We start from the raw sequence: 72,089 nt of genomic DNA, 5'->3' as shown, positions 1-72,089 counted from the left end.
TCGTAACGTAGTAACGTAGGTTGCTCCACGAGTCCTAATGTAATGATTCGATCCACTGAGTCTGGTAAAACATTTATAGAGCTAATTTTACAGTTGTCAAACAATCCAAAGTCACCGTAGTAACAAATGTATAGACAGACTATTATCAATTTAAAAATGGCAGACTAGGGTGCTTTTGCGTATTTATAGAGTTGCTAGCTAACAATCGTAATTGTAAAACTACATTAGATTTATGTATTTTAATGAAATATAATATTTGTATGAAACAAATATTATATTTCATATATTGTTTTTTTAAAGTAGACTAATCAGATATATTATAATTGATAGACTACGGTCTATTTCTGCTGTCCTTTAATTCCTGTCCATGACGTGACGGGCCTAGGTAGTGAGATTTAAAAAAGGGCGAGCACAATAGACATTGGTAGGTCGCAGTGTTACTGGTCTAAAACACCTGGCAATAGCCGAAATCCCTCAATAAAAAAAATGAGGTCACAAATTTGCCATGATCGTTTCATGTAGGCCAATATGGAGGTCAATAGTCCTTATTATTAACTATCCCCTTTTCCCTAAAATTAAGGTGCTTGATACATTATAACGCTTTAGTCGTCTAGTATCCACAATAAGCATTAGTTCAATACTAAATGACACCATTTAGTGAAAGTTCAGGATTATTTATTAGTGCATTAAAATAATCCAAATTATTGTTAATTAAAGTGCTCATTAGATAGCAAACGTCAGTATTTGTACAGGACAAATCAGTGACGAATAAAGTTTTAATCGTTAACACAACATTGTTATGGAATACACACAATAACATGTTCGTAGTCACGTAGAGTACCACATGTTCGATTTTTACTGTAAACATTAAACAGTTACTAGTAAGTACTTACAAACTTATTAATAAATGTAATGACATACTTAAATCGGTAAGCATCGACAAAACTAAGAGATCACGTAGTCTAGAACAGTCGGATAATAATCTTCATAAACGTTGATAGTAATATACCAATTATAGTGATAAAGTACACAACAGTACATGAGAATTATGAACAAACAAATGATAATCAATCTATTATAGGACACGCGCCACATTACTAGTTAGACAATGATAGCTAGAGTATAGCATAAATATGTCCATTTCGATCGATCCCCCATCATGAGGATCAAATGGGGATCGAAATTACGATGGCCTAAGTTTCGGACACTAGCAGTCTCCTCAGAATAAACTTGTATCCGTCAGGCAGGAGTTAGCATTTAGCTCTAGCTCGCTCGCTCTATAAGTCATTCGGGTTTGGAGAGTAATCTGCACTCCACCTATCGTTCGTGAATGTGTAGAGGTCAGCCGAGGCCAACAGCTTTAGAATAGTTCGAAATAAAGGAACGTAAATGTGCGTATCTAGTACTTGTAGATACCGCGTATCTAAGTACTACTACTACTACTAAGTTTAACAACAACTGTAATTTCCTAATGTTACTTGATCAATTATGCGGTATCGCCACTTGCCGGAAGTAGATATGCGGTATTGTTTTTTGTCCGCTTTCTTTTGTTTATGTTGTTCAAACGAAATACGCATTGAATTTATGGCAGTAAGTAAGTAGTAAGGAGGATTTTGCGTGAATTTAGAGCAATCTCAATTTGCGTATATTTGTCAGATACGGGGTATTATCCAATGATTGTTACGCGGTATTGAACTATCTTCGACGATATGGTACTTTTTACTAACGAAGGAGTATCTTGAGAGTTGTTTTTTACAAGCTATGAGCAAGGTAGAGTACCTTTATAGTGTATCTTAGTCTCTCCTATTTCAGTTGGAAAGTAGCTAGCTTTATAAGCTAAGTTTCGGTAACAGGGTGAGATATGTCATCTAAGGCCTCTGAAATGGCAACATATATCACAAATGTAATGATAAAGAGTGTTGTTCATATATATAGGCGACACTTACCATTTACCATCAGGTCATCTCAGTTTGTTTTCCATTTCAATAACAAAATAAGTATTTAGCATTCATTAATTTTTAAAACTTTGTTGTGATTGTAGGGTGCGATTAGACAGTGAAATTACATGGTAAGAGAACTAATATCTGTACTGATCATTTATATAGACGACTACTACTGCTTACTGTTAGGTGAGTCGTCAGCTTGATTATCATACTAATGAAAAAAAAGAAATGGAAAGTGAAAATGACTTAGTTTTAGATCATACCACTTTTTTATTTTGATTGGAATAAAACAAAAGGTAACATTTTTATGTGAATCAAAGACAAATATCAAACAGACTTATATTCTAAAAATCATAGTTTTGGGTTCTTTTACATTGATAAACTCTAATAATAGTTTTTATCATTTATGTTCCATTTAAAAACAGCGCCCAATTACACTTTAATTATGCGTATAGATTGTTTGGACATTGATTTGGTTAGAGAATTTGTTTTGTCATGTTTAATTAATTTCTTTTGTATTTGAAGCTAATAAAATTTAAAGTAATTTGACGGGACTAGTTGTAAGCCTTTTATAATTCAACGATATCTAAGTAGAGCCTTACACTTCTGTACATTCATAAGGTTTCAATGAGATCTATTATTTCAAAGTTAATTATTTAAAACAAGCGACTTTATTCTTATTGAGGGTTGAAATTTTCATGAACTATGCAAGTTTAGACGCGTGTAATTTTATTCTTACTCTATTATTTATCTATAGTGATAACTAAGTGTAAACTAAAATAGCGGAGTCCGCCACTGTATGACACTATACCCGTAGTATTCGGATAGTAATAGTAATAATAACCCTGGACAATTCACACACAGAGCCATCTAGTACCAAGGTAAGAAAGAACTTGTGTTATAGGTACTAAATAACTGATAGAAACATAATACTTAAATACAGGAGGGAAGGGGATTGTTAGTAATGCAGGTTAATAATCTTATTGCTAGCAATATACCATGTCAGGTTGATCTCCACGTGGTTCCCCTAGAAACCATCGTTAAATTCTTGGTGAATTTGCCACGATGGGCTAACTGACCTGACCACATATTCATCCTACACTGGTGCCTAGCAAGCCTATAACTTTAGTTTCCATTATCGTCCCTTAATAAAAATATTTAAATATATTTTTTTGTACATACATACATAATACACAAAGGAAATACCCAGACCAACACAAACTATCATACTCATGAATATAAATATTTGTATCGTGTTTTTATGTGTATACTTACAGGGGTCGTCTTATCGAAAGTAAACCGGTGTGTTAAACCGCTAGACCACAGAGGCTGTCAATAATTTATATCTTTGTTTATGAATTATTTGTATATATTTATCAATACTAATACTCTAAAGATATCTTCGAGGCCTAGTGGTTACACTGACTTAGTCCGAAATCTGGTCGAGAGCAATAAAACTTTCTGTGTAAAATATTCACGTTTTTCAGTTTCACCAAATTCAAGTCTGCCACTCAAGAACACACAATGAAACAAAAGTCAAACCCGTTAATTAACATTAACAGTTCAAATTAAAATTTAATATAAAAAAAAATTATTAAAAAATATAAAACTTCTGTAAACATTTACGCATGCCGTGGCAACCAGTAAGTCAACACTATACCTATACCTGAACTTTTTGCAAGGGATGTTGATCGCTCAAATAAATAAAATTATATTTGTGAAGTACTCACTGGTGATAAATATTGATAACAAAACAAAATGTGAGTATATCAAATGATGCCCTTCAACACGTCACGCGTTGACATTTCATAAAGCAACTGACTACCTCATGCGGAATACCTGTTATGAAAGTATTATTATTATTAAATATTTTAAAATCAATGTGGAAAAAAATAATTAAATAAAGGTGCTGCAGGTAAATTTGATTAAAATATTTTAATAAGAGTTCTTCTCAGAAGTTATTTTATTATTAAATATTATAACGTCTCTATATAAACTTTTTGTACAGGGTAGAGAATAAAAATTGATCTCATTAGATTACTTCTAAGCTACAAGTATAAGATATTGTAAAATTTTCTTCTCAGAGAATATTAATACCGTATTATATTGTAGTCCACAATATTAATAAGTATTATATAAAGCACAAAGTCTGTTTGTTGTGGCTTTATGACTAAACGACTGAACAAATAATTTGAAACATGTAAATAATCTAGAGAGAGTGATATAGGGCCTGATAATATGTATAGGCAACAGACTATAGTACGCAGAAATAATATGGTCCCCGGGCACTCAAACATTGAAGGCAATGAAAATGTCGACCATGTGGCAAAGTTAGGAGCAAAAACCGCCCAACAGGGCCCAGAACCCTCGGCGTGCCTCGTTGCCTAAAATTGGGACATCTCAAATCAATAACCAAATAGGAAGTACTGAATCACTGGCAAAAAATGCCAGGATGTGGCAGTGCTACAGGGCCAAGCACCTCACAATAGCCCAAACCCGCAATATAAAAAAAATACGCAGTAGTGGAGAAAGTTAGTATCAGAAATGAGTCAGTTTATTCACTCTATACTCAGTAATTAACCGCTTTTGGACTTAGAGATTTCTCGAAATTAAAAATATATTAAAAAGATATTATTACATTCACTCTACAAAATTGGAGACAAATTGATGTGTTTTAAAAATGAACAAACTGTAATATTTATGATGGCCAGTGTTATATTTACAAAAACTACTATAGTTTCTATAGGATCAGTAAAAATTAATGAAAATAGTTAGATGTTTTACATAGAATAAAAAAGTCATCAACAAATACAGCGACCACAAGGAAATCATTATCCTCTCGTTTGTAATATATACAGTGTTCGTTGACTGTTTGCGTAAGGGAGAGATTTTTCATTGCTTCAGAAACTTTTATGTTCCATTGGCGTGGCGCTTGTTGAAGTCCATAAAGGGATTTTTTTAATAAACAAACTTTCTCCTTTTCTTTTGAAAAGCCTTCTGGTTGTTCCATATATATTTCCTCTTCGAGATCTTCATACAAAAAAGCAGTTTCCACATCTAGGTGGTCTAAAATAAGATCGTGTTGTACAGCAAATGCCAGTAATAGTCATATTGACGACAATCTAGCGACTGGTGAGAAGGTTTCACCGTAGTCTACTCCTGCTATTTGAGTAAATCCTTTCGCTACTAGTCTGGCCTTATATTTGACTATTTGGCCACTTGTATCCTTTATTAGTTTGAAGACCCATTTGCATTTAGTTGTCTTTCTGTCTGTCGGTCTGTCAACTAAAATCCATGTTACGTATTCAGCATTCATAGCTTCTAGCCATTTTTCTTTTTGTGGATGATCTAATACTTCTTTGTAGGTCTCTGGTTCTGAATCTGAAGTGAGGTATATGGTATTATGATATCTCTCAGGAAGATGTCTGTCTCTACGAGGATATCTCCTTTCGGAAGACTGTTCCATTGAGATTTCAGATTCGACAGGTACTTCTGGAGTTTTAGATTCTTCAGTGGCTGTTGGCTTATTGACTGGACTTTCCTGTTCTGCTGTAGGCTGAATATGCTGAACCGGATTATAAAAAGGTACAAGCATATCTGGCTGCTGAGATGAGGATAGAACTTGGTCATTGTCAGGATGTTGATAAAATTTATCCTCGACAAAGACAACATCTCTAGAAATTATAATTTTTCTAGGATTCAGGGGATCTACAAGACGATAGCCTTTGCTTTCTGTAGCATATCCTATAAAAATACAAGATTTGAGTTTTAGATTCCAGTTTTGTCCGTTTTTCTTTAGGAGTGAGAATGTGGGCTTCACAACCAAATATTCTTAAGTGAGAGAGGTTGATTTTTGTACCTGTCCACAATTCTTCAGGAATCTTGTTATTTAAGGCTTGTGTAGGCGAACGGTTCTTGAGATAAATGGCTGTATTTACAGTATGCTTTTGGTAGCTTGGAATCTTCAAGCATAGATCTCGCTTTTTCGATGATGGTTCTATTCGCACGTTCAGAGACTCCATTTTGCTGAGGCGTATACGGGACTGTGGTTTGGTGCACAATACCGTTTTCCTTCAGAAAGGTGCTCATTTCATGATTCACGTATTCGCGACCGTTATCTGTGCGTAGAATTTTTATTTTGTGACCTGTTTGGTTCTCTACCAAATGTTTGAACTCGACAAACTTTGCAAAAACTTCGTTTTTCGATTTTAAAAAATATCCAAAATTTTTCTACTAAAGTCGTCTATAAAAGTAAGTAAATATAGGGCTCCACCCCATGAGTGTGTACTCATTGGTCCACATAAGTCAGAATGGACTAACTGCAGTAATTCACTCGACTTACTAAGTGAGTTCGGAAATGGTCTTTTTGTTAATTTCCCCTGTAAGCACGGTATGCAGGTTTCATTAAACCTATAAGAAAACTCTATGCCTACTTTTCTATTTTTAAGAATATTTAAGGATTTGACATTTAAATGTCCAAGACGTCGGTGCCATAGTAACGCTGTTTGTTTACTATTTATTAAATTTGTCTGACAGGGCATATCAAGTTTATATAAATTATTATAATTAGAAGCTGTTTCTACTATGTGTCCTGATACTTTTGGTTTGGAACTTTAGTTTGGAACATATATATATTCATACATTCGAAATAGAACTAAGATCGTTAGATAGAGGCAAACTGACAGTACCTGTGCCTTCACAAGGAATGTGATCGTTGTTGGCAGTATAGACTGGCTTCGAAATTGTGGACATTTCCTGGAAGCAGTTTTTGTTGTTGCACATGTGTGAAGTTGCTCCGGAGTCCAGTAACCACGAAACCTTGGAATGGGAACCTGAGGGATGAGCGTGAAATGACGAAGAAGATGAAAGTATTATATCTGTAATTGTATTAATATGTGATGAAATTACATTGTTTTGATTTTTAATATGTTGTTTGCGTTTTCTACAATTAGATATAACGTGACCGAATTTCTTACAAAACTTGCACTGTAATTTTGACTTTTTCTTTGACATCTGTGACATCAGGGCATTTGTTGAGGATTCGCCAGCTGTTTACGCTTCTGGTCTTCTTTGAGAAGCATTGTAGCGACTGAATCTGACGTGATCCGTGCTCCCGAATGTTCTAGTGCCATGATTAGGGGTTTGTATTCCTCTGGTAAGCCAGCGAGCATGATGACCCCTATGAATTCGTCTTCAAGTTCTGCATTTATTTCGTGTAACTTTTCCTGTACATCCCGAATAGTATTTATGTAGGTCTCTATATCGCCCGTTAGTTTGGTATTAAAAAGCTGTCTTAACAAGCTTAATCGTCTATCTAGACCTTTATCTGCATATTGAAGTTGCAGCTTTGCCCACGTTTCTTGTGCAGTTCTTCCCGATTTTACTGTAGGGTAAATGCGGGGCGAAACGCTGAGGCAGAGTTTGTTCGTCTAGTCTTTGAAAATCTGACCTCTGTCTGGCGAATTCCGCTGGTGACTCGACGCAATTCCATAATCCACAGTCGATTAGGAACATTTTCATGCCGAAGCTCCATGATGCGAAATTGCTACGTCCTTCCAACTTGGGAATCGGCGGGATTTCACTTGGGATTAAACTTCCACTTGCAGAAAATGGGTTTCCCGATGCACTGGTGGCCGGTCCGCGTTGAGATTCCATAGATTGAGTATTAGGTTGAAGCATTTTTGCCCATAATCAGTCAAAATTAATGAAAATAGATGTTTTAACAGACGTCTTTTATTGCAGAGCGCAGTGACAGAAGTAATATAAAATAAAAATTATATAAACAACATCATATTTTGAATATGGATATAAAAACTGAATATGAAAAAAGAATATAAAAACTGCCAGTGACTCTCATTGTAGGTCTAATAGGATCATTTATTCATCATCATATATTTAGGAGTACAATGGAAACTACGATCCCCCTCTTTTCTGTAGATAATATGTTGAAAACGGATTAGCTTCATAGCTGATTTCATTTATAGTGTCTTATAATTAATTTAAATTAAAGAATCCGTATCAAACAGAAAAATATTTCGAAGATAGTGAAAGAGAAAATCATATGAATTGCAGACTAATATAATATTTAAATATTATATTTGAAGGAATACTTGAACATGAGAAACTTTTGCATCCGCTTTTGTGTTATTTGGATTGACGTGTTTGTGCTGGCTTGTCTCCAACTTTATATGCAAATATTAAAACAAGAATGTACCAGATCTGGCGCGAAAATGGATGATAACTACATATTAAAACAACATGTGAATACCAAATATTGTTTTAAGAATCGTATGGTACGTAGAAAAATACTAAGGGAGCAGGTAGACAGATTTGACCGTTCATAATATTTGTTTACATCCACCGCCATCGTTAGTCGATCGTTGAAATATCGAGAGCTCTTTTATAATAGCAGTGATCATTGGTTGAAATTCAACCATAATTAATTTAAATTATACGTTTGAACATTAAGGTTCTATTGTCAATGGTACATGAAACAGTTCTATAGGTATGTATGCCAAATACATGTAGTGTGTAATATTTTTTTTATTGATTTGATGTATTTTTGTGGATAATTAAAAAAAAAGTTAGAATTCTGCACTTTTTCTCAGTATAAACTACAAGTGTGCAAAATTTCATAACCCTTCGTCCGCGTAATTTTCGTAAAAATGGATACAATGTTTCTGCTTCACGTATTAATATATAAATTATGTTGAATATCGCGTTTATATAAAGTGTACACAAATATATCAAATTTGATACCCCAAAAAGAAAACCGACTTCAAGGTCTTGACGTTTCTATAAGATGAATCTGAAATATATGTTATAAATATATGCGGTCATATAGAAAAAAACTCGTATTTATTCTTTTTTTATTCAATCACATTAGTTCTATATGACTTAATTATGTTTAAGTAGTCATGATTCTTTTTTTAAACAAAATATTGTAGCAGAGTTACGTATAATAATTTATCAAACTCCAACTTGCTTTTATAATGTTTTTTTTTTAATTGTGTTGTAATTAACATGGAGGGTTGTTTCAGTCGAGAAGAAATTATGGTATAACATTTAAAGGAAACCCAAAAGAAATTCTCTTAAAATAAGTTTATTCAGAATATATTTTTTGTGCAGGTATATGTTTGACTTAATTAAAACAGCGTTAGATAATAAAAAAACCTTTTAATTTTATATTTATTTTTGGGAAATTGAATTTCTTAAATAGCTTATTAGCACTACTTTTGGTTTGGTCAAGTTAACTCTGTATTTAAAATTATGTGCATTTTCAAATAACAACAAGCACGTGTGTCTTATATAACTGTATTTAATAATGTAGTGTGTAATTTATTACCGTTTCAAGCGTTCGTTATCATACACTGCTGTCCGAATAGTCTAATTAATTGCTGTTTAATTAAATTTGGTGTACAAGTCATCAGACAACCTTGGTTCTCGTCTTCTTATAGTCGCGTGTAAGATCCCTGCACAATACAAATGAATTGGTAAGTTTGTTTATTTGACGGCCTCGGTGGTCTAGCGAGATAGTATACCGCCTTCTCATGGTAGCGGGTTCGATTCCTAGCACAATACAAACATTTGTATTCATGAGTATGATTGTTTGTATTAATCTAGGTGTTTCCTATGTATATTATGTATGTATTTAAAGAAAAAAATGTATATAAGTAATTTTTATACAAAGTTGTACAAGTCACTAATTAAATTTTAATTTGGAGGATGAGATACGGTAAGTGAAACGTAGTTCAGAGGCATGATACCTCGCATGAGGTACAATGGATGTTACATAATAACGTGATATCTGTGTGCAACCGATGCTGATTATGATTGTTACTGACCACCAGTTTAGGCGTAAACTTCTTTGTTATTTCGATTATGTAAAATATATATGTAATTTTGTTATAAAAAGCGGACTTAATGTATGTGTCTTCGCGACTTTTTTTTAGTGGTTTGCGTGTTTCGTATATTATTACGTACATAGATGTTTAGAAAAATATACTACATACGTCAAGCTCTTTTTAATTACGTAGTTTGGAAATAGATGCCGCAGATACTTGACTACATTGTTTTAAAATTCTATAAATAAGATATTTAATTAATCTGTTCATATTTTTATCTATTACTAAATTTAATTAAATATTCTACATTAAGAATCAGGCTGGGCAACCATTTATGCAAAGCAACGTGTTATGGTATACAACTACTTCAGTTAGAGAGGGAAGGGGATTGTTAGTAATGTGGCCTAATGTTCCCATTGCTAGTATGTGCTATGATATGTGCCTCAATGTACCATGCCAGGTTGACCGGCACGCGGTTCCTCCTGGAATTCATCGTGATAAATTCTTAGTAAATTTGACCTGACATCATGTTCATCTTCCACTGGTGTCCCGCCAGCATAAACCGTTATCGCAAGAGGGAGAACCATTTCATAATCATTCTTTAAAAAAAACTACTTCAGTTAGGCTACATTTCAGAAGCCTTGACATTATTATCTATATTTGATTCGTGTATTTGTTTCCGTAAATGCTGTAACAGCTCATCGCATATCTCCGGACGTAGCCGGACTGGGTCGTTCTATGGTGGGTCTATGGTGGGTAATGATATCGCAAAATGCACCGGAATTCACTTGTATGTGAGTTTGATAGCTCTGTGGCCTAGATACGACTATGACTTAAACTGATATATGACTTCGAAAATGGTTGATACTAAAAAAGAATGCATTCATTTATGAATATCTAACTCTTTAGTGACAAAAACACTATCGGTATTTTCAAAACCAAATTAATCTGAAGCGGTAGGTTCGCTAACTATGTACTCATGATGGATTCTAATATAAGGTAGGCAGGGGGAAAGGGGATTGTTAGTAATATGTACTGATGACCCCATTGCATGTACTGTTAGGTTGACTCCTCGCACATTTCCACGCGGTTCCTCATGGAAACCATCAAGATAAATTTCTGGCGAATTTGTTGCCATGGGCTAACTGACCTGATCTCATGTTCATGCTATCATCCTCCACTGGTGCCCCGCCAGTATAAACCGTTAGCGCAGGTGTGGTATCATATGAATGATGATGATGGATGATTTTTAATGAATGATATGAATCATTCATTAAAAAATATACCTAGCCAATATTTAGGGGAGGGAATTATTTAAAGGAAGCATATCAAGTGTTTCGTTCTCCACGAGATTTTTCCTAATGCTTTTAGTATTTATAATAGTATAATAATTCTGTAGGTATATTACTATTAATACACTGATAACTATCAATTATACCTATTCTTGTGTATATGGGTCGGGTTAGTCTATGTCAAAGTTTTAATGTGGACAGGATATATAGAAAATTAGCAATGTCCTTGTTCCGTCGTAGGTAATTTAATTAAGAAACAATTCGAACAACGTCGGTTTGAATTGTTATTTAATTAAATAAATTTAGTCAATTTCATGATATTGTTAAGCAAATCTCGCTCACAGTATTGTCTAGACTAGTAATGGTTGATGATTGCATTGTCTAATACCATAGAAGGGGTGTTGAACCCCAAAAATGAGGTTTCATATGATTGTTTTTTATTTCACCCAACCGTTGTTTGCAGAAATAGATATTGTTATGGTTTGAACTGAAGTGAGACAAAATATGCTATTTTATATTACCCTATTACGCATATTTAGGTACCGATGTAGTATCGTTACTTGTATATACGTGTGATGATAACATGAGATACTTTGTTTTGATTGCTCCTAAACTTACACCCATTACAATATTTAAGATTGATTCTTATGTCTTATACAGATTCTTGTATGTGGTACATAACGGGCTGAAGTCTTTGACAATTGACTTAATAAAGACTAAATTGAAAATTTAATTAGTGTTTTAAATATTAAATTTTTTACAATGTGTACATAAATCAACATCATAGAGTTCTTTGTCCCAAAATTCAAAATAAAGCTGATAACAGGGAGCTATATCCTTATCTTATAAGGATAGACTAGTCGTCTGTAGTGGCATGACAGATGCTAGGCAAGTGATGCCAGATTAAATCTCAAATTTGGGGAATTTTGTGGCAATGTGCAAATTTTGGGGCGATATAAATTTAAAAATGCAGGCTTAAAATACAAGAAGGCAAGTTCAGTCCAGGAAATGCGCAGCAGGCGGACTAAAAAAAGGTCGCCAGTGTCACAAAGCCATGGAAGTATTTAAGAAATAAGAACAAATGACCAAAAAGAGTCATCAGGATACAGACTTCGTTTTGGGGATATCAAAATCTACATTCTTAGTTAGCAGGGAATAAGAGACAGTCCTCAGGTAACACAAAGTAATAATAGTTGTTATTGCTTATGACTTCTATGCAAGAGTTGAGGATAAATTCCGTAATTCAATATTATAATTAAAGCATATTGTTAACAACTATTAATTAAACCATGTTTACCGTTCTCTCGTCAATACGATCACGTTGTAGATAATATAATATATAATTTAATGGTTACAATTTTAAGTAAATACCTTTTACTAATTCTATAAATATGCATACAATGTTTACCTTTAAACGATTATACTTATATTTTTCCTTTTGTTATCAATGTTTTCTATCCAATGATCGTCTGGAAGAGATTGCAGGACGATAAGACGGCCTAACTTTTGTACTACCTATTTTTTATTATCTTCTGTAATTTTTTCCTATATCTGGTGTAGCAATGCAGATTAATATTACAAATGTGAAAATGTGTCTGTCTATTTATAATTTTTTCACGACTAAATGAAGTTGAAGGGACATGAAGGTTAAACGTGCAAATCGATTGATAATCATAGTCATTTATTTTTAAAAAGTAGACAAAGACGTGGGATCATCTAATAAACTGTGGACTTATGATCCCATTGGTGGTATTGTACCATGTCAGTTTGAAATCCACGCGGAGTCACTCAATGTTATCAGCTAACTGACCTGACCTCATGCTCATCCTATTATCCTTCACTGGTGCCGCACCTGCGTAATCCGTTAGCGCAGGCGGGTACACCATACCATTATCATCCGTTTAAGAAACACTCACCTGAACGTAGTCTTAGTAAATATAATAAATATATTTTTATGCAAATAAGCTGAGACTGAGGTACCAACGCAGATCATTTTTTGCAAACTAAACTGTAAGGTTGACGTCCTTTTATCTTGTAAAAAGCTAATTCAAACAAATGGAATTTTATTTCACGTATCACGTTAATTTGTATAGCGGATAAAACCCGGAAAACTACAACGTATGCTAATCCACATCGGGGGTAAACATCCGTTTAATTCCTAAAAAGTCAATGGTTATTTTTAGAACGAAATGCAAGCGTCGACATTAAAGCTGTCGCAAATCCAAGGAGGATTATGATATTAAAAGCTCTGTATCCTAATATTATATCTAAATGGAAAATTTTGTCTGTTTGTTTGTTACCTCTTCTCTACTAATCGGATATTAATGGTCGTGATGATAGATTGTATTAGAAGAACGGATACGGATGTTACTGTGACTAAAAATCCCTAAACCGTGAATTTAAACAATTTTCTCTAATCTAAACTTCTTACCAATATTATAAACGCGAGAGTATGGTTAGATGGATGGATGAATGTTTGTTACTCTTTCACGTAAAAACTACTAAACGGATTTTGATGAACTTTACAGTAATATAGCTTATACTTCAGAATAAAATAGACTATAATTTAAAAAGATATTACATTAATGAGTAATCATAAATGCCCAAGAAAAAAAGTAAGTGTGATGCAGACGAAGTTGCGTGTGTCAGTTAGTACATTGTAAATATTTGGAAATACGTGGAAAATTAACAAATATATTTTTATTACTCCCAAAATTAAAATAATCTAAACTTTAGATATAACATTATGTATAATTTTGTTGAATAAACATTATTATTATTGTAGATATAAATTAGAGAATATGAGGGCGGTGATACTTAGACCTTTAACAGACAAAAATTATAAAGGTCCTGACATTAAATTTAAAGCGTTATTAAAGTTTCACTGAGGGTAAATACGGGGCCGAATATCAGAATAGTTATTCTAATTAGTAAATTCGGAGTGTCCTACTCACAGTCTCACAGTCCTACCGAAATACAGCTTTTATACAGCAAGCTGCTAGGTGACTGAAATAGATGGATTGTTAGTAATGGAAAACCTATTGATTGCAATATCACATGTTAGGTTCACCTCCAGGCGGTGCACGATTATTTTGGTTATTACTACTTTGATTAATTTCTTGTGAATTCAGCACTATGGGCTAACTGACTTGTCTTCATCTTCAACCTATCATCCTCAACTGGTGCCCTTCCAGCGTATACCGTTATAGCCGGCGTATGCAACATAACATAATTATCATTACAAAAAAAAATAGACGACTTTGCACAGTCTCATCTGGTGTTTACCAGTTTGATTTATTATAGTTATTCTAATTTAACGACAGATAATATCAAGCCATCTGCTACCCGGATACTGTTCGCGCCGTGTTCACGTGGTAGCGTTATCGACGACCCTATATTGTGGTCATATATCTATTGGCATGTCATTTAGCGTGATTGATATACATTAATCTTTTTTTAATGTTTCAAAAGGCATTAAAAAGTTTGTACTCTATACATTGTACAAACTTTTATAATGCCCGAAAAGAACCCTATGGATTTTTTACACACAAATATTGTAGAGGTAGGTTTTGACCAAAGTCGTCTGAATAACTAGCTCTATCTCAACAATTTTACCGTCATGCTTTATAAAAGTGATTCAGGTGAAGAATAAAGAATTTTCTATTCTATAAATATTTAATATCATAGCTTTTTGCAGTAATTCAAACTAAGTATCATTTGTTTATTACAAACATTATGCAACACCTAATGTATCTTTTACAAAAATGCTCGATTTTTGTGTGAGAATAAACTTTACAAACACAAGAACTAGTGACGCTGTATAGATCAACAGCCGCCAACCATGTTAGAGGTGTTCGAAAAAAAATAATTATTTGTTACATTGGTCAATAAAACTTTGTAAAATATTATTTTGGGTTTCAATAAAGTTCATCATGTATATAAATGTTGGAGGCAAAATTTCAATTATATCTTAGGTTACCCTAAGATATAATTGAATCGTTATCAAGTTTTTGTTAACAACTAAGAAATTATATAGATACAATCATTACAATATTAATATTTAACACAATCTTTGGAGGTAAAGGTTTATAATGTAATTGATGATGATGTAATCCAGGCCGATTTCGGCCACGGCGACTATCTTCAGTTCCGATTTTGTCGTTGATGTGCTCGCATGTGACTTATGTAGCCTATTTTGTGTGTAAAAATCCTCGCACATTGCGGGCACGAGAGCACACCGCTCATATAATTATAGCTGATAGCCGCAGATGGTCGGGCTTTCAGCTTGTCACGTCTGGCATCCAGCTCAAGGAGCCGCCGGTTTTCAAAAGCTTTGACGCTAGAATTAACAAGCACTCTCCACTCCGGCCGTTCGGCAGCCTGCTGCTCCCACATCAAAGGATTGATGTCGCACTGCTTCATGTGTCGCTTCAGCACATCTTTGTACCTGAGGAGTTGTCCGCCATGCTTCCGCTTGCCTTCCTCAAGTTCTGAGTAAAAGACGCACTTAGCCATTCTTTCCTCCATCATACGCGTCACATGCCCGCACCACCGAAGCTGACGCCGCATAAGATAAGACTCAATACCACCGACATTGGCCCTTCGCAGCACTTCAGTATTCCGTACGCAGTCAGACCATCGGATATGAAGTATTTTCCGTAAGCACTTGAGGTGGAATCGGTCTAGCATACGGATGTGACGGCGATATACTGTCCACGTTTCGGCAGAGTATAAGATGTTGGGCAGCACGACTGCCATGTAGACATTGATCTTCGTTGCCAACCTAAAGTCGTGCGAGTTAAAGACCTTAGAGTCCAGCTTGCCAAAGGCCGCTGCAGCAGCACCGATTCTGCTGTTGATCTCTGCATCATGATCACACTTAGATGATATTGTGCTACCCAGGTAGCGAAACTTATCCACCTGCTTCAGCTCATCCCCTCCGAGTATAATATTCAGTGACTCGCGACCATGAGTATCCAAAGACATCACCTCCGTCTTTTTGACACTGATTTTTAAGCCAAATTTTTGGCACGACTCGTGGAAATCGGACATTAGCTGTTGCAGGCCCCCTGGGGATTCTGCTACGAAGCACAGGTCATCAGCGTACATCAACTCAGTGATCACGGCATGCGACACTTTGGTGCGGGCTTTCAGTCTGGCTAGATTAAAAATATTGCCGTCCGTGCGAAATCGAATGCGAACACCTTCAGAAGTCGTTTGTGAGACCTCTTGGACTACGACTGAAAAGTATAACGCGAACAATGTGGGTGCTAGAACGCACCCCTGTTTTACCCCACAGGTGACGGGGAAAAAATTGGACTGTTCGTCGTTAACAGCGACGCAGCACTGCATGTCGTCATGCAGGAGTCTTAGAAGTCTCACGAACTTCTCTGTACATCCGATTTTGTGAAGTACAAGCCAGAGGGCTTCACGAAGCACACTATCGAAGGCCTTCTCAAGGTCAACAAAACAGAGATATAAAGGACGATCTTGCTCTCTGCTCTTCTCCTGTAGTTGTCTCACTGAGAATATAGCCTCACACGTACCTCGTTCTGGCCGGAAGCCGAACTGGGTTTCGGGAAGAAGTTTTTCGGAAAGCGTCATAAGGCGGTTCAGCAACACTCGTGCAAAGACTTTTCCAGGGACTGATAGTAGCGAAATACCACGGTATGAATTACAATCGGACCGGTCACCCTTATTCTTATATAGGGCCCTGATACGTGATACTTTAAAAGTAGATGGGACTTGTTCCTCTTGCCACATACGAACAAAATGTTCCCATATAGCTGAATGCAATTCATCACCGCCGTATTTAAACAGTTCTCCCGGTATAGAGTCAATGCCCACCGCACGCTTATTTTGCTGTTGTTTGATGGCGAGAGCAATCTCCTCACGAGTGAGTGTCTCGTCCAGCTCAGTAGCGACAGGGAGTTGCGGAATCGAACGAATGTGTTCCAGGTCAGCAGCCCGGTCCACATTTAGCAGAGTGCTGAAGTGTTCTGCCCATCGTGCAAGTACTTCCTCTTTGCTCTTAAGTAAACCTACTCCAGACAGCGGCTTTAACGGTATTTTGGCAATAGAGGTTGTGCCAATTAATTTCCGAACCTCGCTGTAAAATTCTCCGAGCTGATTCGTGTCAACGAGCCACTGAATCTGTTGAGCCTTCTCTCGCCACCACTTGTCTTTGGCCTCCCTAGATAATCGCCTCAGCTGCAGGTTACTTTGTCTGATCTCCGCAACGCTCACATTTTGGTCAGCTCCGCGGTGTTGTCGGAGGAGATGGCGATGCTTGTCAATTGCTTCCGTCAATACTTCATCATTCTCATCAAACCAGTCCTCGTTCTTACGGACTCTACTACCCAAAGTAGTTGTGGCCGTGTTCAGTATGTGAGAAGACAAAGCACTCCAGTCGCAATCCACAATGCCGCCGTCTTTGTTGATGGATGGTAAACCAGAGATCAAAGATCGAGCATATTCTTTCCTCATCTCAAGATCTTGAAGCCCATCTACGTTAAGACTCGCATTGGGCTTTGATCTACCAGATCTTCGAGGACGATAGAGGCGAAGACGCAACTTAGCAACAACAAGCCTATGGTCAGTCCAGCAGTGCGCACCACGCATGACGCGGGTGACGAGGACTTGGGAGACGTCACGTTGCCGAACGATTGCGTAGTCAATTAGATGCCAGTGTTTGGATCTTGGGTGCATCCATGTATTTTTGTATTTAGCGGGAAGCCTAAACAAGGTACTCGTTATTGCAAGATGGAATTGTGCACATAAACTGAGTAAAAGCTGGCCGTTGCTGTTCATGGAACCAAGACCATGCCTACCCAAAACATTGGGCCATGCATCGTAATCCCGTCCTACCCTGGCATTAAAATCACCCAACAGGAGAATCTGCTCTTTAGGTCTTACGCTTTCGATACAGCTTGAAAGCTCTTCATAAAACTGATCCTTAATGTCATCAGACTTATCCATAGTCGGCGCATAGATACTGATGACATTAAGAAAGTTGTCTTTGTCCAGGTGTAGGCGCAGTGTGGTAACGCGGTCTGAAATATGAACCGGACACTCTTGTAGCTGGTTAACAAGTCTATTCTTAATCGCAAATCCAACACCTGACCGACGCGTCTCAGAGGCAGCGAGTCCCTTCCAAAAGAAAGTATACTCGCCACCGCATTCCACCAGCTCCCCTTCATCAGCTAGGTGTGTTTCGCTGAGAGCAGCCACATCTATATCATAGCGACGAAGTTCACGGGCAACAATGGCGGTTTTCCGTTCGGGGCAGATATTTTCATCGCGATCAAGCAGGGTACGTACATTCCACGCGCCGAATGTCATAATAGGGATTTTATTATTTGTATACTTCTTTCTGTGGCATCGACCGCGAGTTTAACGATGCGGAGGCAGCCGCGGTTGCTACCGTCCTAAAGTGTTGGGGTGAGCAATTTTTAGGACACCTTTTCTAGCCCCCTCCCTGGCTGAGCAGGGAAAGCAGTGCTTCCCTGAATAGGGCTGCTTTGCCGCTCCAGGTACTGCCGAGCCCTCTCTGTCCCCCCTGATCAGAGAAGGAACGACCACGGTATTCTAGGAACACCCCCAGAGCCGCCCGCGTGCAGGTCTCAGACAAAGCCCAATATGCATCAAATCGGACCTCTCTACCTCGACCCATCGCCACGGGACTTTCCGTCAAATCGGAGTCCATATTCGGAAGCAGTCAGTTGCGCAGGAGATATTTAGGTGCACAAGCGTACGCGCAAACACATGTGCACACCCTCGTCTTCTCCCATCTTGATCCAGTGGAGCGGAGAGACCGATACGACTGGAGACAGGTTCAGATGATGTGTCTGGCCAATGATAACTCTGTCCTCTATCATTGCCCTAAGCCGTCCACCAGGCCTTGCTATCCCGCCGGGTCCGCCAAACTCGTTGCATATCTGCGATGTGTCGCCTTTTCCACCGGGATAGACTTCGTGCACTAAGCGGGAGGTATCCGCTGTACAACCTGCCTCAACGGCAGGCCCCCTCGACCAGGTTTAGCCCGCGAGCCGACGCGGTTTACCGGGGTGTGGCCGCTGTATCCACTACAGCTACTTGGAGCCACTGGCGAGAGTTTGCAGAACGTCTGCGATCAGTGGAAAAACCCACCTCCTTTACAGGCCGACTGGTGAGATTCCAAGGCCACAATTCACTAGACGCTGCAATACACCCCACAGCGCATGGAGAGATGACATAGTAGTCCTCCTGTATAGCAACGTACCACTACATCTATTCTATGTTCGTAGTGCTGTTTTGTATACAGACCACCGTTACCACTTACAAATCAGGTGGGGCATCTGCTAACATAGACTAACAATCTTTCCAGTCACATAAAATTAAAAATGTTGCTATTTAACTGGATTTTTCTTTGTTATACAATATGTTACCGTTAGTTATATTTATGTATTTTGTCACCAAAATGCATCGAAGCAATTAAGTATGCCAATATCTGATACATTAGTTTTCCTGTACTGTGAGAAGTTAGAGATAGTGTCTTTAATTGTTAAATAGTTTCACAGATAATTAAATAGGTACAAATACTAGATGGTACGGGATATGTAAACATATTTTTCCCATTTATAATGTTTTGTAATAGGGGAACCTAAGTGGGGATTTACATATTCCGACATAACTTTATCTATATAACCCGCCATTGTTTTTTACATATAAAAGGAGGATAGTTGTTTAGTTCCATTATTATAAAGCGGTCTTTACTCTTTACTGAAATTAATTTAATTTATCACAAAATGAAGTATTTTATTTTCTTAATTGTAACAGTTGTGATAACGGTTGAAGCGGGAGGTATGTACTTGATCCTACATACATATTTGATAGAATATAATTACAAGTATTAGAGCAAAAATAAACATAAGTTTTAAAAACAACATTTTTGCTGTGATTTCTGCATTTTCAGATGTCTGTGATGTGACTCCAATATATGAATGGAGTGGAGAACCCTCATATCGTAAAGAAATCCTTCCAAATCCTGTAAAGTTGATCATCATTCAGCATACAGCAAGCCTTGACTGTTACAGCGATGACCGTTGCCGGACTGTTGCAAAAGGAATTAGAGATTATCACATATTTGAAAGAGGATTTGATGATATTGGACCTTCGTGAGTAGTATATATTTATACATTAAAAAACTCAATATTATTAGCATTAGTGAAGAGTCAGTGATGATATCAAGTACAATACGCACTAATTCAGATCTTTCATTTTAAAGTTCGTGGAAATTTGATTACATAACTTCCGATTTCATCTCTTTAAATCTCTTTTCTTCATGGAGATTCTTTACTTACTACTCTACCTACCCCATACCCTCTTTATCCTACTTACATTAATTAATTGTCTTTTTTTTTCCATCTTTACAATTTATTTCAAGTATTCGCAATAAGTCACTCTAAAACTTCTATCAAATATTTGAGATACGTACTATAAACTAATTTACCTTTTAAACTTAATAAACTTACATAAAGCAAATCTTTTAGATGTTGTTCCTGTCTGCGTTTTATAAAATTTCCACTATTTTAATTTAATTCACACAACATACCACGACCGCCATTGTCCATTCTAAGCCTGAGTAATTTGCAAATACCCCGTTAGTGTGGTTAATTGTGCAGCAGTTGCGCCTGTAAGCAATTAGAAATGTGTACATTTAATTTTGCGAGGATGAAGGCAAAATATGAAAATATTATTTATAATAAGGCGGCTCCAGTATTGAAAAATATTAGGTACATGTTTTAGATTTGCTAATATAATTTCCAAATTCAAATTTAGTGTTTTGACCATATTTTCTATCAATTTCACACACATTATCACACAACATTAATATATCAGATATCATGATAAAAAAAATCGTTTGGAGTAGAGTTAAGAAATATATCAAATACACTATATAGATCGAACTATTGTAATTTATAACTGCATATTACAATCGACTCGAATTAACGTACATACATATTCTCTTCATATATCATATCCTCTTATAGCGGAATATTTTTAAATTCTTAGTAGAAGTGAGACATTAGACTGTCTTGCTCAAAGTCATTAAATATTTCATCAATTCCATTATTTATGGATCTGCTCAAATGAAGATGAAGAAGCGACAAAGTTGTACAACTTTATAACCTACAAATGGCGCCACAGATTCAAAATGTGTTTTGTTATTCCACAGCGGTTACATAGCTTCTAACTACTTTCATTTCTGCTTCTGCTTTCTAATAATTTTATTTTTAATTTCAGTTTTCTAATTGGAGGCAATGGCATTGTTTATGAAGGTGCTGGTTGGCACCGAGTCGGGGCACATACGAAGCGTTACAATAATCGGTCTATAGGGATCTCGTTTATGGGAAATTTTCAGAGTAAGTAGGGGAGTCTGGGGCAAGACGGGGTAGTTAAGGACACTAGTTTTGACATTGAATAAAACTCACATTTAAATAGGGACAACCATATTTTCTTTAGTTTTACAAACTTTGGTAATCGGTTTATTGTATAAATAACAACAGACTCAAATTAGCTTATTATTTTTCTCACAATCAATAGTTAAAGCGAAAAGGTCACTTTGCCCCGTCTTACCCCATACCTGGGGTAAGACGGGGTACCCTATAGGGCACGACGGTATACGTAAAATAACAATAGCTGCTACGGTAAATACAGTTAGAAACTAAAAACAAATGGTTTTAAAATATAACAAAATAGTCTCAAGTTTAATACGATTATAAGTAATGGAATAAACTACTAAGGGGATGAAATGCAAGGATAGCTCTGTTGTGATCCAGCCTGCCTCACTGCAAACACCCCACGTACCTTGGGGAGCATTTATCATCAGTTCTGGCTTCATCGTTTTATGAGGAAATAGCATCATTAGTAGCATGTAGTACCAAATGCACTGAAACTAAACACTACAGTGATAGTAGCTCCCCTTTTAGCTGAAGATAAAGATCCAACTTGGTTACTCCCTGTTCTGGCGATAATTTTATATTTACTTTTAGGAACGATGGATACCCCAGTCTTAACTGTGTTATATATTCTGTCAGGAGAATTTTTCTTGAGGTCGAGGGTTTAGCCTAACAAATTAAAAATCTATCTTCAGCTATTTTATTAAGTCCTGCAGCTCTTGCCGCTGAAGTGTTCTCCGGTTTTCTAATTGAAATTTCGGGGTGCCATTTGTCTGCTCTGACCAACTCACCCTACTGGTTTTCCGCACGTAGGTCGGTACCATTCTTCAAAAATACAAAATTAGACTCGGACGGGGCAAGATGGGGTATCCCATATTCCATCTTGCCCCTTCGGGTATTAATTTTATAAAAAAATAATAAAAAATAGGAATAATAAATTTAAGCGGTTGTATATTCTCACCTTACTTTATGCTTTTTTACTCTTCCAAAAAATAGCAATACCAGCAATCACTCATCAATTTAATATTTTTTTCATGTAGTTAACAACAATTGAAAATAATAAGTAAACTGGTCAAAACTAGTTTTTTCGCTCAAATATCTAAACGCGACGTCACACGCGGTGGTTCTCAGGAGACCGAGGCGGTCAAGTAATAGCTTATTACTGGTATTATTGTTTTGACTGAGGTTCATTTGGTTTTCTCTGTAAGGGAGGTACCCCGTCTTACCTCGCTACCCCGTCTTGCCCCAACCTCCCCTACCTTAGACATAGTATACAGATTAATACCAATAAATCTATATTAATATTTTAAAGAGAGAGCGGATTTTATCAATCTAAATCTTTCACTGTTTGAAAGACACTTTAGTGCAGAGTAATATACATAATATAATATATACAAAACTCACAAAATTATGTACATGCGGGCGAAGTAGGAACGGGCCACTAGTTTGTAATATAATATTATTCAATGACATTTCATTTCGAATTCTTGAAATTTAATTAAAATCACTCAAATGAAATTTAATACATAATACGGAATGTAATAATGAAGTAATAAGAGCTCATGCATATTAGCTACTTCAACTTTTTTATGTTTTTATTTTTAGTTTTGTAGTTGAATCGCATTTTAGTGATTTGGTTGTTCAAATTCAAATTCAAATTCAAAAATCATTTATTCATGTAGGACATTTTAGCCGCTTATGAACGTCAAGTTTTTACATTATATTTTTTTTTCCTACCGTCCAGTTCGGTATATAGATCCAATTGAGAGAAGAACTAGCAAGAAACTCAATTGAATTACTTTTTTTTTTAAATCTAGTTTATTTACAATGCGTAGGTATCTATATAGGTGTCTATGTCTAACATTAAATGAAAATCCCGAACATGAAAACTATTGCCATGCACGCTCGTCATTCAAGTAATCGTTTAGTGAGTAATAGGCCTTGCTCAGTAAATATGATTTAACAAATGTTTTGAATTTATTTAAGGGTAATTCCAATATATCCTTTGGTATCTTATTGTAAATTTTTATACCTATTCCCATAAAAGACCTATTGACTTTTTCTAAACGATACTTGGGGACAGCAAGTTTGTCTTTAAATCTAGTATTAATATTATGAATATTGCTGTTTTTTGGAAATAAGTCAAGATTTTTATGAACATATAGAATATTTGAATATATAAATTGAGAAGCAACGGTGAGAATATTTGCCTCTTTGAATTTCTCTCTTAATGAGTCACGACTCTTCATACAGTAGATCGCTCGAATGGCACGTTTTTGTAATATGAATATATTTTTAATATCTGTCGCTTTTCCCCATAATAATATTCCATAAGAGAGTAAACTATGAAAATAACTAAAATAGACCAATCTAGCAGTATCAGTATCAGTGTACTGTCTAACCTTACGCACGGCAAAAGCTGCTGAACTCAGTTTCGCTGCAAGACTTTGAATTTGTGCACCCCATTGTGTTTTATTATCTAATGTGATTCCTAGAAAGACAGTAGATTCTATAAATTCGAGAGATTCGTCATTTAATTTTATGTTGCAATTAGTATTAAAACTTTTAGACAGAGAAAAATTAACACATTTTGTTTTTTTAGCGTTTAACATAAGATTGTTAGTTGTAAACCAGTGCAAGAGACGCCGCAAAGAACTATTTACATCGTCATAATTATTAGTCATTCTATTAACTTTAAAAATCAATGAAGTATCATCTGCAAATAACACTATCCCGCATCTATTCTGCATGGCATATGGGAGATCATTTATGTATACTAGGAATAAAAATGGACCGAGAATAGATCCTTGAGGTACACCCATTTGTACAAGTGACCCGTCAGACGTAGCGCTGCTAACCTTTACTTTCTGTATTCTATCAGATAAATAAGATTTTATTAAATTTAAAGCGTTGTCTTTGACGCCATAAAAAGCAAGTTTTTTCAATAATGTGTTATGATCAACGCAATCAAAAGCCTTAGAAAGGTCACAAAAAACACCTATCGCATCCATTTTATTTTCCCATGCAGCAAATACGTGTCTGAGCAACTCTGCATCTGCGTCTGTAGTTGAACGACCTTTGGAAAAACCGAATTGACTATTGTGAATTAAATTATTTAAATTGAAATAACTGACAAGTTGCATAAGGATTATTTTTTCAAAAATTTTACTGAGCGCTGGGAGTATGGATATAGGTCTATAATTTATTGGGTCAGTCCTGTCTCCAGATTTAAAAAGTGGTATAATTTTACTAATTTTCATTACATTAGGAAATTTACCATCATCTGTACATTTATTAAAAATAAAAGCAAGAGACGGCGCAATAATTTCCATTATACTATCCAGTATTTTAACAGATATACCCCATAGATCCTCTGTTTTTTTATTATTTAGCTGCTTAAATATTTTCATTATTTCTACTGATGTTGTGTGTCTAAAGTTAAATACAGCTGATGACTTGCTAACATTGTCTGTTAGTAAAGTTTCAGCAGCAGACGGGGAAGATTTTAGAGCCTGTGTCGTAATTAATGGAATATTAGTAAAATAAGATTCGAATGTATCCGCGACCTCTGTGTCGGAATTTACCAATTTGTTATTAATATATAAAGCTATTTTGCTATTTTGAACATTAACTTTTCCAGTTTCGCTATTTATTACTTTCCAAGTGGCTTTTATTTTATCTTTAGATTTAGTTATTATTTTACCTAAATAGAGAGACTTAGCTGTATGACAAACCTTTTTAAATATTTTCGAATAAGATTTTACATGTTCATGAAATAAGGGATCGGATATCGGATTCGGATCGGAGATCGGATATAAGGGAGCTTCGTTTTTCGTAAAGTTCGTAAAGATTAGCCCTAGACTTATAAATACCAAACGTGGCCCAGTCGCAAAACTTTGATTTTACATTAGTTGAAAATGTTTTTGTTTTAAATTCATTGTTAGCTTCTTGCTCAATTAAATTAAAAATATGTTCACATACAATGTTCGGGTTATATTGAGGTATTACGAGACTAGATATTTTATGTTCAATTTTATTTTTAAAACGTGCCAAATTATTTTGTGTTATTTGTCTGCATGTAATTGTTGGAGTCCCTTTGGACCCCTTATTTTCAATTATAATTTTTTGTCCATAATGATCAGAGTCAAGACAGTCGAAATTCATTGTCACCTTTACTTCACAATTACAGAAAACATTATCTATACAAGTGGCAGAATTTCCTGCAACCCTAGTGGGTTCTAAAAAAAGATTGTACAAATCAAATTATTTAAATAAGTTAATTAACCTTAGGCTTATTGAGCATCCCGATAATAAATCAACATTAAAATCGCCACATACAAATAATGTTTTATTTCTCCGTGCAACTCGTCTCAATGCTTCCTCCATAGCCAGTTCAAAAGAATCAAAACAAGCCGATGGCAGACGATAAACACAAATTATTATACAAGTAACTAATTCTACGCATGATAGTTCAATTGTTTGCTCAATGGAAATATTTACAATGTCTTGACGGTTTTTAAATTCTACATCATTTTTTAAAATAATAATTGAACCGCCATGAATAGCATTGTTCCTAGCAAAAAAACTAGCTATACTGTAATGTTCCAAAGGACAAATTATTTCATATTGTTTAAGCCAATGTTCTCTCAGATATAACACCCGTACATTGTTAGATTCTAAGAAAAGACTTAATTCTAATTCTTTGCTGGAGAAGCCACGAATATTTTGATGAATAATGACCATATCCTGTGGCTTAACCAATGTCGTAGATGTTAGTTTAAATCAACACATGTCACATTATTAGTATAATTACTAATATTACTACTTAAATCCGTTATACTACTTATAATGGGATCATAAATGTTATGCGCTAGTAAACTAGCAATAGTCTTTTTTTGTCTTTTAGGAAGATAAAAATTACTTCCAGTCATATAATAATTTGTAACAAATTTGTTACTTTCAAAATAAAATATATCATTACAATAATATGTCAACGAATAAATTAAATTATTTATACTATAAATGAACCTATTCTGTTCATTAGTCAGGGATCGAGAGTAGGGAAATGCGTATAATAATATTTTACCTATACCAAGCTCCACTATATTATATAATGATTTTATTAAATTAACTATATCAGATTTACGCATATGCAAGCAATTCCCTAACGCTATTACTAGGATGTTATTTAAAACTGCAGAGATTTTGTGATGGATTCATTGATTTCGTTATTTAGAAAATATCATAGTGTGTGCATAGAATATGGTGCAATCGTTGGTGATCGGGCCATCGAACAACTGAAAATGTCACAAATGGCGACTCATGGTCGAGTTTAATTCTATCTCTGATACCTATCGCTTACAGCTTGCTTGCTATGCCAGGGTGGGATAACTAGTTGTCATTAGGTAGGCCGTTAAAATCTTTGCTATTCCAACGAGATGTGTCTATTCGGATATACGTATAACTGTAGAATTGTATAATACATTCTTCACCATCACAAAATTAATTTTGGTACAATTGTCTGTTATTCATATTACTATAATTAGACTAAGTATCGAATCTGTGCTCTATTTCACATAACAAAATCGACGCAATGCGCATGTCAGGCAATGTTTATTTATTTATGTATCAATGGAAAACATATTAGGTAAATATAGGTAAGAGTAATATTTTGCAGTTTTCTCAAAAGATATCTTATTTTCCAAATCAGTGAATAGGTAAGGGTTGTGTACTTTAATATAGCTGAAATCGGTCAGTGATACATACTTGTATGAGTTTTATAAAGTGAGCCAGTATATGAGTTAGTGTAATTGATCTGGAGTAGACTAAACTGATAGCAGTCCTAATGATGACTGGAAATAACACATGAATATAATGAGTATTTAAGTATACACAAGCCTAAATATATATCTATGCTTTAATTGTGTTTTTATTTGCAAAAATAAATGATTTTGGACAATTCACATAGCGTCATCAAAATCTAAAGTAAACAGGGGTTATACTATGAATTAATATTTTTTTTGTATATACAATATTTGTATTGTATAGATATAAAAACCACAATAATCGGAAAGTAAGGCTGTGCGCTAAATCGGTAAACCACCAAGGTGATTGGGGAATTTAGAAAAGTGGATTTTCATTTTTTTTTTATTTTGATTTTAATACTAAATTATAATAAAAACTGACTATATCTGTGTACAGACGACGCTACGCTACATGGCAATTTTCAACGATGCATAACAATTGTCGTGTGGTTCGAGCCGCAATTTGATTAATTAATTAGTAATTAATTAATCAAAAATTATGAAAACATTGAACATGCGAATGATTGTTCACATCGATCTGGGTGTTTTCTGTGTATAATATGTATGCATTTAATAAAATGTGTCTGTGTATTTATATCCGCTGTCTAGTACCCATAACACAAGCTCTGTTTACCTTGGAACTATATGGCGTAGTGTAAATTGCCCAGAGATGTTATTATTAATTAGAAATATTTCAGTTTTAGAGGCATTTTTTAAAGATTTTATTAGTCTATGGACATAAAATATTGTTAAATGTGGATTCGTACCACATATAGTTTTCGCCTCGTCACGATTTTACTATAAATGTTTCAGGTAAACTACCTACATCAAAGGCGCTGCAAGCAGCAGAAAATCTGATAAGATGCGGTGTGACAAGCAAGTATTTGACCGAAGACTATTTACTGGTGGGTCACCAGCAACTGACTTCAACTGGAAGCCCCGGAAGGGAGCTGCAAGCATATATAGAAATATGGTCACACTGGGTGAAAATTGTCCAATAGAACCCATGATTATACAATATCTAATTAGACTATCTCCTTTGTAAAAAAAATTATGTAATTTTTTCCGTTTGCGTGAATACGATTAATGAAGTCCGTTGTTATTAAAACACATGAAAAAGAACAAATCCCCTTGATCTTGATTTGTATTTAATACGAAATACTTGTAACGCCGAAAAGAGTATCGATTTCTTATACAAATAACAGTTACAAAGTATCTTAAATACATTTGAGACATATTTTTCACAAGTATGTCATATACAAATATGTATACACAAATAGTTTAATACTTATTACTTATTCTTTTTCTTAAAATATCACTTCTGTTATCTGGTGTTTTGTCTACAGTGAAATCAAAATACATACTTTACAAATTATCGTTTGGTTTAAAATACATTGTTCATAGACTGATAAATGATTTGACTGTTTTTAATTATCTTTTTGCTGATTGCTACAGTAGTAAAATTTGTTTTCAACAGAATAATAACAAAATATTAATGTTTAGTATCTTTACAGCTATAACATATCTATATAGTATTATATTGTACTAGCTGTTCCCGCGACTTTGTCCGCGTGGAATTTAACTTTACTTTTCTAAAATAAAAGTAGCCTAAGTTACTCCTTATCACATCAGCTACCTGCCAAAAAAAATCCCGTTAAAATTGGTCTAGGCATTTCAGAGATTAGCCGGAACAAACAGACAGACAGACAGACAAAAATTGTAAAAAATGTTGTTTTAGTATATGTACCGTATTTATATTCATGTGCATGTAGTAAAAAAATGGTTATTTCAATACTTCACTGTATATATATAGATAATGTCTACTTAAATTATCATATGAAGAAAATAAAAGTGTTTAATTGTAAAATATTTATTTTATGGTTAGCGATCTCGAATTGAGTTCGCCGGATTACATATTCTTATGATTATACTTCCTTCGGAAGGTAAATTCAGCCAAGAGTAATAATGAAAGAAAAACTTTTTGATAGACCTATTGTAAAAATCAGAAAAATATTATAATAAAACTCTAACATTATTGTGTAATTGATGAGCTTTTATCCGTTACTCTCTTTATTTATAATTAGAAAATACTTTCTTAAGATTAAAATATCTGCCTATTGAGCATGATAACTACCTAATTTTCCGCCACAAATTTCTTAATTAAAAAGACCATTTCTTCGTCCGGTTATTTCAGCTCTGGAAAACAGAAAACATCCTATGTGATAGAATGAATTTGAAAATAATAACGAATATTGTAAAGATTCTAGTAAACAGGAAGAAAAAATATATAAAAAAAGTTGCCTATATTTTTCTTAGGATTAAAAACATCGTGGTGAGTATAATTGCTGACATCGATAGTATACAACCTGCCTGAGAGCCGATTTCGTTAATAGATTTACGTTAACAGACAGGAGCAGTACCTATTTATTGTCAGCTTATTGTGTATTATACTAAAATGTAGTACAGACCTATAAAGGTGTAAAGAATAGCGTAAAACAAGAAGGAAACCTAATGCCCGCGCCCCTAATTTCCCGCGCCTAACCTAATGCGCCACAGATGCACAACATTGCACGGCGCGCAGCAATAGGATGAAAAGCGCATCATAGCTCTATTCGATGTTAATACTCATACCACAGATAAGATAATATTACATATTAATACAAAGCAGCATGAAAGCAGAATTATGTACATGTATTTTAGTAATGTATGTACATGTACCTATGAACTTAGTAAATTAGATGTAATTTTTTTTACCACTATTTAGACACGTGAAAGAAGAATGACTACGAGTGTGAAAGTTTTTGTAAAAGGTTTATTTATAACTATCTGTGTTTGTCTTAATATGTATTTATGTATGCATATAATTATAGTTGTATGTTGTATATATTATTAAGTGTTATTTAGGACATTTATTTTTATGAATTCGTTAAATGTATAACTGGTTATTGTTAGTTTTTCGACATTTGTTTTAAATTACCACTTGCACTACCGTTACCCACTCTCTACTTTCTGACTTGATTGCAAGAGATCTCTTTTATAGGTATGTCCACCCTTAATGACTACATTATTTCTATTTAATATTATTATTACTTTATTTATCAGCGTAATAAAGAAGTATATTCTTTATTATATATATATTATATACTAGCTGACCCAGCGTACTTCGTAACGCCTAACAGTCGATTCTCTTATTTTTTAGTTTATTTAATACTTATTCTGTTATTCAGGACGCCGGGTCAGCTGGTAAGATAAAAGAAAGTTAATAAGTCAATAATTACATTATGTCAAAAAATTAAAATTATAAAGAAACTCAGATTATTTTAATAGTCAAGCGATCGGTTGCTACCTCAACAGACATTACGGAACGTCTTTTCGACGCTTAATGTCATGAATCTGGTGAGATCTTTCCATTTTTATATTTCATACTTTGATTTAAGTATTCGCAACGTTGATGAATAGTTGCGATGAAGTAGATCGTGGTCATTCAGTGAACCGACAGACGGTGTCAGTTTTGTCGTTAAAAGGTTGAAGCAAGCGCGTGGTTATATGAGTGGTCTAGCGATGATCATACTTGGTCATATATGATAGCAAACTACCTAGTATAGAAGTAGATTCTCAAATACGGTGCTATAGTTGCAATATAGTCGGGTATAGAAGTAAATTTAGTTAAATCTTTTAAAAAAAATAACCTACGGACAAAATCGTATATGCGTTTTGTAAGAAGATAGGTCATACTGAATACGTTTACTTTATAAAGAAGTTATCTGAATTAGGCTAACGCAAATTTTCGCCGTGACTTGGACTAGTGATAATGTACATCGCGACGAAATTACCGCCGTAATATGCGGGTACCCACAGATGTTTAGATTGATAGTGGTTCAACAACTTTAAAATCAAATGATCGTTTTCGTATTGTATACTTGTATACCCTACGCTGCAAATATTATGCTGTTTAGTCGAAATAAAAATGTGCTCCGATTATTTTCTTACATTACCTGCAAAATTCAATAACATCTCACAAGAAGTAAACTTCTTAGTACCTTGTGATTATCTTAAAGACGCCAGTACTCATTGGTAACGATATTTTTAATATTAAAAGACATTGCCTATACAAACTAACGATTCTTAGCGTATTTTTAGAAACTGCTCTTTTGAAAATGATATAATGCGTAGTGAATCGATAGCGCGACTTCAATTGATTAATACACCGTTCCGTAGTGATGAAAAAGAAAATTTGTAGTCGTACTGAATAAAAAATTCTGAATACTTTTTAGTGGCTCAGTCACAGCTATGGTCAATGCCGTATAGAGATACACATTCGCCTACTTAACGAAGTAGCGCTATGTAGGTATGACGGTATGCTATGACGGTTACTTACCGAATCGACCATATAAATTATTGTTCGATTATAAATTAAGCATGAGTGTGAAAATACAGGTTTACAATTAATTTCCGCTAAATATAATTTTCTCGCTCCTGAGATTGTCTCTTGGGAGACGGGAACTAATTGTAAGAGTCAGGTCAGGCCGAGCGTAAAGAAATAGAAATGGTGGATTCTTTGTTCAAACAAATTTCAATTTGAGCACTTCATTCATCAAGTAATACTTATTATTGAATCTTCCGCCCATTCGGTGAACTATCTTATCGTATAAGGAAAGAGCGGGGAAGACTAAGTCTGTTAGAGTAGGCAAGTCTCTACAAGCAGTCTTCGTTCATGTGTATGACGGACATAGAAAATAAATGCCGTAGTAGTTTCGGATTCCTCAAACTGTCGAAGCTGCTTGTTGCGGAATACGATGTTATCGGTTGAGACGATGTATAATAAAATAAACTGATCGAATGCAGACAATAAGATGTAAGGAGAGCTGACGCGGTTTGTGCAGTACTTAGTGGATAGTATTTAGTGATACTGGCCAGCTATCTTAGGCGGTATATCCCGTGATACGCCCAAATCGCTTCTTGAAATTTTATCGGGGAAAAGAATAGAAACTAGGGAGATAAGATCATCTCTATATTGGCTAGTCAATCCGCGTTGCTTATCTTTGACCATTTACGGACTGAAGTCCATACGGATGCAAGTGCACTAGGTTACGGTACTAATTCAAATAGGAAAAGACGAACACATATACGACGTAGCTTTACAATATGTGCAGATCCAAGGTCTACTCCTACTAGCTCGAGATACTTGCTGTTGTCAAGGCGTTGCAACATTTTCACCATCATCGCGTTGGGAAACATTTTAGGGTAGTAACTAACTGCAGCTCCCTGAAAATTACGACGATCTCTTGCCTAGGGTAGTGCGCTGGTGAATGTACGTACAGGATTGTGATTTGACGTTTGAATATCGTAAAGGTTAGTTCATATCTCACACATCGAAATCTTTTAACAAATTCACTGAATCGTAGTAGCATATGCTGCTGATGAGGAAACTCGTTTGCTTGAGAAACGTGTACAAGGACAGTTGAATAGTTCGCGATATGTAAAGAAAATAAAAATCTTCTCAATTATTAACATATCCCTATAGGAAAAAGTCGCGATTGTTATGTTGTTTCTAAAGACTGCGTGTCGAGCATATTGACGTGGAAACGTTGGCGAGTTTAAATTAGTTGACGGTTTCAAAGTAGAGTTCTAACTTGTAAAGAAATATTATAGGACACGGTTTAATGTGTAAACATGTTACCTAATACCTTATATTACGTTCCCCTCCAAATAAATACAAATATATTCTCACACACTTAGATGCTTTCTTTATTGTTCTATCCTATACAGAGACAAAATAGTGCAGAATCAAAAGGGAATTTGAGTTTTTCTAATGTAATTTGTATTTTTGAGATATTTTTTATCCTAAGGTATTCAGGCTATACCTTGTTTAAGGCTTTGAGCAGCGTCGAGTGTGTAATAGGTAACACCTCGTGTAAGGTAACACTTTGTGTAGCATCGAGCGTGTTATAGGATACACCTCGTGTAAGGCTTTGTGTAGCATCGAGCGTGCTATAGGATACACTTCGTGTAAGGCTTTGTGCGGCATCGAGTGTTATAAGACACACCTCATGAAAGGCTTTGACCAGCGTCGAGTGTGTAATAGGTAGCACCTCGAGTAAGACTTTGTGCAGCATCGAGCGTGTTGTAGGATACACCTAGTGTAAGGCTTTGTGCAGCATCCAGCTTGTTATAGGCTACACCTCGTGTAAGGCTTTGTGCAGCATCCAGCTTGTTATAGGCTACACCTCGTGTAAGGCTCTGTGTAGCGTCGAGTGTGTTATAGGTTACCTCTCGTGTAAAACTTTGTGTGCTTTCTATGTACACATGCTTAGATCACGTATAAGTCCTTGTGAGACAACGTGATCCTACTTCCAAAAATAAAATGCTTGCCACTAACTTATGCTTCACAGGTTGTGAAGAGTCACTATTGACTCGTCTCCAAGCAATAGCCCTGAGAATACCTTAAGCCTGGGCAGAGCGCGTAAGAATAGCATTCGGACCAGACGACGCGCCGTGACCAGAAAGCATCGGGGACGACGCTCCGTCAGGAGAGGCCGTGTTAGCTGTAACTTCCGCTGGTGGCGCCACCGTCGTGCGGCGCTTCTATAAAAGGCTGCGAAACCCGGTGTGCGGCCCCCTCTCTCCGATGCTCTACTCGTTGTACACCAACGACATCCCCAAATTCTCCGACTTAAAAGTTGAAATATCGCTGTTTGCCGGTGACACGGCTCTCTTTACATCCGCCAAGTCCCGTGCGACAATAGCCAGACGGCTTCAGAAAGCCGTAACGATACTGGGCGAATGGTTCCGTCGGTGGCGCATAGAAGTCAATCCCGAAAAAAGTGCAGCAGTGTACTTTAGCAGGGAATTCGACTCTATGAATCACCCGATCGAACTATTCGGCCAAAACATCCCGTGGGTTTCGAAAACGAAATATCTCGGCGTCACCCTAGATAGGAAACTAACGTTTCGTCCTCACATCAAGCGTGTCCGCGACCGAGTCGCCTTTATACTAGGGCGACTCTATCCTTTTATTAACAAGCACAGTAAAATGTCGCTTCGCAACAAGCTGACATTATACAAGGCTTGCATCCGTCCCATCATGACCTACGCTAGTCCCGTATTCGCCCACATACCCTACTGCTTAATCAACAGACTGCAGGTCATTCAGAATAGGTTTCTGCGTCGAGCCACCGGTGCGCCGTGGTTCGTTCGCAGCGTAGATCTCCACCGCGATCTTAATCTGCCCTCCATCAAGCAGTTTATGAAGGAAGTGTCTCGACGCTACTTCGACTCTGCCCAATCCCACCCTAATCCGCTTATAGTCAGTGCGGTCGACTACGCACCGAGGAGTAATATCCGACATACGCGACAACGTCGCCCGAGGCACGTTCTCATTGACCCCGACGACCCCATAACGGCAGGTAACCTCCCCACGGGCCCACCCGTTCCACCCCGACCACACTTTTACACACACACACACGACACCGTCCTCGCCGGCGAAGACGACGACCTCAAACACACAATATCGCGCATTCAACCGGGCGCCTGCGCGCGCCCGGGCGCTCCACACCGGCGCCCCTGGGCGCCCCTCCGATCGATCCCCGTCCAATTCAAACGGGGATCGAAATTACGACGGCCTGAGCCGAGGTTCGAACCCCTAGTGGTGCCCTCAGACTAAAGTCGTATCCGTCGGGCAGGAGTTGGCCTTCAGCCGCTCCATAAGTCCTTCCGCGGGTTTGGAGTGCCATCTGCACTCGCCCCATAACGTCCGGTGAAGTTGTAAAGGCCAGCTACGGCCAACAGCATTAGAGTAGTCCGAAAAAAAAAAAAAAAAAGTGTGCGGCCTCTTTTGGTCGACAGACGTGCTCTCGAACGAATCTTCGTATCATACCATGTTTGCTTTATAAGTTCTTGTACTGATTTTGTTAAAATTAATTATACGATTTGTTATAAGTTTCTTTTATTTAATTAAATTTAGAGGTCATTCCTAACACTAGTATTATATATTTACTTCCACCAATTGATTATTACATTTTAAATTATTAACAACATTGATTAAACAAAATCAGTTAGCAAACGAGAAGTATATGTATATATTTATATGCCTAAAATGAAATAAAATTAGTTTTAAATTCTTAGCATACCTAATGCAATGTCTAGCAAGTTTCAATAATGTAATTTAAAAAAAAAAATTCACACGCCGCTTGATGGATTAGGACTGAACTCATTCTGGAAAATTATGTATTACCACAGATAATATAATATTACATAGTATTACACACTGTAATGTCTCTTGATAGTAACTAAATTATTGATTGATTGATGGAAATATTCATATGATTGTGGTTATTGTTGCTACATACCACCACGCCATTCCATTAGGCATGTCATTGTTAGTTACGCCTACGCAGTTTCCCCTGGAAACCATTGTGTATTTTAGCATCTTTCACTGGTGCCTCGTCAGCGTTAACCGTTAGCGCAGCGGGTGCATCAATCCATTATCTTCCAAGAAATGAATATATACGTTATAGCATCTTCTTTTTATTCACACAGATTTTAAATGATTGACCTTATAGTTGTTTAGTTTCTACTGTATCGTTTTTCTTATGTCTCTCAGTATCGGTTGCGTTGAGTAATTGTAAATAACAAGACTCTGAATATGATTTAGTATCGGCATTTCCTGTTTGCAAATGCTTCCGTAATAATAGGTAATTAAAATTCTTTATTGTTTAAAGAGAATAATTACAAAGACACAGTACATATGTCAAAGCGTGTATTATAAAAAGCAATTTTATTGTTACAAGTAATCTCTGGAAGCAAAACAACATACTTATTTTGCATTAAGATATTCGAGTTTCAGTTCAGTAGAACCTCAGTACGGTGTGGTATAACCACCTGATAAGCATTCATATCAATATAAAATAGGGGAGGCTTTATACTACAAAATGATATACATGAAGAAGAGTAACGGGATCTACCGACCTAATCAAATATAACGCAATATTTAATATACCTTCTTTTACTATTGCGTCCGAAGAGTTTCAATTTTCGATAGTTCTGGATACAAATAGGCTAGGTACAGAGACGATTTTCTAAATGGATTCTGATTCCACTGTGTAGCATTAGAGACATCCGATGACCAATAATGGTGTCTGATATACAGGCTAGGCCTAGTTTAGACACTACTGCACTGGACTTGGTATTAAATAGTTTTAAGAACTATTGTATATATATAGAATTAATATAGATATATAACCTTAGTTAAGTCCATTTTGTATTTGTTTTTTTTGTACAATAAACTTATGATTATTTATATTTATATTATATCAATATCTCGCCGGATACTTGAAATTTGACATTTTAATGTAAAGATTTAGCTCAAGTGGTCAAGTGTTCAATAGCGAAACATGCTCGAAGAATCTACTGTCAACTCGAAGAAGTATTCTGACAAACATAACACATCGTGCGTTTGGTTTAAACACACATTTAAAGGTATTTCTCCAATTTCCGGTGATCCATGTATGTATGTATTATACGCGAACATCGTCATCCATATCCATACGTAGTCATCCACTACAGCGAATTCTGTACCGTTCTGACAACCTCAGTACAAAATTTCTCTACTTGGCTTCAAGTTATATAATCTATTGATATCAAATGCCTCTAAACAAAATATCACTGGAGGTAGACTGTAAAAAGCCAAGCAGCTTGCTTTGCAAGTTGTTTTCTGATTATTTTGGTGCAGATTTGGCAGTGAAATTAAAAGACAAGGTCATGATATTTTACTTATCTGGAATGGCAACACATGAGTGGTATCAGGAGTATCTCAACAACGTGTTGTTGTTGCTGATTATGCTGTTAAGGTAGTGCTGTTTATGTAAGACGGTAACCTTTTACCATCTACGGTGGGTCATCAGCTTGATTGCTTATCCAATGACATAAAAAAAACAGTTGTAATATTGTTTATATTGACCTTGTAAACATTTTTCAAAGTACGTTTTATCGAGAGCCAATTAGGTGCTACTAATCCTAATATAGGATAACACGCGAAAACTTACATGTTCTTGCAATATATATCTTCATATATTTGTGGTATGTCTGTAGTTGAAAGATACTGTTTAAATTTAAGTAGGTAACCTCTTCTTAGAGAGGTCAACGTATAACTAGGTAGAGATATTATCATTAAACGTTACAAACCCTATTGTATGCAAACTAAATTTATAACAACAATAATATTATATGTTTTCAGCACTTAGTTTTTTTATGTGTAAGTTTACAGGAAGACATTTACTTCACTTATTTTAATTGTTATGTTGCTGAAGGATGGATGCTATGCCTATTTTAATATAGAAATGGAATATGTAATAGATATTAGAGTTAATCCATAAAAGTAAACTTTGTACTAAGTCGTAGTGTGTGAATTGTTTTTGTCTCACACTCAAGTATTTAAACAGCCAAGCAACTTTCTTTATAAGATATGTTTCGGTTGAAAAATGTTACTGACATTAATTGATTAGATACTGATTATAGAAATATTTTTAATGTAAATTTGTATTTAAATTTATAATTCTTTTATTGTACATTTTTGTTTATATTTCAATGTCTTGACAATAGCTCTAATATATATATATATATATATATATCTCTGTATTTCAAGTATAAACCATTTGCCAATTATAGATACAAAACTAGTTACATGGTTTGTAATTGCCATAAACAAATATTTAGTAAGTTATATAAGTAATCGCCCCATTTATAATTTCTATCAAAAACGACGAAACTATTAAAACTATATTCAAACTGGTTTCTGTAGTCTATTCTGGTATATTACAACATTCTATTAAAGATTCTTAGATTCCTTGAACATATTATTTTTAAAACTTATTTATCAATTTTATGCTATGAAGAAGATGGGTTGTTCACTACCTGTGATAAACTTATATTATAGCGGGACACCAAAGTAAGATAGTAGGATAACGATTAATCACTTAGTTCGTCTAAGCAAATTCACCAGCAAATTATCATCAAGTCGGTAAATTAGTTAAGCAATTTCACCAGTAATTTAGAAGTTTTCAGGGGATATCTTGAAAATAAACCTGATTGGATACATACTTGCAAAAGGATATTTAGTCCTTATTGCTATCAATCCCTCTCTACGTACGTAGGTATTGATTTGTCCAACTCATTGCCTTTTTACTTGACTTGAAAAGAGGTTCCCATTTTTCTTTATAGGCATATTACTTTCGGGACTATCTCATTTATGCTATTAGAGGTTCGCTATTATGGAATAAGATGTTTATTATCCAAACATACAAATAAGCTACCTAGCGTAGTTCTGAATTCTTTGTTCTGGATTATTCACTAGATATTATTACATTTATTACTTTCAAATGTATTACATTACTAGAAAACGTCAAATATGAAATAGTAATACGTAGTTTTACCATCAACAGGGTAATTGATAAACCCCGATGTCACTTGCGTCAATATAACGACGTCATTATTTATATATTTACAAACGTGATTGTTATTATATATAACAACTAATAAAACAGAATTAGATAGACTTCTAAACTTTAAAACAAAATTATAAGAATATATAGTATCGTATAAAGCCTAATGGTTTACTATGCCGACATTAATTCCTGCAGTAAAATGTGTATGAATTAATTTGTACACATGCATTTTTCACTGGTAAGAGAAACACTGATTATAAACAATTATAATCCGGGAGACGGCAGTAGGGTAGTCTCTTCCTACGTTGGATTTAAATGGAAATGTGAGGATGTTAATTGTTGCGTTCACCATTGCGCCGAGGTCGACTGCCAACGAGGTTTCTCATTACCTCATCTGGGATAATAGTAGACAACATACTATACGAGTGATAACTGAAAACATAATAGTCTATTTGTACAGCCCAAGTAACCAACTCGCACCGACATAGAAGAAGAAGAGAAGGAAGGAAAACCTTTGATAACCATCGCCATACATGAGCACTACAATTATTAATAGAAATAGAAAATCATTTATTCAAATAAACTTAATTTAAGCACTTTTGAATAGTCATACCAATATTTTTTTTACTTACCGCTCGTTTGGAAAGCTGTCTCATCATAAGAAGAACGAGCAAGAAACTTGTGTGTTGCACTTTTAAATAATCCTTGTAAGTTTACATTTACAAGTCGTAACGTGTGAATACAAACTACCAACCAGCACTAATTTTATTTATCAAGTGAAGTGAGGGATTCCTTCATTACGATTCTGGAGGACGAAGATTTTATGCCTGCAAGTACTGTAATTTCTCAGATGTATCTTTCAATTAATCTGATACATAGCATACAAACCAAGTTGCTTGATGAATTGAATAGGTAATACTGAGATACCCACGCAGGCGACTTTTACAAAGTCTTACAAAAGATTTCGTATCTAAAATTCATATACTCGTAAATAACATAAGCTATCTACCCACTGTGTAATAGAGATCGTCGTTAAATAGAAAAATATAACATGTCGTTTAAGAATAACAAAATGATTAAATAGAAGACATTTATTCGGCATTTCATTACAGGTTTGCAAATAAACAAATTCATTTCCTAAAAACAAATAATACTTAATAACGCCGGAAACCACTCCCACTCAACATACAAATTTAATGTGATCTATATGAAAGGGCTGAATTTCAGCGTGCCCATCAGATATGGGATAGCATTCATATTAATTACTATGAAAATATAAAACACAATTTTATTTGCAATAAATTTTTTAGGTAATTATATAATAAAAAAATATTTCATTGTTTCTAAGTAACAGGAAATATAATTTTTACGAACTTGAGAAATAAATTAATAACATTTCTAGATGATTTTTATTGATTTTAGAACTTCAAAACTAGAAAATATATTTTATGGGTTTTACATTATTTCTTTCTTGCATCTCAGAGTTAAAAATAAGAGTTTTTTAGTTTTTAAACTTTTTATAACAATAAAAAACGAATGATTAATTAATCAATATCTATATGGTCTATTTAGCTATCTACCAGAAGTTGATATTTGATTAAGTATATCAAAATAAAACAAAATGGCGTTGTAAATAAAAGGAAATAATTAGTTGCAATTACATATTGCTATAAAACTAGGTAATAAAGTTTAAAGAGAGCGATAGACCAATCATTAATCATTTTGTCGTTGAAATAGCACTTATACGCACAGTTGAATCTTTCGGTATGACATTAAAACCAGAGGACAAAAGGAGAAAAATTCAATTACAATATAAAGCATTGAATATTTTTAGTTGATTAATCTCAACAGACGTAATTCGATTCACTATTTTTAATTTAGTAAAAGTCTGTGGTAAAATATTCTGGCACTTATTACATTGCGTAAGGTTTTTCTACAAAGGTCAACAGTATGTATTGATTACAGATTGCTATAGCCACCAATGGGACCTTAGGGTTAAGGAAACTGTCCCAATACACTTTGGGCCTAGGATTGTCTCATTAGATGAGGAAATTTACGGCCGCCACTGGTCGATTTATTATTATTGCATTTAGGTTTCTAAAAGCCAAAGACTAGACGTCTTAGAACTAGTTGGAAAGGATTAAATAAGCTTTCTAGTCTAAGTTACTGCAGATGACTGTTTCCAATTCGTAGAGTGGAATTACAATAATAATAACGCAGGATAATTCACACAGCGCCATGTAGTTCCAAGCTAAGCAGAGTGTGATATGGGTCTAGTACCCATATAGCAACTGATAGATATAGAATTACTTCAATATATTTTGTTGTAAATACATAAATACGTAGAAAACACCTAGGCGGATATAAATACTCATATTCATGAATACAAATGTACGTACCGTGTGAGGAATGGGCGACCGTCGGAAGTAAGGCAGTGTGTATTCCAATAGACCATCCAGAACGTTAGTGGAATTTGTCTGTATATGTGGTACAAAAAATAAAACCGACTTCGATTTTATTTTATTCGATTTTGATAAAGATTATACAAAAAAGTTAAGCCATTCTATTAAATATAAAAGGTCAAGAATATCAGTCCAAAATTAGAGCGTAAATTACATAAAAGTTCAATTGAGCACTATCTTCTTTATAAGTCTAACTGCCCCTAGAGATCTTTGTTATAATTGTCTCTGCTCACACAATAAGGTAGTAGAGAAAGTAGGCGTGAAAAATTGAAAATACACATTTTATAATTATATAATAAATAATTATTCTATAAATATAAAGAACGTCGACGGATTAAATGTTATAAATATTTTTCTTTGTAAATAAAATCGGCTTTATAAAAATAATAAGAATAATGTACATGAAAGATAGGTATTACCAACCACTAATGTCAAGAAAGACTAAGATTTTTTTTTAGTTGTAAATAATGATACGGTGCAATGAAAGATGATGATTATTGATGATGCAGCAGTGAAAGATGATGGGATGAGTATGAAGTCAGGTAAATTGTGCAAAATCAATAGAAATTCATTACAATGTTTTTCAGCTGACGACCGCGTGAATGAATTCGGTACTCTAGTGTACCGTGGCAATGCTTTACATAACACTTTACCTGAGGTAGACTGTAAAAAGTCATCTGTTTGTTTATTTTCAGACTAATCTATTCATTTCAGTTAGCTGCTTAGTGCTACTACATTGTTCTTTTGGCCTTTATTATTAGCGTAACATTCTTGCAATGGTATTTCAGAACTGATACAATATTGAAACCTTCATGAAAAGTGGTTATTTCTATTTAAATGGTCCATTTCTCCTAGTGTTAAGAGTGCTAAGGACGGCAGTAATCACTTACCTTACCTTAATAGTCTAGAATGGCAAGTGTGAGTGGTATCACATGAAAAACCTTGTTTACGTGTAAAACAGTCAGCTTGTTTACCATTACAAATACATAAAAAACTACCTTAGATTGACTCATCGGATACCGACTTTATTAGACATGGACAGTCATGAAATATACCTGTATATGTATAGTTGTGCAATAAACGATTATCACATTAATCTGAGATTTTAAATCACAAAGCAGCAAGATAATTTTTCTCAGCGGTAAATTTTAATTACCCTCGAGCTTACGCCCACATTTTCTTCTACCTGAAACGATAAATTACTGTAATTTAAACTGTTTCGTATCTACATACGAATGAAAATTGCGTAGTCTTATTGCAAGCATGAATTAATGTTATCACGTGCTGGAGTGTACGTGTTATCACTTCTCGGGACTTAACACAGCCCTGATCTAAATTATCATTTGAATGATTGTATGCGGTATTGTTTACTAATTACATTTTGTCTGTTTAAATACCCTATACTAAAGAGAGTCGTGGTGTCTACCTCTACTTATATTAGATGTATAGTATATATAATAGTTTAAACTGTCTGACTATCAAAGTATAGCCGAGTTTCGTCTAAGTCAATAACGTTAAAATTTGAAGCATTTATATTACCCAGCAACAGTTTGTTTTTTCTTAGACTTATTATTTGCACACTACCTACTCACTACTTCCTGTCTTGCTATTTTACGTTTAAATTTTTATATTTAAAAGTGCAATAAAGAATATTTGGACATACAATTGTGATATACAACAATGCCTCCACAATCATAATATTATAATCCACGGGAAAACATAAAATATTAAAAATACAGTTAATATTAAAAATCTTCTAATTTTTGAGGTTGGTTAATTAGAATATAGCTATGAGCTTGATCAACTAAAAATCAGCTAACTGTAGTAATTTAGCTCTAGGAATAAATAAACCAGACATAATTGAAATTCGTAGGTTAATTAAGGACTAATGAATTGGCTACTTTGTTAATCTAAGTTGAAACCGTTTATTATCTGTAAATTGATGAAAAAATTTAGGGTATAACTATTACGTTAAACTTTTAGAGTCTCATTAGATACCTATTTAACATATACCGTGGTGCTGCCCGCGTGAAAATCGGCATAAAGTATTATTTATCTGGGATATCATCTATCTGTCGACCAAATTTCATTTAAGTGTTTTCGAACAAAAAAAAAATTCGATGTAGGTATTCGTCAGTATTCGTTCTGTCTCTATTCAGAGACCTTTCATCTCTATGCAGCCAAGCGCGATAGCAATACTTTCAATTGAAATGTTGCCGCAAATATTTACGTTGCACTCTACTCGGTTTACTCTGTAATTACAGAAATATAAAAGCACTTTTTTATTATGAAAATTCATTAAAATTCCAATGTCTTGCATATTCTTTAAAATTAATGTAGATACTGTCTTGGATTGTTCCTATGAATTAGTTAACCTTTTTTTAATGTAAATAAGTTTTTATTTTACTCGTAGGTAATTCACAAACTTGTCTAAAGAAAATTTGACTAGTGTAAAACGTTGATATTGGTTGGCATATTCTATGAACAAAATTTCATAGAGTTTCATTAGTATATAGAAAATTTTAATAGTAGCACCTGATGTATGGAGAGGGACATGCAGCCTTAATAGCTTACCCCATTTTTTACGTGAAAGAATAACAAAAATCACAAATTTAGCATTTATAATATTCCCTAATATTAACGAGTGTTTCATTAAACTTAAACAGCTTAAAATAAAAATAATTTAATGATTTATATAGAACATTTTTGGCCATTACTGCATTTACATAAAAATCTTAGGTATATATAAAATTCACATGTAAAATTATTCAATATTCACTTGTAATTAAAGCCGAAATGATCTAAGTGAACATCAACTTTGATAAATTCCTGGTGAATTTGACACGCCCAATACATTGTCATCCATAAAATAAACCTATCTATCCTATGGTAAGAGTAATTAATAAAATAAGAGCAAAGAAAACGTTACAGAACTCTGTTATGATAATAATAATAGGCGCTAATTTCAAGATTATACATCTAAGATACTGGAAACGATTGGGGTAATTGTCATATGTACTATGTTATTATGGATACATAGACTATAATATAGTATTCTATTATGGTCTACTTTATGATATTATACGGTAAATATTGAGGAAGAAAGAAAAAAGTCCGAATTTTCAATGAGGTTTGTATACGATATCTAATTATAATTATGTACGTAAAGGTTACTGTACATTTTCTACAAATTTGAACAGAATTAACACGGATGTCAACTTATTCATTGCCAAAATATTAATTAAAATCCGTTTAATTTCAGCGCATACGACAAAAAAGCTTTGAAATGGTCATCTCATTGGTCTTTTCTGTAAGACATTACTACGAATATGGAATGTTGGTTTTAGCCCATCGTAGCGAACTGACAACGTGTTTAAGGGAAACTGCGAGTTCGTTTACCTGACAGGGTGGGTTGTTGGACTACTACACAGATATATATGTACAAATATTGTACTACTAACAATTCTCATCCCATCATGTCACTTATGTAATTCAATATTTCTTTATTGACTCTTGTTTCTCGAAAGCATATAAAATAGTGTTATATACTCAGAATAAGTAGTATCATATGGTAGGATATGAACTTAGAGTTACTTCACTAAGGACTGTCAATTATAGTTAATTGCAGAGTAATTAGCGTATACGTGCTTTGCTAGTGCTCCTTTGAGCGCTACTCTAGCTTTGTCAGAATTTACTTGTGTGATTTAAATATCTTGTATATAATATTTACACTTTTATTCATCCAATCCGGAAAGAATGAACCTTTAATACTTACAGTTTACTAATATTAATATAATAATCCTAAAAAATTTTTACACAATTAATATTTTCTTTTAGTCCCAACCTAAGCAGAGATAGTGTTATGTGACAATTGGACTACTATTGTATTTGTAAATACCTACACATAGAAAATCAGACCGATACAAAATTTGATTATCACTGTGTTAGTATTCTAACCCGCAACCGATGTTATTTTTGCTTACTTTTTCATATATAAAATTTATAGGATGTACCAACACAGTGTGGGAATTTTATATGTAACTAAAATACATATACGTATGAATCTGTTGATCTCTGCATACTAATTTGCGAAATTTTATTGATTTTATGGCAAGCAATATAATAACTATGTAGATTCAAATATTCTTGACTGGTATAATATGTTGTTTAGCGTATGAATGATAAACACCGATCATCGTGATAATATTGAGAGGGTAATGAACTTTTATTTCCTTTATAATATCTGCAGTAGAATTTTACCTCCTACTTATGTTGTAAATCGGAAATTTTGCGATAAATATCTTTGGAATTTATCTCTTATAAATAAAATTTGTTATACAAATGTAGCATAGCTACATCAATACATATGTAATTCTTTCATCTTAATTTACACGGGAAATTTAAGAGGGATATAACTACTACTTACAGCTAGTTATTGTTACCGAAAATCTAGATAATCTATCTTTTTTCGTGTATTAATAAATTATATGTGGAATACTTATCTTACATTATTACTTCCACGAATACACCAATTTTGGGTATTGAAGTGTTTTGAATATTTCTCGGAAGGTAAATAAATTCCTAAATCTGTCAAAATGTAAAGTTGTTATGTTTATTATTATTTAGAAAGACGAAATAAATTTGTAGGAATTCATATCTCACTATTATTATCTTTAAAATTTGTTATTTATATTCCTCAAAACAATCATATTTGTTATTGTATTGGTCAGGGGATTTCTATATGTATATTTTCACAGTTATGCGTTGAGGGAAAGGGGGTCGAGTACACAAATCTAGGTGGCAATGGCAATTTCACCTAGATTTCAAGATGTCACATCTTTACTTAATATAAATGAAGTCACTTACGCTGTTGGTTCTCTGAGAATTCTTAGATCTTTCAATCTATACAACGGATTTTAATGCAGTTTTTAGCAATAGATAGAGTGATTCAAGAGGAAGGTTTATATGTATAATTCATGTGCTGTGCGAAACCGGTTTGTGTAGCTAGTTTCTACATAAAATATAAATAAATATTACAGAAAACAAATTCATTATTAAGAAAGAACTTTAAAATATTTACAACTTCATTTGTACTGTTTAAATTGTTTGGCGAGAAGTGTAAACTCAGTTTTAGTTAACTAACTTAACAAGTGACATGTGTGACACATGGGAGTCACACAAATTTGACCAAATGTGTGACAAGAAAAATGATAAAATTCGTGTGACCAACATATAGTACTAAGTATATTAACAATAAGATGAGAACTACAAAAGAGAAGAGATTTTTTATATGTAATCGTGATGACAAACTATCTGACGGCTTACCTGATGGTAAACAATATTATGTATACATGAAAAGTACTAAGGACATCACGTTACTATGTGACACCCGTGATAACACTCATGCGTTGCCATTATAGATAACTAAGATATTGTGCATCTTATCCCGTAATTTCACTGCTTACTTTCCATTCTACAATTCAAAATAAAGCTTACAAAGGCTTGGCGACATAATTAGGTGAACTGAGGTGCCCACACAGACGACCTTTACAGTAAATAAATAATCCTTACTGATATTATAAATGCGAAAGTAACTCTGTCTATCTGCCAGTCTGTCTGTTTCTCTGTCTATCTCGCTTAAAACTACTGACCCGATTTAATGAAATTTGGTACTCAGATAGTCTAGACCCTGTGAAAGGATATAGGCTAATTATTAATGCGAAAAAAGGTTATTTTTTTGGCTACTGATTAAATGTAAATAAACATGAGATTCAAAGTTTGTTAAAAATTTACCCTAAAGGGAGTAAAGTAAAATAGGGAGAGAAAGTTTGTAAGGAAATTTTTGAAGCTAAAACGATGCAGCGGCCAAGGTCACTATTCCACGCGGACGAAGTCGTGGGCGCAGCTAGTATGTTATATAAATGTATTTATTTAGATAAGTATTAAAATATTTTTAGATGGTATTGTTGAACTTCATCTGGCCTATATCATCATGACAGCAGATAATTTAATCGAGCGAGACGTTTCTGCGAAAACAGATAATTACCGTCTAAAAAGTAAATAATATAAAAATTGAGGGAACTCCCTTGGGTTTTTAATATTGAACCAATTTTGGTTTCGTATTTTTAATGTGTAATCAATTCCTAATAATTGGTTTAGGGTTCTGCAAAGTATTACGAAGATTACTATATATGTTTCGTTGGTAGTTAGTACTTATAGATAAATGAGAGTTAAGTACATGAATACAACAATGTATAAAGTTTATACAACCACAGATAACATAATATTTGATAAAATTAAATAAAATTTGTATCGTTTGTAATTTCAAATTAACAGCTTTTCACTGAATATATACCAGGGATGTTAAGGAGATCTGTAACCGTAACCGAAACTATCGGATATCCGTAACCGAATCCGAAATAAAAGTTTTGGACAATACCGGATAGGGGCGGAGCCTAATTTAGACACGTTATGTATTAGCTGTTTGTATTTTACGTTTGTAATTCCTTAAAAAAATATTGTAACTGAAATTATCTGAAAGTAACGGATAATCCGAAATAATTTCATATCCGCATCCGTATCCGTATCCGGTATAATAATCATTCCTATATCCGAAACCTATCCGTATCCGAAATTTTATATCCATAACATCCCTCATATATATTCAGTGCAAAAGCTGGAAATTTGAATGAATTTACATGAGAAATAATAATAAAAAAAATCTGCCTGTTTGTTCTACCTAATCTCTGAAACGCTAGCGAATGTTAAGAGGAGTAACTTAGGCTATTTTTGTTATAGAGATTTTACTTATTTGAATAAAATAAACTTCAATTATTCGCAGACGAAGTTACCTGTAACAGCTAGTTTTAAATAAGTATATAAAAAATATTATTGAATAGAACAGAAATTATGGGTTGATGACAAAATTATAAGGCAATTTTTTTTCTTAGATAAAAATCGTGCTATTATAATTTTATGACAAATTTTACATAAAAATTTCATGTAATAGTTTAATTTACTATATTTATGTTGATATTAGACAAGTAGTCGTTATTTTATTTTTAATGTAAAGAACCCGCATGTGAATGTTATCCTGTATACAACATTATCAGTATTAATGATTAACAAGAATTTAAACTCTTTCGTCACGTTTTAACATTATAAAGCACGAGAGAGATGGGCCGATGTGTATTCGTATGCATACTATTGAAGTAGTAGTATATATTGAATAAGTGAGTCAGTCGGTATCTCAGTTCTGCAAAAGGTGGTTGCATCGTTCAAAATGCAAGTGATACATTGTTTTGTTCTTGTTATTGCTTTTCAATGGAGTCTTGTGAAAGGAGGTCAGTATTTTCTTCTTTATTTAAGTATTTAATATCCAAATATATTTGGACTAATATCTCTGTAACAACTTTAATAAAATATCTTTTGTCTTAAACTATTATTATATGAGTAATATGTAAAAGTTTTGGAGCAAGTTTGGTGTTTATTAAGGAATAATCCTTTGAATGTTATTTTAAACAAATATTTTTATTTAAGAATTTAATTTGCTTTAAAATTGTGATTCCATTTATATCTATAAATATTTTAGTCTGTATTCGAACTTCAATGGTCATCGACAGACCGAAATAAACAAAGAAGTCCTAACTGAAAAAAAAAAAATAAACCTGACGAATGCAACTCGCTTACAAACTAGATGGCGTTTAAGTCGTAGTAATACATCAACATTCATAATTTCAGCCTGTAACTACCCACCGTCGGATACATGTCCTCCACTGTGATCTTTCCTCATCCATCTACCGGTGCTCGGGTCACCTTCTTGATTTCGTCGGTCCTTTGAAAGAGACCGACTTGCCTGCCACTCGTGCGCTGCCTCCACTGTTTGATTTTTTTGTCTCATCTACCATTGTTGACTCGTCTGATATGCCCGGCTCACTGCCATTTCAGCTGACATATATTGAGAGAGAAATACAATAATACTGATTTATTATTAGTTTTTAATTATAAAATAATAAATATTAAAACTTGGTATTTATATTTCAGACTGCGGGGTGGTGTCTAAGAGCGATTGGGATGGACTAAACGCAGTGCATGTGCAGTACCTCCCCAGGCCTGTAGACTTGGTCATCATTGAGCACACAGTGACACCCACCTGTAGTACTGATCGTGGCTGTGCCGAACTTGTGAGGAATATTCAGACAAACCATGTAGAATCAAGAAACTTTTGGGATATTGGTTACAAGTGAGTACCTCAGTATCACCTATTTTATTGATATCATGCAGTTGGTATTATAAGGTGAGTTTTGGTATGAAGATTGAGAGGTGGCAATGAAATTACAGGGTACGGAGGTTCTTAAAGACTTAGGTGACATGCACTTTTGTCCTTAAGAAAGGTAATTCGGTTACTACTTTCCATCAGGTGTAGTAAATATTTTATTATTAACGCTAATAGTAAATATTAGCGTTAATAATAAAACTCTTTGCTATCGCTAATACTATTTGTTTTTTAAATTTTTATCTTAATCTTTCTACCACAATTACATTACACAATTACAAAACGAGATAATTTGTCCCTCTTATATTTTGGGGCTCTCAGATATTATGACTCGCGTCAAACAAGCAAGTTTTATTAGTGGGAACTGTGCTCAGGATATATGAACTGTCTTAGGAATTGTGAAAAGTGTAAGAGATTCTGCCTGTTCTATTAAAAAAGGGAAGGAGTAGTGAAAGTTAATTATATTTATTGGAATAATTTACTTAAATTCTTCTCAATATATTTAAACTAATATATCTATCTACCATACAGAAAATCGCCTAGCAACTCAACTCAGGCTTGCCAATACTGTTCAGCGTAACGTTTGGGCTATAAAATAGCTTGCGTTGAAAGAATTTTAAGGACCTTATGAATATTTTATATTCATAAGTAATATTATATGTACGTAAAACTTATTAGATGCCAATATGAGTATTAATATCAGCATAAGGCATTAAAGTCTAGATAATTGTACACTTTTGACATTTAATTAAGTATATAACTGATAAACTTGCCAATATAAAGATATCTTGTTACGTAATACGTATTTATTATTTGATTTTCTGTAATCAGTAATAACTAAACTACATAGTAGTTAATAATATGATTTTTATTTTGCATTATGTTTTAAAAAAATTATATCATCATTAAAACTTAATTATTGTTTACTACTGGACATAGGCATCATTGTATTTCCTTATACTTATACAAAATAAAAAACGGCCAAGAGTCACCACCATTCAACAATTTCCTAAAGGAAATTTGAGGATATCACATTTTCTTATAGAATACCGCCTTATACTTCTATAATATTAACATTTAAAACATAAACTTTAACAACACACCCCAAATATAAAGAGGAAATGTTTAATCTTCATACAAACTAAGCGGTTACATGTTCAATTTATTATGAAAGTTTCAGTTATGGTAAATATTTAGAATTTCACTATTATTCTTTATAAAAGTGGTTCTGTTTTGTGAGCATACTACCTGTACCTAAGTTGCTACTTTTACTTACTTGACAGTAATACTAATTTCTAAAGATACTAGTTTTACCCAACGACATTGTTCGCTTTTAAAAAGGCAGCACATACCTTTCGATAATACTACTCTCACTGCCAAATTTAATGATGATTTATGTGTACTCCGTACGGTACTGTACCGAGTTGCTGGTAGCGAAAAATTTCCGATATATTTTTTATGCAAGTAGTTTTTTGTTATGCTGTACTGTGTACAGGTTATTTACCCGGTCTCTACAATGTTCTGCGAACGTTTACGTTTCCTTATACAGATAATTAATCATTACAATCTGTGACGTCACCTGGCATTAGGTAAATACTGCAATTGTATGGTTTTCCCATTGATAAAATAGGTGGTTATTGCCAAATCTTTACATTGTTATTTTTTTAATTTCTTTTCACAAGAGTGTGTTATGAGTAAACAGTAATGTACGTCAGGATATTTTGTTTTATGTTCTCTACATAAAGGTTATCTGGGACAGATTAATTGAGTGATAAGGCCGCCTTTTGTACCTTATTACTTTGTAAATTATATTCTTTGATATTGTTTGAAAATTATTTGTTTATAAACTCAATAAGGAGTTAATAAATATGGTATATATGTTAATGTATTTATAGTTTATTTTTAGTCCAGAGTACTATTTAGAAAGCTTGAGCGATAAGATCACATCTTGGCTTTATTACTCTGTCAATTATCTTCGTTGTGATATATACTTAGTGCAATAAACAAAATAAATACCCATGGAAAATTGCCACAGCGCCATCTAGCCTCGTGACTAAGTAGTGTTTTTTTGTAAATACATATATACATACAAAAATAATCGGGACAAAACAAATCAGTTTATTGTGCGGGAGTCATATTTGCCACAATAAGAACATAGGTTAGGAATATATAATCGTTAAGCCACCAAGATCGTCTACAAAGCAGTATGAGACGAAGTTTTTAGCATTCCCTGATTTTACCATCTATCGTGTGGCAGAGAGGGAAGCTCTGAACAATTACTGGGACTGATGACTGACTGACAGACTGATGAGCCAGGAGTAAGTTTAAGAAGCCTTTTAAACATACTTTCACTTTCACCGCTCGTGTCTCTCCTTGTCACGCCAAATCTAATCTAATAGGAGCCTATAAATGAATATTTTTTTTTCAGTTTCATTATAGGCGGTAATGGCAAAGTCTACGAGGGTGCTGGTTGGCTACATGTCGGCGCCCATGCTAGAGGATATAACAAAAGATCCCTTGGAATCGCTTTCCTCGGAAACTTTAATAGTAAGTTAATTAACTATTTAACAGTTAGCCTAGAATTTATATCTATCCGGGAAATATAGATATGTAGGTGAGTCAGTTTGGTATATTATAAACCTGTTCGGTATATAGGTGACACATAAGTTTCCACGCAGGTGACTTTGAGGAAAGTCTACTTCGAAATAGAGTTTGAAGTACTCCGAAGTAAAGATGCCCGCGTGGGAACTAATTCCTATATAAATCAATTATTATCTATACAAATAATTAAAATTTAAGTGTCTGTACCTATTAATAATAATAATAATAATAAACATAGAACATTGTTACGTACTTGGCTTACCCGTACATACCAAGATAACCGGCGAAAGACGAGAGCAAAAATAATAAAAAAATAATAATTATTATAGTAATATGTTTATTACCCCATCAAATTATTTTTTTTATATACATATAACATATGTATATAAAAAAAATAATAATAATATCAAATAAAATTTTAAATAAATTTTTACTAATCTTTGAAACGGATGCACCGATTTTGACACGTACTTTCAATCACAGATAGCTACATACAGGTACAGATAGATGTATATAAGGAATAACTTAGGTTAGTTTTATTTGGAAATTTTAATTTAAAAAAATTAAGTTCTTTGTTAAAATAGTAGCAGCTAGTAATACAAAATAAAGTAGTAAATATCGTCAAAATAGTCTAAAAATCCTACCTATATGAATGGAAAGAATGAATCAAAATAAAATTCTTTGATATCAAAGGCTGTATCTGTGAAATTCGATTTCGATATAGGCAGTTGACAGGGGTGTAGATAGGTCATTGTATAACGATCAAATCAATATTGGGGCGGATAATGTTGTTATCCCTTACAAATATTACTATGAGTCGTGCACAAATTCTTTTGCGGCATTTTGAGAGTTAAACCAGTTTATTAATCTTTATACAACTAATATATATAATATTCAACTCATTTGCTTCTAAATTCTACAATTTTTGAAATAGCAGCTCATAAAACATGCGTTCGTTATAAATACTAATAGTGAAGTTATATTCTATAACCGCATTATTTGTTATTTTTTTTATTTTCAAATTTAGAACTGATTGATCATCATGTGGCACCAGCCAGCATACATCGCACTGATTGAAAAAAGTAAAATTGCGAAAAACAAAAGTGTGCACTACAGTCTTATAGTTGAGTTATTTAATATCAAGTGCGTATTTAACACTATCGAGTCTATTACGACCTCCCCTTCGAATGAGAGATGTACTTATCATAATATTAATAATCGACGGGGCACTTGAAGGAATGTAGTCTACGGACATCACGTTATCACGTAACCTCCATGATAAAACTCAAGCATTGCAATTCCGAACGAAAGATTCCTCATATCGTGTAATTCCGTAACCTTATAACAATCTTCTACCCTCCTAGGAGACTGAGGCACCCAAATAGACGAATTTTTACAAAGTCTACCTGGATAAAATGTACATAGTATATATATATATATATAATATAGTTCATGTTATCGGCAACTGTTTCGACTTTCGCTCTTACTTTGCCATTTCTGAGAACTAAGATGGAATGCCTGTACTCCATAATTTCACTGTCACATCTCAAATCCAAACATATACTTTTGCCTCCAATAACAATTTGTTCAGTGTTTATTGAAAGCTGACTGTACTTTGCAACATAAATCATGTTGACTGGGATATCCTTTTAATCCGATTAATGTATGAAAGTTTACGTAAATGTTTGGATATTTTGTTAGTTGATCATACGGAAACAGCTGGACAGATTAAAATTATTAGAACCCAAATGCTATGTCCTGTTCTTAAAATACATAATAGGATAATTGTAATCCGTTACATTTTTTGTAAAATAGGACCCAATTACAAAGTCATAAGGCCCTTGTATAAACATATTTACAATTTATATGCGTGAATGATGATATATAGAAAATTATACATATTTTTATAATAAATTATATAATAATACTAACTGACCCGCACAACTTAATCTGTATTATACTCGTATTTTCCCCGTTTCAGCAATTTTTTCATTATTTCTCCGCTCCAGTGGGTCGTAGCGTATATTATAAAGTCTTTAGTCTCTAGCCTTCCTAAATAAATGGTTTATACAACACGAAACGATTTTAACAATTTTTTATTTGAACTTTAAGTATCAACCAACCCAATACTTCAGCTTTATTTATTTATACAAAGAATTGGGGAAATACATAGATAGATCTGAGATAATTTGTTTCAATTATAAGATAATTAGAAATTTGACTCTATACGGGGTCTCATAACTTTTACTTTGGCATAACATTTGTCTTAGTATTATATTTTGAGGAGAAATAATACAATATAGGTACATCTTAACTTTACTTTACGAAATCATAACTTGAGGAGATATCTAAACTTCTGCCGTCTTAGTATCCATCCATAGGAATACGATTAATTCTATTATACTCTCACGAATAAGTCACAAATGTAATGAAAAAAGTTTTATCAATTGGGAGTCAGATACTCCCTTTTATACTTTTATTATAATGCTATTTCCCTGAAAAGATTTTTTTTCTAAGTTTCATAGATATTATAATGAAGACGACCCGGCGACCCGTTCGTGAAATTCAGAATTACAATCTGGAAAAGTAATATATAACAGAACCTACGATATTTTATTTAAATATTTCATGTTTCAAAGTATTTTCGCTGGGGAAAATTGTTTAGTTTTATGAAGGTTTATACAGTAATTTCTGTTTCAACAAAAGGTGTTAAATGTATAATATTACCAGAGGGAGACTTGTGCCTACTAAGTCAACTGCGTATATACATAGTTTTGTTCCATTATAATTTTGCCGCTAGCTTTCTCTACAAGCTGCATATCAGTTTGAAGGTTCAAGGTGAAATATATAAGAGCTTAGGAATGGTAATGCATGATGACCCTATTATATGGGCTTCGTGATGTATTTTGAAACAACTGGAACATTCTATTTCTTTTGTTAGTATTGCAAATATCTGACGGTCAACCTGATGGTAAGCTTCACTATCATATATGTATGAATAGCACTACGACTGTCTCCTTATCATGCGACCCGTGAAGAGACCTAATGCGGTCTCGATACAGACGATTAAAATATCACGTCTTTTATCCTGTAATTTCTCTACTCAATTGTCGAAAATTCCTAGCGAATTAGTCACGATGGGCTAACTGACCTGACTTTATGCTTATCCTATAATCCTCCACTTTACCCTGCGTATACCGTTAGCGTGAGGCGATGCGCCATTTCATTATCGTAAAAAATAAATGATTTAATTTAAATAATTTCAGATGATCCGTTGAAGAGGTCAATGGTAGACGCATTGAAGGCTTTATTGCGATGCGGCGTTGAGAACGGCCACCTTACATCTGATTACCACGTGGTGGCTCATCGTCAGCTCATCAGTACCGAGAGTCCTGGACGGAAGCTCTATAATGAAATAAGAACGTGGCCCAATTGGCTGGAAGATGTCAGCTCTATCAAAAACTAAGTGTCACTTCGTGTATTTCGGTTGACCTGAGTATATTATGGACTAATATACATTTATTTCTGATTAAGTACACATAGTTACAAATATCGCAGCGTTAATTTAAGTAAGCACTACATACACTAGAACAGCTGTCAATTACATAGCAAGTCTCATTTCATTCTTTGATAAAATAAAATTACTTATTTATAATTACATGATCACCCTAAATACTGAGTTATATTGGACAGATTAGTTCACAAATATATTATTTATTATATTACATTACTTATGAAACGGAGTCAAGTAGGCTATACTATTAAGATAGATTAGATAAAAAGAATAAATTGCATAGATTCAAATCTAAATTAGAACACATTAATTCTTGTTCTTAGGCTGGGTCGTAATATTAGTTAGTTTTGGAGCTATATAGAATATGTTTAAGAAAGTAATTTTTTTACAGGACAACTAACGTTAAAAGCTAAACTGTACCTAAGAAATATTTTAAGGCCAAGCAACTTCTCTATAACTTTCTATATTTATAATCGTCATTATAAAAATTTATCTCATCTACAATAAATATGAATTACAGAAGAGCTCAGACGAGGATGTAAGACTTGTTCGTGTGATCTAAATAAAATATAGACTATATTACCATTGTGATATGTATGGTATAAGATTTCCTAGTTGTTAGAATATCTCTTATAATCATATCAGTGACTATATTCTATTTTTTTTAATATTATACACAATTTTATAGAATAAATCAGAGCTTCTGTTGATATTTATATATATCATCAATTATTAAAGTTTAAAAAAAATTGCATTTAATACTCAGTACAATTATGATAAAAAGTAGTGTATGATATTATTTTATTCTCTTTTTAAGGAAATATACATATTTATTATTGCATCTTGGCTTTTATTATCCCACAATTCTTACGGGAATGTCTCTATACCCTGCTTCAACGCCTAATTTCTGATACTTCACGGAATAAATGAAAAGTAAATAGTGAATTTACTTAGGCACCTAAAGAATAACAATACAAGAGGCCCGTACCTATGAATCTATTTTGTGCCTTACTGAGTATATCTTAAAATTGACAATTCCAATTTTCTGTTAAGTGATATATATATAATATTTATTAATTGTGTACCGTTTGTGTGTTTTGATATGATATGTTAAAAAAACAATTATAACCTTAATGGAGAACTTGCATTTGATCTTTGTAAGGTTTACAAATTACTAATTGACCTGGTCGTTTTGCCCGGAAAAGTTGCCCCACTAGTTTGGTCCTATTGTAAGTACAAATATGTATATATTAAGAGGCCTTTCACATTTTTTGGCCTAAAAGCAGTGTCTTTGGGGTTCTGGTTCTAAGAAATTAAGAGTCGGATATACATTTTGATTCCTGAATTATATAGATAGATATCTAATCTTAAAAACAACATCTTTGAAATGTTAATTTTCTCTTTGTTAGTCTTCCTAATTTCTAAAATAGTTTATTCAAAAACGCTAAATGACAGAAGTTTGGGGTCGTCGTTCATTAATAAACAAACATAAATTGATATGATATTTGTACTAAAACTTGATAATTACTTTATAAATTGAGACAGCATCGTCCATTTTTTCATTTTCAACTTAAATATCTAAAAAATTGATCATAATGAAACCCGAAATTTCAACAAAACTTTGCCATAATCATTTCTAATTTTCTCATAAATACAACGAAATTTTTGCATAAAAAAAACATAATAATAAAGTTAATATACTTGTAAATTAGAAATATAAAAAAAATATATAAGTTTCTAAGAAATAAATAAACACTAATAATAATTTAAAGTTGTATAAATTCCGTTGCGCCAAAAGTAAATTCTCAGTGGCGCGCTAGCGCTCGTCGAGGTAGGACCTATGCCATTTTTTACAACACCGCTAAGATAAGACATTCGTCAGTGAACATTAGTATAGAGCGACTAAACCATTTTGATAATTTAAGTAATATTTAATTAATTTTGCTAATATATACTTATTTCTACACATATATATATATAATAATAATATTTATTTTAGCATGCCAAGACAAAAGTACAGTTATGCTACAAATAAAACCTACCTATGCTGGACTATGAAAAGCACAAGAGCATGGTATTTCGTTAATGGCAATTAATTGTTAAAATTAAAAAAGAGAACATTTTAGTATTTTAAAAAATAACGCTTATCTGAGAGAAAAATGTAAGAAAATGTAAACCAATTTTACTCTATGTTTATTTTGTAGTTTTTTTCTAAATTAAAATAGGGTTATTGTTTATAAAAATATATTATTTTTACGTACATTTGTCTTGTGTTATATAGTGTATATCATCTAGTATGCAATGTGGATTGTAAATAAATTACCAAATTATATATAAATTATATTCCTTAATGTTTAGAGATATTTTATCCAATTTTATTTTATTTTACACAATACAGATATTTCTAAATTGTAGCTATTCTGTTATTATACTCGTTGGACTTTCATTACTGTACAGTTATGTCAAATAATTATGCGTGTTTGGGTGAAAAGTCAACAACATTATAAATGTTTTTATTTAGAGACTAGCTTTTAGCTCGCGGCTTCGCCCGCGTGAATATGGGATATATAGGTTATCGCGCGTTTAAAGATCCGTGTACAGTATTGGGACGTTATATATAAACCTTCCTCTTGAGTCTATCTATTCTGTCTATTAAATAACAACGAATCAAAATCTGCGTAGTTTTTTAAGATCAAAACATACATAGATCTATTACATGTGTAGATGATATTTTAACCGGAAATTGAAGCCGTTAAAATGGTATTGGCAGATCAGTTGGAATCATCGGTATTCTTGGTATATAAGCTTCAATTCTTTAGTAAGCAATATATCCAATGGGACGCCATTGCACATGTTCGGCGGGCTTAAATTTTATGACTGGATCATGCTTTTGAGAAATTCCTTCCTCAAGTTTGAGCATTTAGTGTGGGAAATCACTATCTGTGCTTCCATAAAAATGAGCTCTCAAATTTGTCAGTAGTTTTAAACTTTCAATTAAAGTCCATAAGGGAGACGATGTTAATGACACAGAGAGTCTTTCAGAAATCTCCAGCAAAAGTATAAAAGTAATCCCGCCAATGAGAGCAGAGGTGTTTCTAAGGTCTTTTAAGGTTCTGTCCAAAATCCCTATAGCTCATGGTGATTTCATTACATATAATCAATGAGGCGTCTTATAATAATTTATAAAAAGGTTTGACATTAACAATTAATTATTTATCAAGAATCAAGAATCGGCCAACCAAGAACGAGAAGCTGCAATATCAGCCAATATCATGCGGCGACGTCAATGATGCAGGAACAGCAATGACAGCAGTTGAAGCTTTTTTTTTACAACTTAGAAAGGAAAACAAGCTGACGGCTCTCCTGATGGAAAGAGGTAACCGTCGCCTATATACATGAGCAGTACCTGCCATGTTCATATCAGCACATTGTTTCCCTCATGCGTTACCATTCCTGAAAACTCGGGTGTTATTCCCCTGTATCTTGTAAATTCACTACCATATATATACACAGGTAGTCTATATAGATAGATATACATATACACAGATAGTATACCCTGAGAAAGGTCATAGACTACTTTATAGTGCGAAAAAAGTATTGTAAGGGATTAAAAGCGGAGATGAAAGGTTGTATAAAAGTATCGTCATTGTTTAATTGAAACAAAGAAACTTTTTTAGGTTATAATCTAAATATATTTCCTTTATTTGGTCAATTTCATTATACCACGCTGACGAAGTCGCGGACACACCTAATATACATATAAAGATGGGACCTTTAAATCAAAACAAAGCCTTGAAAACAGAACTATTATATATAAATAAAATAATTATATTGTATCTTATAATAAATTATATTGTATCTATTAATAAATAAACTGAATTAATATGTAAGAAGAATTAATTAGTAAATTTATGTTATAGTAATTTCATCTTCCTGTCCTTATCCCAATTATTTGTTACTCATATTACTTAAGGTTTTGGCTTTTAGTTGTACAATCGGCCAGCATCCTGACATCAACCCTCTAGGAATAATATAATAAAAAAATATGGTCATTATTAGCACTTTGATAATTAAGATAAATCACGTTATTTAAAAAAATCAATAAGTAGTCTCAGTTAAGTAGAAACATATCACATTATTAATTAAAATATTACAAGGATCAAAATGGTTCATACTAAATCCACACCGATTGAGCTACACGGTTATTTGCGTCTGTGTGCGTGTATTACTGTATGTGTGCGTAAATCCATGCGATTAAACCTAAAGTTGAGCGGCATCATTTTGTAATAGTCCTCTTAATACGTGAAGTAAAAACTTCGTACCTCTTTTTAGGAAAGTTACGCGGACGGAGGGATATGAAATTTCGCACACTTACATTTTATAAACAATACATAAAATCAATAAAAAACATTACACACACTACTGTACTGTATTTGTATGTACTATGTGTACTATGTATTTGACACACACACACAAAAATAAATACATATCCTAATTTTATCTTTTTGTAGTTTGTACGATTTGTAAGACGACTATAGATTTATATATAAAAATATAACTTTATGGTAAATATATATGCTCATATACAGAAAGAAATCATACTAAATTAGTAAATAGGTGCTAATTTTATCTAAACATGACTTTTTTTCAAAAGACATTAAATAATGAAGTATGCACTCAAGGTAAAAAGGTCTAAAACAAATGGGTTGGTACATATTTCGTCTCCCTTAATGATGAAGTAGGGTCTGATTCAATTATAGCAATACTTACTTGTAAACCTTTCCCAAACGGGTTGAATGTCTGGTAGGGTTAAATGGTCCCTACACTCTTCTACCATTGAGTAGGGCGAAATGGGTCGCCTTAACAAATGAGTACTCCATCTATAGGGCGCACCAACGCAGCCGGAGTCGATGTAGGCTACTAACGTTACACCATGACTCCGGCATTTTAGTCTCGTAGGTACAACATGTAGATTTTAGTGACGAAGATTCTCACACATTATCCCTCCGGTGGGAGACCGTCGTTGTGAAGTTTTGCCACATATTAAAAATAAGGTTCTATGAACTACAAGATTTGCTATACAATCATTTCAATCTATGATAGAACGGAGCCTGATATAACGGTACGCGGGAGACTAGATTCTCTAGATCTGGGTCTAGGATATTATTTAGACCTGATCCTCATTCCTAATATGTAATACAACCACATACTAATAACGTTAGTTGTGGTATTCAATATTTTGGATACACTACCCCTTGAATAAACTACGGTCTAAATTATTGATTTTAAATACGTTTAAATTACATAGAGTAAATTGTATTTTATCGATCATGGCCTGGTGATTTAAAAACATAAGTTTAAATCCGACACTAAAAGTTCTGTGTTTAAATTTACGAGTATATTTTTGAGTCACTCTTCAGTGATGGAAGGAACGATAAATAATTTAATTAATTTGGGAGACGGTGATAGTCTCGCCTCCCGCTATGTTGAAATATACGCAGCACATTATGAGAACTTGCATTATTTACAATGACAGTTGATAATGTATTTAACTATAACATCTAGGATAACAGTCTTGAGTATATATTAAATTTATACTTTTATATATAACTGAAATGGTAAATAAGCTGGCGGGCCACTTGATACATAAGTAGCGCTACGGACATCACGTTATCATATGAGATCTGTAAACGCGTTTTTATCTTCTAATTTTATACATTATCTTTAAATGGTATAAAATAAAGACGACGCCGCTGTCTGCTCGCATATATTTTAAATTATGCAATGGATTTGAATGCAGTTTTCAGCAATAGAGTGATTAAAGGTATAGAGGTTTCTATGTATAATACCTGCGTGTATATATAGGACGAGTTGAGGAGTTTAAAGATTTGTAACGAATTCATGCGAAGCCGGAATGGGTTGTTAGTACTCATATAAAACTCAAATCAATTAAATTTAATAATCACTAATAAAAGTCCCAAATATGCCTGCTTTATGTGACAGTTCACGGAAATGATACAACTTCTAATAAAATGTGAATTAATGTGCAAATATTGCGGCGAGGTGTTACACGGGGAGAAATTAAATTCCGGCAAAATGTTATACAAGTTTGAAGTGCCGGATGACAGGCATAAGTAAATTTATTGCTTGGAAATATCAGCAGCATTAGGTAATAACTCCACATCGTCAACAGACATTATTTTCAGAAATGCACCTTTACTAAATTTAATGAAATTTCGTTACGGTTTTACAACCATAATAGGAAATACTTTGATAAATTTATTATAGGAGTAGGGTATATAAAATAATAATGTGAAGAGGAAAGTTATTTGGTTTTTATTGTATATACATATATGTATATGTATTATATAGAAAACTGCATTAATTGCAAGTAAAATAGGCCGTATTTCATGTGAGAAGATCGCCCAAATTAAATAAACAATAACAAACCGTAGTTTATAATTGCATTCATTATTATAAATCTATAAAAAAATAAACCTCGTACAATAAATTTAATATACGGGTATATATAAAAAAATATAACAGTAACTAAATTTTGTTTCCTAAATGTTTTTGTTTACCTATATATATTGCTGAATTATAAATATCTACTATAGTCTGTTAGGTAAATATGAAAATGTATTTTGAAACGAAGCGTTTATTGATTTATAGAGATTTTAGCACTGTTATCATGAATACATCTGTACCGCATAATTCACAATACATTGTTATTAGTCTTCGTTATCTTGAAATTGGAGCCTAACTTCATATTGAGATCTATACCAGATCCACCAGCCCAGTGCGTGTCGTGTAGCCGCTGATACTATCCAACAATAATAGCACACCTGAAGGATTGCAAAATTCAACATTAGCAATTAAAGTTAAGGTTTAATTTGCAACAAATTTACATGGTTCATATGCTTTATTGGACTCTATTCAATTAATTTTAAAAACAAAAAAATCTAAGTACCTATATAATTGGACATTGATTCCTTAGCTGTTCACGTTAAGGTTCAAATTGCAATAATATTACGTATTTAAATAATAACGAAAAATGCAAAGATGGTAATTAGAGTGTACTTTGTGATTTATGTGAAATGGTTCTGATGCGAGTTCATACCTCCGTCCGCCAATCTATCATGAATAATCCTTTCCAGACAACTTAATCCTATCCAATGTATAAAAAAATGCTATCCTTATAAATATTATAGAAACTGTTGATAGGGTTGTTTGTTTTTTCTGCCATCCGTCGATTCTTTTTTTGTATGAAATTTGATAAACACATGTTGTAGTACTACTAAATCTATTTATTCCGGTCTATCGGACAAAATAATGGTCTGGAATTAATCAATGTAATTTTCAGATTTATAACTAGTATATTAAGGTTCTAAACATACTGGAAATTTTCCAATGATGATAAGATGATATAAATGGCAAGAACGCCTACGATAATAGTATAAAAAGGCTCGGCACTAGTGGAGGATAAAGCAAAGTAGATAGCTCAACAAGGAAAATTAACTATAATGGTTTTCAGGGTGAACCGCGATCAATGACATTTGTTATTTTACGCCTTTTTAAATCTGGAATTATACACTAGGAACATATTAATAACATATTTCGTTGTCAATGAAAGAACTAAATAACATTGTTATCGTCAAAAGCAGTTTAGTTGATATTACGTTTCAAAAGAACAATACACAAGTTGATTAGATTGAAATCGATATTGAGATTAGACTAGAAAGTACATCTACTGTTAGAGGAAATTGCTATAATGAAGAACATAATATTTTGCATTACCAATTACCCCTTATGATCAATTATTTAATTAGGGACACCTAAACCAATCTCTACTAATATTATAAAGTGGCAAAATTTGTGAATATGTATGTTCGCGGTAATCTGAGTATTACTGGTTCGATTTTGAATAATCTATTACTCTTAGACAGTACATTTATTGATGAAAGCTATAGGCTATGTAACATTTATACTTGGATATTTTTTTTCTACTTGGAGAAAATCCCTCATAGACATCCGTCCACCCAGGGGGAAGCAAAGGGCACTGTCAGACTCCTCACTAAAAATTCAAAGTTATCTCGACTAAGTGCCTATTGCCGGAGTCGCGGGGTCGAGTGTCAGTCCACCATAACTCTGGCGACATATAACATCATGCTACGACTCAGGAACTGAACGAAAAATGTTCCAAACATGAGGAAAATATAACAGACAAAGTTGCAGGTCAGCAAGTTCTGTTATATATAGATATTTTATTTAATTTCTCATTTGGGTACTATACCCGCGCGTAGTTTCGAAAGTTCTAACAACACCCGGTTTAGGAGATTCCTTAATTAAGTTACTTAGTGATGGAATCTCCTAGGAGCTCTTAAGTGTAAAATAGCATTTCATAGACGAACCATTAGTGATGTTCTATTAAGAGACGTTTGTAACAATAACCCATTAAGCCAGTTGCTTTGAATTTCAATAGACTATGTACTTACCAGAGTACAATGAAGTGGATTTGTTGAATTACTTATAAAAGGTGTTTATAGATATACTCGATTTTTGGCAATTACATTTTTTCTTTCTGACGGTCCACATGATTGTATGTGATAACCGTCGCGGCGTCGTCAATATATATCATAATAATTTATTATCAGCCTTACTTCCCCATTTGTTTAGTAGGATTATATGAAAGATGCCCAAGATACCTCATTTGTAATTCCAGAAGATTAAGATATCATGTATTTATTCTATCAATATATAATATTATCTCAAATGAAACACAGTTTACAAATAATACTGCTGCTGCTTCTAAAAGTACCACAGTCCTGTCTATTTAAGGCTCTACCTTAAAAGGCGAGTGGTATCTATGACGTGTCTTATTATTACTTAAATTGTTACAAAATAATTGTTTTAATCTTCATTATGTTTATCTATTAAAACATCAGCAAAGCGTATATTGTTGTCTTTTTCTACGTACACTTTTGTTTGTATATGTAATTCTTAGATCATAGATTTGATATCATACATAGTAGTTGTAAATAACGGTATTTCATAATACAGCCTACTTTTATTGATAACTTGATGATAGTCGTTTTATGAAATGCTAATGATATATTTTGCTGTCACGACATAGGTACATTTGTCATCATTATCTACTTCTTCCTTATCCCATTTATTTGGGGTCGGCGTAATGTTTTTCTCTTCCATTCATCCCTGTTCGCAGTCATCCCTTTATTGACTCCCTTTCTTACCATATCATCTTTCACACAATCCATCCATCTCTTTTTCGGCCTTCCTCTTCCCTTATACTATCCTCATTAATTTGTAACACCTTCCTTATAATATTATAAATTATATCGGTAATTTAAGTATTGTATTGTAATAATATAATATTATTTATTCAAGTACATAAAGCAAATAACTCTTCAATATGTAAGCACCTTAAGATTACGTCGAGTTACTTTGATTAATTTTGATTATTCCATCGAATTTGACTACAAAGGAAGATAAGACGGCCTGAGTCCAAATATTCAAACGTCAGTATGCCATTGTTATGGTTCAAATCTCGTGAAATGTGCAAGATAATGTATTTTCATTTCCTTGACTCTTCCCTTGCCAGCAGATATTATGATATACAATAGATGTATCGAAGTTGTACAATCCTACTATTTGTGTGTTTGTCTTTGTTACATAGAACAAAAAAATAATTGATTAATTTAAATTTGTACTGATATTTTATTGTTATTTATATATACACATTTGTTTTGAAAATATAACTAAGCCTTAAATAAGGCATATGCGAACAATGTAATTGAAAGGTTAGGATTATACAATTTTAATTCTTTTTTATCTATAACAAATTTCTCTTCTATTTTGGTAAATTCTATTTTAATTGTAAGCTCACATTTCAATAAGCAACGAACTAGAAAACAATTTGTATTAAGAAAATATTGAATTAGGAATGGTTATCCAAAAGAAAGAGAATTGTAAAAAATATAACTGTAACACAATTTAAAAATCTACTTTTTAATTTTCAAAGCCAGAGACTTTATTATATTTGTTTAATGTTCCATTACTGAATGAAGTCTACAAACTTGAAATTTTGCTGAGAAGTTTCTCAGTTTTGTACAGTTTTGCTTTCACGCTTATGCTGCATCAATTTAAGTTTTCTGGAATATCCTACGGAATGGGACATAACAGTTTTTAATTTTCGTAATTACACCTGAAAGTATACTTTGTTCGACAAAGCAATATGCAATCGAGAGAAGATTAGTGCTTAAAAAAAATATAGAGAAGTTTTCAAAGAGGATTATCAAAATCGATGAAAACATTTCTAAAAAACAAACAAATAAAATTGAAATACCAGTGTACTTTTTTTTAGTCAGGTATAATAATTGCTGGTTACTTTAATCTACTTATGTACTATTATTATTTTTCATATTGCCTTAGTCGTACCTTATTATACTGTTAAAAAAAAGTACGCAAGGATTCGCTGTGCGTGTAGCCTATTAATACGTTTTAATTCCTTATATTTCCATACATAACGTACTAATACAAAGACTGAATTATTTTTATTATTTTAAATGGTAAAAAAAATATATAAAATGTTAATAAAGTGCACTTACAAGGGTCATACAAGCCAATACGAAGGTAGAAGCGAGCGGCCACGGGGTGACGTGACTCTCCTGAGTCATGAGCCCTGCTAAAGTACGGCCTGAGAGCCAGGCCGCCAGCACTGCTAACGGAGACATGAGCATTATGCCAAGACTGTCCACCATCAACTGAAAAATAAGGTTGATGTTAGATTGTAAGTAAGAAGTTTTATTGAATTAAGTTGAATTTCTGATGGAACCACTAATTCTAACTGTTGGCATGCTGAATATTTTTTCAACTGTTTCGAACTTTGCACGATGTAAACATATATAGGCCTTGATGTGTTGTTTGTTTATTTATACTAATGATATCGATTTTAGTTATGGAATAGTATGTTATTGTTATAGCTAGTTAAATAATAATACAAAAAAATGTTTTATATTCTTTGCACGAGGGATTCAAAAATATTTAAAATTATAGATTATTTTAGAAACTTTATTATTTTATTTATTTCTGTCTACGTAGTTTTCAGTTATAAATAAATAAAAAAAATACAATTTCCCTAGTTATATCAGTATTTTCTGAAGCAAAAATCTGAAATTACAGTTGCCATATGCAAACATTACAACTTAGGTACTTGTAGGAGTATGTATTTTGTGAAGCCGCCTGTAGCGGCTTGACGGATTTTATGAGATATCATGCTATTACTCGTTTTATCGTGTGTATCTCAGCCTAAATGACGTCACGTAGATGTAAAATGGACGAACGTGAAATGACAAAAACAACGAAAAATTCAGAAATAGAAATCTGTACGGCGTAATACTGAAGAGTTTAAAATGTAGATTACTTAACAAATTATGGAACAAATTACAGCGAAAATAATTATATTTTTGATTTCAGAATAGACAAGTTTTATATCTATTATTAATATTTTTTTAGCTGGACTATCGAGGACGTTAGATATAACACATGATTCTTTAAGAATAACAGCATAACAGTATCTACCATCTTTGTAGTTACCATATAGGCAGTTGATTTGTCTGAATGAAGACACACCAATAAATATGGTTTTTTGTTTCATCATTCATCATCAGAGGAAGGTTTATATATAGATATACCTAATACATGTACACCCGGGCGAGGCCTGGGCGAGTAGCTAGTACCACAGATAATATAATTATATAAAATATATTTTTATAACATACTATAGTTAAGCCGCTTAACTTCGTCTACATTACTTTTTTTCTGTTTTTGTAATAATTTTCATTACAGCTCTCCTCCCATTAGTTGTAGCGTGATGTGAAATACACTGTAGCCTTGTTTGATAAATGTGATTAGTAAAAATCGGATTAATAATACGTTCAGGCATATGCGAATCTAGATTAGAAATTGACTATTAAATATATTTCCGTTCCTCAAAATGAATGCTAATTAACCGGAAAAATGTTCGGCGAAAATTCTATTCTATTACGTGGCAAATAAAAAGGAAATTTGCCCAATTACGATCTTGGTAATGTAAAAATTTCTCGCAGACAATTTGAGAGAAATAAACGGGTCCAAATATACGACAATAATTATCAACCTGCCATCATTATTTTTATTATTAAGGTGTCTTCCATAAAATAATTAATGGGTAACAATTTATTTATAATAATAATAACCCAGGACAATTTACACAGCGCCGCAAGTCTGAAGCAGAGCTTGTGTTATGGGTTCTATACAATTGATCTATGTAAATACATGAAAACACTTTTTGTACATACATACAGAAACACCCAAACCAATACAAACAATCATAAATATTTGTATGTGTGAGGAATCGAACCCATGACCATCGGACGTAAGACGATGTGCGAAACAGCTAGACCATCGAAGTGGTCATTATGACAAATGTATCAATTAAAATTTTACTATAAAAATGTATTCTACGACACAATTGTCGAATCGAATATCGATAATTAAAAAAGTAGTAAAAATTTTTAGAGTAAAATTCTGTGACCGATTTAACGATAGAGAATATGCTAGAAAATCGTAGATATTTTTTAACAAATAAAATGGAGTAACTGGTAACTATTGCTGAATTATACGTATAGAAATTATAGAGGAGACATTAGCTATAAGAGTGCTAGTAGTACAGCCGCAATTCACTTAATCACCGTTTTTAAAATTGGAGAAAATTTTCATTTTATCTTGGGGAAAATTCAGGAGACTTGCCGCCCCGGGGGAGGTAGACGGGTACTGTCAGACTCTTACCGGTTGTTCCTTCTCTTAACCTTTTGTCAGAGTTACGGGAATGCGCGAGCAATCTTCCCTAACCCTTTGGCACTTCGCAGTCACCAAACAATGTATTTAGAAACCGCAATACTTTATACTAAAAAAATTGTTATATGTTTACAAGAAAGGTACATTATCAAAACATGTAACAAACGGTGTTGTAAATGTTTCATTGAGAAATATTGTTTTGCTAGTTATTTCAATTAATAAGTTATCTATATGTAGTAGTATTAACATGTAATAACATGTAAAGTTAGAATAGTCAACAAATAAATAATTCAAGAAATGTATGCATGCGCAGAGCCAAGGAATAACTTTTCATCTTTTACTCGCACACGGCGCATAATGCATTATGCATTTTCTCTAGTACGTAACTATAAAAATACCTCAATACTGACAATGGTAATCTGCTTTCTAAAGTAAAATATAGTCTTCAATTAACTATTTTTCTACGTAGACTAAAGCAAAGTTTAAGAAATTCAGTGAAATGCTGCTAACTTTAATACTAGCCACATATTTAAAAATATTTACTACTTTTCTTGTTTTGCGGAAAATATTACATATATATATATATATATAATGAATAATATTTATTAAGCAAACCCTATTACTTACTAAACGATTACTTAAATGACAAACCTGCATGTCAACAGTTGTTCATGAATTGTTTCTTTTTCATTGAATATATGTAAAAAATATAATCAAATGTCTATTAAAAAAAAATTGTGTTAAGTTACTTCTCAATTGATATGTACTGAATAGGACTTGCCATTCATAAGCGCCCATAATGTTCTACATAAATGATTTTTTACTTTTACTACAAAATGTTTTCGAATACCAGTAACTCTAGGAAATACAGATAGCTCAAATATTTCTTTATGTAACTGGAATGGCATACAAATTGAGGCTCCATCTGGTGATTTCAACCATCGCCGCGTCACCTATATAGATGAACAGCCCCAAGAATATCGTAATGAGGTACCCTTAGTAATCCCCATGTTTTGCCATTTTTAACGATTAACATGTTATTCCTCTACACACTGTAATTTCGCTGCTATATCTTAACCAAAACCAACCTCAAAAAGTAAGCTGATGGGTTACAAAAATAGATATGATAAAAGTACCCACTCTGATGTCTTCGTACATTGCCTATCTCGGTAATACATACATAGTTATAACAATATACTCGGGGTGCCTTTGAACGATGTTCAGATATTTTAAACAGAATATTTCTTATAAGATATTCTCTAACAAAATAATTCTATACGTGGCCGGCTCTAAAGCTTGTGTAAAACGTCTTTTATGAAACACAATGAAAGTATACACCATTATGCTTTATTAAAATGTCGATATTTTCCTTCTGTATCCTCTTAAAAGGCTTTTTTATATGTTCGTACTCCTATGTTGTTTAAACGATGCATTTTATTGTCAATTTAGACGACTTTATTTTCGTGTTGTATAAATTAACATTAATTTTTAATATTCTCGATTCTATGATGCGACAGTCGACTCTATGAGTACGGTGATGAAATATATCCTTAACTTTAAGTACTAAGCTATATTAATTAATTTCGTTTCATATTCAGTTATATAAATATATGACCTGGGATCATCCACTACTGCCACTGGGATATCCACTAACTGCACAAATAAGTAAGAATTAATATTCGGGTTCATTCTAGCAGAAATTTATAACCTTTTATTAGTCGATTACGTTTCTCTAAACAGAAGTTTAAAAATGTATGATTTGGCTATAATGTATGATATGGTTTGCTATATCTGTATTAGATTTTGGATTTGTATGATTTGGCTACATTAGGTGGATTTATATATATGTTAATTTTTAAGTAAATATATTTCGTTACATTTAATTAATAGAAATTGATACTGAATATCACATTTATGACATATGTACCTGTTTAGCATTTTGGCTCAATATCCACATGAATAAAGCTCTGGGCACTCCGTATTTGTGGACGCGTCTTGTAGCATATCTAGTTCCACAAAGTTCACATCTAGATTTTCCTGATTCCGTCAGCCATCTCTCCAAACATTTCACATGTACTCTTCCCACAGTTCCTCGACATGAACAGGCCGATATTAAGGCTCCTAATTCAAGTGATAATGTACCTCCACCGTGACATATTCGACACATGTCATCTAGAGATTGCTCGCTTAGTCTAGGCTCTTCAGATGTTTCTGTATCAATAACTATATGTTCAACTAATGTAACTCCTACTTCTTGATTCCAATCAATAGCTGTTGTACCAACTGATCGTCTATTATTATCATTAGTTTTACAATGATCTGGTATACTCATACGTCTCCTTGGACTTCTTACTTTGATTCGATGCTGCCGTGGATGTTTATCTACACGTCTTGGTGTAATGTCTCTGGAACGTAGACCTTCATCTCTTCTCTTTGATTCATTTGAATTTATTATTTCCTTTGATTGTTCATTAGCAGTTTTATCATCTGTATCAGTATGTTGAATAAAGACATCTATGTTATTAGAATTAGCAATAATATCACTGTCTATGGTGATTGTGGACTGTTTTCTTACTGATAGTGATATGTCACTGTCTCGTTCTGCCACTATTTCTAGAGTATTAATATTTTTGGAACTATTAGGAAATGATTTATTTTTGGACTTTGATATCTTCAAGTTACTCATATTATGGTTTGCTATATCTGTATTAGAGCCTAGGTGCCTAAAAATCAATGTTAAATTTATATTTCTTTGCTAATTGTATAGTATTAATAATATTGGACAAGTAATTTTGATTGAGACTTTCGATTTTTATTGGGCCATCATTAGTATTCGAATATATAAAAAAGTAATGTCCTCTGAATCCAGCATCTGAAAGCCACTAGTTTAATGCTACCAGAACTAATATGTTTTAAAATAGCTATATGGATTACAGGTATCCTGAAAAGCAATTAGATCGCTGATTGTATCGTAACGTATGGCCCTTATTTTTATACAAATATAATATTGTGGATAACAGATAATACATAATAAATCAGCATTGAACGAGAAATAAATCGAAAATGGTATATCCAATATTGCTTCTAAATTCCAGTTTTATTACGTTTCCGAACTGTGGAAAATTTGTTCAGGTATTCATGATTTGCTGTTGAACCCAACAATTTATATTCAACGCACAGCACACGATATAGAGGCTGTTGTGTTATTCAATTATCTTTACTATTTACCTGTTTGACGAAGCGTTTTGCATTTTAGATGGATCTCTTGTCGCGATGTCATTTTGTACAGAAAATCTTCGACGCCTTGTGTTTGGCATTTTACTGGAATTTATATGCTTTTGCCGTTTTCTATTTTTTTCTGTAATACTAATAAAAATATTGACGTTTAAAAGAACATTTTTGATATAATAATATGTACTTTGAGTGATGTTTCGTTTTGTTATTAGTGAATTTAGAAATAAGGTTTCATGTAATTTCTTAATTAGAAAATATTATATATAGTTTTAATGATTTCTGTGTAAGGGTTGATGTCCAAAAATTTCTGAATATAAGTTACAAAAGTGTTTGAATAAATAATGCAAACCAGTTTTTTACAGGAACATTAAAATTCTTCCAGTAA

The 72,089-nt window shown here is 33.4% G+C and overlaps 3 protein-coding genes across 3 annotated transcripts; 2 read left to right on the top strand and 1 right to left on the bottom strand.

The window, feature by feature from the left end:
- Positions 1–19,807: 19,807 nt before the first annotated feature.
- LOC131855185 (peptidoglycan recognition protein-like) lies at positions 19,808–29,159 on the top strand. Its single transcript, XM_059206429.1, has 4 exons — positions 19,808–19,920; positions 20,033–20,234; positions 21,364–21,482; positions 28,136–29,159. Exons 1-4 carry the CDS (start codon positions 19,866–19,868, stop codon positions 28,321–28,323), a joined length of 564 nt encoding a protein of 187 aa, XP_059062412.1. The 5' UTR covers positions 19,808–19,865; the 3' UTR covers positions 28,324–29,159.
- Positions 29,160–48,441: 19,282 nt separating this feature from the next.
- On the top strand, positions 48,442–55,597 carry LOC131855186 (peptidoglycan recognition protein-like). The gene is made up of 4 exons (XM_059206430.1): positions 48,442–48,568; positions 49,269–49,467; positions 51,929–52,047; positions 55,368–55,597. Exons 1-4 carry the CDS (start codon positions 48,508–48,510, stop codon positions 55,565–55,567), a joined length of 579 nt encoding a protein of 192 aa, XP_059062413.1. The 5' UTR covers positions 48,442–48,507; the 3' UTR covers positions 55,568–55,597.
- Positions 55,598–62,116: 6,519 nt separating this feature from the next.
- On the bottom strand, positions 62,117–71,812 carry LOC131855197 (uncharacterized). The gene is made up of 4 exons (XM_059206443.1): positions 71,699–71,812; positions 70,398–71,193; positions 66,241–66,396; positions 62,117–62,460 (listed from the first exon to the last, which is right to left on the bottom strand). The coding sequence occupies exons 1-4, from the start codon at positions 71,785–71,787 to the stop codon at positions 62,347–62,349; spliced, it is 1,155 nt and encodes a 384-aa protein (XP_059062426.1). The 5' UTR covers positions 71,788–71,812; the 3' UTR covers positions 62,117–62,346.
- Between the last annotated feature and the right edge of the window lie 277 nt (positions 71,813–72,089).

The sequence above is a fragment of the Achroia grisella genome, unplaced genomic scaffold, assembly GCF_030625045.1.
Source record: "Achroia grisella isolate CSIRO2021 unplaced genomic scaffold, CSIRO_AGI_Agris_v1 utg1320, whole genome shotgun sequence".
In the NCBI taxonomy this organism is placed as follows: Eukaryota; Metazoa; Arthropoda; class Insecta; order Lepidoptera; family Pyralidae; genus Achroia; species Achroia grisella.
The sequence above is the reverse complement of the archived record's forward strand: the minus strand, read 5'-3'. Positions and strand labels throughout refer to the sequence as shown.

What these genes read in the sequence shown, in the direction of transcription:
- LOC131855185 (XM_059206429.1), top strand. Translation starts at nt 19,866, where the DNA reads ATGAAGTATTTTATTTTCTTAATTGTAACAGTTGTGATAACGGTTGAA. An exon ending in GATAACGGTTGAAGCGGGAG is followed by an intron (nt 19,921 to 20,032) that starts GTATGTACTTGA and finishes CTGCATTTTCAG; the next exon opens with ATGTCTGTGATGTGACTCCA. An exon ending in GTTTATGGGAAATTTTCAGA is followed by an intron (nt 21,483 to 28,135) that starts GTAAGTAGGGGA and finishes TAAATGTTTCAG; the next exon opens with GTAAACTACCTACATCAAAG.
- LOC131855186 (XM_059206430.1), top strand. Translation starts at nt 48,508, where the DNA reads ATGCAAGTGATACATTGTTTTGTTCTTGTTATTGCTTTTCAATGGAGT. An exon ending in ATGGAGTCTTGTGAAAGGAG is followed by an intron (nt 48,569 to 49,268) that starts GTCAGTATTTTC and finishes TTTATATTTCAG; the next exon opens with ACTGCGGGGTGGTGTCTAAG. An exon ending in TTTCCTCGGAAACTTTAATA is followed by an intron (nt 52,048 to 55,367) that starts GTAAGTTAATTA and finishes AAATAATTTCAG; the next exon opens with ATGATCCGTTGAAGAGGTCA.
- LOC131855197 (XM_059206443.1), bottom strand. Translation starts at nt 71,787, where the DNA reads ATGCCAAACACAAGGCGTCGAAGATTTTCTGTACAAAATGACATCGCG. An exon ending in TGAGCCAAAATGCTAAACAG is followed by an intron (nt 66,397 to 70,397) that starts GTACATATGTCA and finishes CTTATTTTTCAG; the next exon opens with TTGATGGTGGACAGTCTTGG. An exon ending in TATTGGCTTGTATGACCCTT is followed by an intron (nt 62,461 to 66,240) that starts GTAAGTGCACTT and finishes GCAATCCTTCAG; the next exon opens with GTGTGCTATTATTGTTGGAT.